The sequence below is a fragment of the Saccopteryx bilineata genome, chromosome 3 (assembly GCF_036850765.1).
Source record: "Saccopteryx bilineata isolate mSacBil1 chromosome 3, mSacBil1_pri_phased_curated, whole genome shotgun sequence".
In the NCBI taxonomy this organism is placed as follows: domain Eukaryota; kingdom Metazoa; phylum Chordata; class Mammalia; order Chiroptera; family Emballonuridae; genus Saccopteryx; species Saccopteryx bilineata.
This window is the reverse complement of record NC_089492.1, coordinates 52944434-53016522: the sequence shown is the minus strand read 5'-3', so window position 1 is coordinate 53016522 and position 72089 is coordinate 52944434. Positions and strand designations below refer to the sequence as shown.

Sequence of the window (72089 nt, the reverse complement as noted above, 5' to 3'; positions counted from 1 at the left end):
AGATAGTGACCCTGCTTAAGCTTTCAGGGAGGAGAAGGAAGGGAGTAAGATTTAAACTAAGATTGAGGATTTACAGTAAATTAACTTTTTACATTCCTTGTTTTCAAAAAAATTAAATGAGTTAGATTTTAACAGCTAAAGTACTTGTTCATTAAAGAACAAGACAGGAAAAAATTGAAAGCACAGTTAAAGCCTTATTCAGAGAGAAACACAAAACCATTTTGTGTTTAGGTCCCAGTGACTGGTCAGTAAAATGGTTACTGTACAGGCTCAGGCTGGACAGAAGCTCTCCCTGGGCACACAAACACACTCACTCATGGAAATACCAGGTTAGAGGAACACAGATTTCCCCTTAATACCACCACTCAGCTAGGCATTGTTCAATATTTCTAATCCTTGCAATGAGTCTGCAGGTAGTTATTATTACACGCATTGTATAGATAAGGAAACAGAAGTTCTGAGTGGTTGGGTGAGGGCCCAAGGTCTTAGAGTCAACCAGTGGTCTCTCTGGAATGCAAACCATGCCTTACCCCCTACAATATGCTGTTTTCATTAACTCTCCTCTGAGCATCTCAGAAACCCTCTCTGAAACCCTTCAGGCCAGTTTTTTCCACACAGGACCTGGAACATAGTGTCTCCTGTGGCTTTCCCTACTTTTGACAGCCACCTTTGCCCTGCTTCATAGATGTTTTCAAGTCCCTCCTCTCCAGTAATGTTTCTTCCCTTGGTTCACACGGAGCTTTCTACTTTCAAATCTGTAATAACCCGAGACCCTGAATTCAGTATGGTTGAAGTGATAATGAAGGGGAGCAGAGGAAACACTTCTCCAGAAACACCTGATGCTGAAAAACAGCCTGGAGCTCAGCTTGAGGGAGGAAGTGGGGTGGACCAACTAGAAAGGCTGTTGACCCCATGGGTCAGAGGAGAGGAGGAGCCCTCTGGTCAGAGGGAAGTGAAAACAGGCAGTGCCTGGAAGAGATTGTTCATGCTTTAAACCGGGGCCAAACTAAATGAGTAATGAGAGAGGGTGTGAGGGACCTCGCTATATATAGCTGCACCTAGAGACTCCCTCGAGGTAAAGAGTCCGTCTGCCCCAAATAGTCTTGGACCTTTTGGTCTGAAACCCACCCAATGCCCCAATGCTGCAGCCAGGGATGGGGTAGGGGTCGGGGGGTTGAGAACTCCACCTTCCCCTTTGGGACTCTCCTGAGTGATGTTAGTGGAACAGGATGTAGAGCCCACTTGGGAAGAGGAAGACCTCCCTTCCGTTGCAAGCATAGACATCTCAGCCATTGGTACTGAACTCCTAAAGGAGACTGACTCCTGCCTTCCCAAAAGATCCTGGTAGCAGATGGTGAGGGGATGCTCCCCCATCCATGGATTTGTGGAACAGGGCTTCTCTCTTTAGAGGTCTTTGAGCAGCTCTGTTTCTCTCCATAGGGGGGTGCACCTTGCAGGGTTTCTGTTGCTATATTTTTGGAGATCATATTTTCTGGAAAACAAAGATGTTAGAGGGACTCCAGCACCCACATTTCCATGTCCACGTGCAGCTCTCCCATCATGGGAAAGCCAGCCACCTTAATGGAACTCCAGTTATACTACTTTGATTCTAATCATGACGCTCTTGACACAGGGTATTGTCTTTCTACCTGTTGGAAAAGGAGCCTGATCATTATTGCTCAATATTAAGATGAAAGGAACTCTGTAGGATCTCAGGGTAGGAAGAGGAGGGTCAAGTATGAGAAGTCAGGCACCTTTCCAGGCTAAGCAGAACTCTTAACTCATGCCAGGTGAACAGGGCTTTACTTTAAGGTATCATATTGAGCTGATTGGTTAAAAAAAATTTTTTCTTAATAATAATGTTTAAAGTTTAGCTCCTAGCAACCAAAAACAATTAATTTAAACAGGAATGCCCTGAGACGCAGGGCATTGCTAATAACACATCTGTAAACCCTACCATTGATTACAAAATTGATAAGATATCTCTCTTCCTTGGCCTTGAGCTGCTGTACAAGCAACAAAATTTCCAAATTCTAGAGCTTTCACCTCTAAACTTAGAAAAAAAAAATCCATCTCCAAGTTTGCAGAAGGATGCTTAAAATTTTCTTTCTTCCCTAGGAATTCCTGCCACTTCCTCCTCAATAGTTCCCATCCCGAGTGAGATTTTTCTGTTTAACCCATGTTATATTGTGCAGCATGTCCTTTGCTCCTGTTCTAATTCTCCCTCCTTTATCTTATGGATGACCTGATTAAATCCACTCCATTAGTGGAGTGTCTCATAAAGTAAGTCCAGAGAGCACTGCAGTCTTCCTTCCCTCCTCTCCTCCCACTCTGGGGGTTTCAGTAGTCAGATGAGGAATCCATCCCATTTCTTCGGGCTGCTCAACTCTAGTGACCTTCACTTTGGCCCTTTGCAGGAGCCCCACCCTATCCACACCTTGTACATTACCATCACTCAGACTAACTTCATCTCTGAAATCCCCTCCGATGCATTCTTTTTTCATCCCAGTTCCTCCCTCCAGTTTTTTTTTTTTTTTCCAAGCTAAGAATTGTGCTTAAGAAGTCAGTGTGGGGCCTAGCTGGTTGGCTAAGTGGTAGAGTGTCCGCCCAGTTTGTGGATGTCCTAGGTTTGATTCCAGTCTGGATGCACATCTGGAGAAGCGATCATCTGCTTCTCCACCTCAACCCCTTCTCTTTCTTTCTCTTTCTCTCTCTTTCTCTCTCTCATTCCCTCTCCTGCCACCATGGCTCAAATGGTTTGAGTGAGTTGGCCCTGGCTACTGAGGAAGGCTCCATGGCCTCTGCCTCAGGCACTAAAAAAATGGCTCCTTTGCTGAGCAATGGAGCAGCTGCCCCAGATGGGCAGAACAGGCCCCCTAGTGGCCTGCTGGGTGGATCCTGGAGGGGCACATGCAGGAATCTGTCCCTCTGTCTCCCCTCCTTTCACACACACACAAAAAGTCAGTGGGGATAGGGATCTAGGATCTGACAAAGTGTCAGTCTCACCTGAGAATTTGCTAGAAATGCAGAATCTGTGTTATATTGAGTGGGACACTTGAATCCATGTTAACAAATTAAAATTAATAAAAATTTTTAAAAAAGGAAATGCAGAATCTTGGCCCTACTCAGAATTTACATTTTATCAAGATCCCCTCAGGTGACTTTTACACACATTCAAGTTTGAGAAATACTGTTCTGGACCAGAATCTGAGGCAGATGTGCAGAGGCGGCTGAGATTCAGCTCTTCTAACAGCCAATGCAAATGTCCTAGTCTCAGGACACCCCACATTTGGTATTTCTCTCTGACAACCAGAGAAATTAGCAATCACATCTACAACCTCCTCTATCCCTGGTTATGTTATGAATCCCTGTGGTTCAGTTTAAAAAAAAAAAATTCAAAGAGGTATAAACAGAAAATGACTTTCATTTGCTCATATAACTGACTTCAGAGGTATGGCTTACCTCTCAGGAGCCTTGACTCAGCTCAGATACCGTCACCTGGATTCAGGTTCTCTCACATCCCTCTGTACCTCCCAATAGGATGGCCTCACACCCATGCTCACCTGGTGGCCTCCAAGCTCTGCACCTCATGAGCAAAATTTCTGAGCGTGAGAAGAGCTACAGCTAAGATTTATGTTCACCATCTATTACCTGTCAGACACAGTATGGCAGCCAGCTTTATTCAATTAGGTCTGAAGTGCTATGCTGAACTTGCACCTAGCCAGCTGTTTATGGGAAAGCCTGAACTTCTTCTCCCCAGTACACTCACTCTCTACCCTCTTCCCTATAGCAGCAGGCTCCCTGTCCTCTGGTTCTCTGGTTAGGTTTGGCCAATGTCAAGCACTGTGGGAAAGTCAGGACAGCGACAGGATTTCTTTTCAGGACCTATCTTCTGACCCCACAGGGGTCACAGTTGGCAGCAGTTTCATTTCTCTTGTCAAGGCCATAGCCTTGAGCACCTAGGACCCCTAAAGCTACCATTACCCTGAAGTTCCAGTAATCGCCTCTCCTGATTCCCAGTCATGGTTGATGGATGATGCTCCTTGCTACTGCCTGATTTAGGATGCCTCCAGTCACACCCCAGATTCCCTCCTATAAAGATCTGTTTCTTCCTTGATCTTTCTTCCTTCTCCTATTTTACATATAGCATGTTTCCTGTGGGACACTGACACAGACACCCTTCATTTAATTTTACACAAGCCTTATTTTAAAGAAGCTTTATTTCCAAATTTAAAGATGTCAATAACCAAGAGCTTCAGAAACAGTGATATTAAATATAAAAGATAAACAAATGTTAGTTAAACCTTTAAAACTAGGTAGAATAAGATATTTTTTGAAGAAAAAAGTTTCTTCTACCACGGTTCATTCATTTTCTACTTTATAAAAACAATCATACTTCATTTTAAAAGTAGTGAGCATATATTTAAAAGTGAAAAAGAATGGACTTTAGATATATTTAAGCACAGCAAATTTTTGCACTGCCTTCTCTGAGATGTTGGCAATGTTAACAGTGGTTCTTACTAGAATGAATGTTCATGCTGAGAAAGACAGGACTGTTTCATCTGTTCTGACAGTTGTAGTAATACACGGTGAACTGGCTCTGGGACTCAGAGGACAGAGTCGAGGGGTTCAAGCCAGCCCCCGCAGCTGAACGGTCCGGAGAACACAGCTGGCTCGGGTCCGCGCCATCCCCGGAGAAGACAGTGCCTCTGAGGGGGCGACGGCTGCCCCCTGGACAGACAGGTGCCGCCCAGACCGCATCTGAAAGCCGTGCGGGTCGCCGGCAGCCCGCAAGCCCGTCGCGCCTCAGTGCAGGGCGCTGGGGGGCGCCAGAAGGCCCCGCACTCCCGAGGGCTGCGGGCTGGGCGCCGAGCCTGGGTGTCCCGGAGCGGCGGGCGGCTCCAGGGGCCCCGCGGAAGCAGAGAGGTGCGGTGCAGCCGCGGGCGCGGGGAAGCGCCCCAGCAACGGCGAGGCGGAGGCGGCGGGATCCGTCTCCACGCAGTCCCGGCAGGCGGACGCGTCAGGCGTGGGGGGCAGGGGGTGGTGGAGCAGGGGGCGCGCCCCCAGTCTGACAGTCACGAGAGCGGTCGCTCCTCTGCGGGGATCGCAGTGGCAGGCGCGGGAAAGTCCCAGTCCGAACAGTGTCAGGCCAGGCCATTCAGAGCCCCGCGGCCGCCTGTGGCTTGGGACAGGGGGGTGTGGGGAAGTGGGAGCGGTCCCGGTGGCTAGTCTGGTCCTCCAGGGTCCCAACGCCGCGCCACCTGCCCTCTGCCCTGCCTGCTTCGCCGAGGATCCAGTCGCTTTCCAACTCTCAGCTGGGACATCTCACAAACCGGCCGGAAGCCCTCAAAACGGCGCCCTATACACTTCAACGTCCAAACCAAGACGTCGTGATAGTGGAGTTTAATATTAAACATTATGCCGGGACAGAAACACCAGGGACTCCATCAACCAATGAATATTGGCAGATTTAACCACCTGGACCAAATCAGCTTCCGGTGATACGGGGTCCTAGAAGCTCCAAGGAGGCACCCTGGCAAGCCAGCACATGCCCCAGCAAGGTGGGCAACTAAGGGACAGTCTGCAGGACATACCTCCTGTGGAATTTCCCACCCACCGCTCAGCGGTAAGCGGCCCTGAGAGAGGATACAGAAAGAACTGGTGTTTGAAAGACTGCATAGTTTCTGCCCCTTTTCTTCTTCTAGGGTGAAGAAAAATGTGTTCTCCCACTGAGTCACCTACATCTTAAGTGTGGTACTCTCTGTTCTGTGCACTGACTCGGTTTTTGCATGAGTCTTAGAACTCTTAACTGTACCTGAAAGAATTAAGTCTAGAGAAAAAATAAACAACTTACACTGGACTGGAGATGAGACAAGTGGGGCTGATCCCACAGAAGAGTGGAGAAGGCTGCCAAGCAGTAACAGGAATACAAAAGTGCCAAACAGATACTGGGAACTGAAAAGGCCAGAATAGTAGGGGAAATGTGGTCCCACTGTTGGGGATGGGGAAGAGAGGAAATTCTACAAGTCTTTATAATTGGATGCAGAGAAAATGTGTGCAAGAGAAAACGGGATTTGTAAGCACTCACTAGCTCTGAAGTTCAAGACTGGGAGGGTGGATAACTTAGTTTTCTCTTAATGTGCTACTTAAATTTTTATTTAAAAAAAGGAAATTCAAAATTTTAATAAAGCTATCTACGAAGGCAAATGGTTTTATATTGGTAAGACGAAAATAAAGTCTGAGCATTTTATTCCTTCTTTAAAACAGACAAAAAGCCAACTCTCCTTCAGCTTTTAAAAGACTGAAAGAGTAAGGAGCTTGAACTCTTCATAACCAGAGCTCACCATTACCCGCTTTTCTAACAAACTTTAGCAAAAAAGAAAAGAAAAAGAAAGGAAGCTCAAGACTGCATTCTGTCTCCCTTGAAATTCTGAAACCTTGCATGTTTTTTCTGACCGGTGCTGTTGAGTGCATTTCCAGCTCCATTAATAACGAACAGTATTATCTGGAGTAAGTCACGTGGTTTCTTACCTGAGAAATGAAGGAGAAATCAACTCCTTTTTAAAACTTGGAATAATAATAACATTCCTGAGTTTTCTCTTTTAGAGAGGCTTGCCTGATTAGACAAAACCTTTAAAACCTTTCCAAGACTAATCTTTCTTGTTCTTTATCATTTACACCTGGAGATTGTTAACAACTGGTCTTGAAACATTTCACTGGTTTGAAACATTTTCATTTCCCGCCCCCAAAACGATTCTGCACCTGCCAGTGAATTGTTTCCCCAGAGATGAAACTTCCTATTAGCGAGTTCTCAGAGGTAGAGCACTACTAACCTGCCAACTCGGATTTGCCCCGAGTCGGGCGTCTCCCCTGCAGAAGCACCCTCCTCCCACATTCCCTTGGGTTTTCGGCGCCTCCGCCACCGGTGCCGAGTCTCTCCCGGCAACGCGCGCAGCTCCGCGTCCTGCAGGGCAGAGCCCCTACACCAGCCGCCAGCGTTCCACCTCAGTGACCCCATGAAGACTCCGAAAGCGAGGCCCTTGGCCCCGCCCGCAGCACCGGCCGGCGCCCCGCTACTCGCCGCCGCCTGGCCCTTCACCTTCACTTTCCCAAGGGGACTGAGCGACTCAGCCCAGGCGCGGGCTAGGGCCTGGCCCGGCCAACACCGCGGGCAGCGCGCTCAAGGTCTGGCTCCGATCGACCTGGCGTACCTCCCATCCGGAGCTCCAGCCCTGCCCCCGCGCCCCACAACCTTCAGCGGGACACGCCACCTCCCCTGACTCAGGGAGTGGGGGTGGGGAGCCAGGGAGGGAGACGCCACGCGGGCCCCTGAGTCTCTCCCGCCAGAACCCGCCACTGCCGTCTGGCCAGTCCCAGCCTACCGCGTAGACTACGTCCTCGCCGGCCCAATGGCACGGCAGGCGCCCCTGGGCCGCAGGGCCTGCCCAGCACCGACGCGGCGCACAGAGAACCGCTGCTCTGCCGCGCGGCTCCGCTTGCCCCGCGGAGAACTCAGGCGCCGAGCATCGCGACGCGCTGCCACTCGATCACTAACCCATGACCAGACCATAGTTACAAGATTTAATCCGCGCTGCCCCCAGCCCCCAGCAGAAAGTTCTCCAAAACCCAAGTCCCCTCCGTGTCACGGAAAGTCAGTTCTGGATGGCACATTTGGACTTCCGAAGTCTCTGAGCGGCAGGCAGGCTCCCGAACCAGTTCCAAAGGGAAGCCCTGCTCTGCACGATGTGGTTTCGTGCTGGTTACCTGGCGCATGGAATTTTTTTTTTTTTTTCCTTTTTAAGATCTTTCACCTTGTAAGTTCAAGTCATTGCAATGCATTTTTTTACTGTTCCTCTGAATTGATGGCAGCTGGAGTGCGACTTCCTGGCGAGGGGAACACAGCGCCCTCGGCTTTCAATGCTTCTTTGCTCAAAGATGCCCGTTAAGGAAGGCAAGCGCCCCAGACGGAGAGGTGGCGGTGAGTGGAAACCGACCGCTGACTTAGGCTTTGTCCGTCACATGATTTTATTTTTCTTTGTTTAAAGCTTTACGGATATTATTTCTTTTTTCCTAGTGGGTGTAAAAAGTGAGTGAATTGAAAATTCCAACCTCGGTAATAAGCAGTCCCAATTGTCTGGGATTGATTGAAATGCTGTGAAAAATATCTTTCCAGATAACGTGTGCATCAGTATTCTCTCTGCCAGAAAAAGAAAAATGTATCAAAAAATATCTACATTCGCACAAAAGAGGAGTGTTCCCTGTGAAGGATGGGAGCACCAATAGCCTCACCTTCTCCCAGGGGAGTAAAGACTTCCCGCATTTGCCATGAATAAAGAAAGGGTGTGTAACCAGAGTACTTTAAAAGGCAATGATGATCTATGGAAGAAATTGAAATAAGGATTTAACTGCGTTCAGTAGATAGTGAGCACAGGAAATGCTTAGTTACTATAGCAAGAAGTCAGTGTTGAAAACTGATAAACATAGAATTAGCTGCTCAGGCATATTAATTAACCAACAGAAGAAGAAAGTTGTTAACGTAAGTAACACCCAGCAGAACTTAAAAAAATAAAATACGAAAGGATTGACTGACACGGGGAACTGAGCTGAAAGGGATGAGGATTGAATCTTCTTACAACTCTTCATTTATATTAATAAAAGCCCATCGGTAATGTTGTTGTTTTCTTTGTAAGTATGTGCATCGTTAAAATTTTTAAACTATTTTAAATGAATAAATAAAAACTATACATTTTTTACTACCTACAATCTCTTTAGTGAAGCTACAAACTTGAATTTTTATTTTCTTATTTCTCTGGCAATCTCATTAAGCCCTTTTCAATTTAATATTCTTGGTACGTGTGTGTACACCTGCAATACCTACTATTGTTGTCAGATGTCCAAACAGGCTTATTAAAATAAGCATAACCCACAACATAGGGAACAACTATAAAATTATTCCTTCATTTCATAGTTGTCTTAGAATTTTTCTCTTCATCCCATCTACCATTGCCCTAGGGAATGACTTCTGAGGACTGAATGATTCACAACCTGCATATTGAGTGTCAAAGTTACTTGAAACTACTGGAAGCTAGAAATAATTTAAGTTGCTGTCCTCCCCCATTTCACTTTGCCTTTTCTCCTTCAAGAATTCCAACTCTGTTTACTACTTTTAAAACTAAATGACATAGAAATATGATTCAAGACTTGAGAAAGTATGATTGGGAATACAGTCTAAACTGAAAAGAGAATGTTAGCAGGCTTGAAAACTCAGTGTTTCCCAATTGACTGTCCTTGTATGAAGACCTTGAGATCCTCATATAAAAATATATTTCAGGTTTTCTTTTAAGATTTTATTTATTCATTTTTAGAAAAGGGAGAGAATGAGAGGGCAGGAGTGGCAGTTAACATCAACTCCTATATGTGGCTTGACCAGGCAACCCCAGGGCTTTGAACCAGTGACATCAGCTCTCTGGGTTGACACTTTATCCACTGAGCCACCACAGGTCAAGCAAAAGGTATTTCATATGAAATGGATTTTATATATAGTTCTTTAAGTTACAATTATTTGTCTCATTTTATAATGAAAGAGGCTGAGCTATCCCAAGCCCAGAGTAAAACAGATGATCTGTGATTCCTGCTAATATGGACAATCTTACAAGTCTATATCGATCCACTAATCAAAGAACAGGAGAAGCTGTCTTCTCTTTCCCAATGAAATAATAAAGTTAAACCCCGCAAGTTTGCTAGAATACACAAGATATGTAAAGAAGCTGAAAGAGAGGAGAGCGTTTTCTGTGGTAGTGGAGCAATCTCTTCATCACAGTCTCATTTAATCTCCAACCATTCAGAGAGTCAGGACTTTTATCACTATCACTACGCTTTACAGATGAATAGACTGTTTAGAAAAGATGAGTGATTTTTTTCCAAACTCACCAAGCTAAATTGCTGAGTCAGATGAACTTCTGACTCAAAATGCAGAGACTTTCCTTCTTTTGGAACAATACCACTATGACATTCTCTACTCTTTGCTCCAATTCTTTTGCTAAGTGTGATATGCTGACACATTCAAGAGACAGGAGAAATAGTGTTTGGAGTCTATGTCAAATAGAAATGAGGTAAAGCAGTAACTCCTGATTTCTTCAATTCCTTTAGGAACAGCTGATAAGAAACTGAGGTACCAACAACCAAGCAAGTTACTCAAGTCAATTTTCTGTGCACTTTTACCAGGTGCCCAGTCAGGCAACAAATAGTGAAAACGGATCCTCCTTGCACCAGTTTTCTCCCACCAGAGGAATCAGGCCAACCTGAAAACTGCTCACCCGATTGCAAGCTTGCCACAGTTCTTTTCCCTGCCTAGCAACAGATCAGTTATATGGGAGGGCACTGATTCCCAACAGAGTGGGTACTGGCCATGATTTTGGAATAAACTGGGTCAACAGCACATCTTCTGTCATTTATTTGTTTATCAAAATCACAGTGTGCCTTCACAAATCATCTTTCTGAGCAACAGCAGTATTGAGAATATTTCTTATGAACTGGACTTTGTTAAAGTGTTTAAGACTTTAGCTCAAGTGGAAACACCATCATCAAAGCTAAAATGTCTTGAGCAAGAATAAGATTAAAAGCTATTTTTTTCTTTTATCCAGCCAAATTGTCGTTTGGACCTGTGCTGCTGAGAAACTTAACATTCAAGAACATTATCAAAGCAACAACTTATTTAACACTTGCTGTATACTAGTGCTAAGACATTTTATATTACACTGAGAAATATTATTTTACCATTTAAATACTATTTTATACCATGCTAAGAATTTTTAATACGCCATATTTTGAATAAAGCTGGGAGAATTGCCAGTGGTAAGGGGTGTGTGTGTGTGTGTGTCCAAGGAGGATGGTGCGAATACAATCGTTGGTTCACATAAAGTTGCCTAATAATTCAGAAGAAAACACACAGCAACTTTCTCACTAGAATAAAGATAGGGATAGGAGCAGGTGCTTCTGAAGAAAGCTTGATCTGCCTCCAGGCTCATCATGTGGAGGAACAGGAGCTTAACTTTCTTTGTCCTATTCCAGAGGGAAATGAGTAGAAACATAAATATCACTTTTATTCAGGTGGGTATTCTGGACTCAGTAGAAAGTACCTAGTAAACTGGAAGAGTAAATTTATTCTGAAATAATGGGTGTAACGTCTCTCTCCCTGTACAGAATTTCAAAACAAATCAAAGAAGAAAGGGGGAAGAAAGGGAATACTGACCATCTATTATATGACAGGCATAGTTCTGAAAATTAAAAATGAAACAAAATGGGACATTTAAAAAACATTAGACAGAAATTACCTATTTTGGTTCATAGCACCCCATTTTATTTTCTCTGAATTCCCTTTGCTTGTATGTACTTTTCCTGATATCAGCACAAATTTAAATAGGAAGTTGATGTCTTTTGTAGTGTGATTCAAATTAAAAGTACAGTACTATTCGGAGATAAGAATAATAAATCAAAGATACAGTTTCATTGTGATATCCTCTCTTAGCAGCTTGTCTAAGTAACTTACAAGTTTATTTGTAATTTATCAGACCCACCAGAGTAGCTTTAACTGAGCTGTAGTCTGGTTTCTCAGTAGGAAGGAAAATTCCCTCTGACTTACAGTTCTGGGTCCCTCCAAGGTGTGCAGACTCTATGCTGGTATCTGAGTCAGGATATCTCTGCCTATGAAAGGGCTGGATTCTTCTCTCCTACCACACTACCAAAGCATATCTCAGAAGTAGAGATGGCGGGGGTGGGAAGCACTGTATCTTTTATGTATCTGTTTTTAAAGTAAAACCATTAAAATGAGATAAACTTAATACTTTAAAAAATCACTAGCTGGTTTCTGTGCTCACTTCCTCTGAGTCTGCTTGAGGAAAGAGGGGTCTATGAGTCCCAGTTTTACATAATGTCCTTCACTTTAAAACTACATTGGTGTCTCTGACAGGCCCCAAAGCCCCTTTCCATCAGTGCTCACAGTCTTATACTTAAAAATAAAAAAGGGTTATTTAAGAACAAGTATTTCAATGATCTGTTGCTATATAACAAAACAGCCCAAAATTCAAGTAGCTTACAACAACCATCTTTTTCCCCCCTTTAATTTCTCCCACCTGTGAATTGCTTGAGCTCATCTGGGCACTTATTCTCTTCTGGCCTCTCTTGAGTTCCAGCCAGATGGTGGCAGGTGGGCAGGGAACAGGTGGGAGTCAGCTGTCAGGAAAATTGAGCCCTCTTTCAAGGATTCACAGGGCCTTCCCTCTGGAGTGCTCTGTCCACAGTCTCCCCACGTTGATAAGTGGACCTTTTACATAATAGCTCAGGACTCCCAGTAGTGCAAGAAATGGAATCTGCTAAGCCTTCCTAAGGGGTGGGCCTGGCACAGCACCACTTCTACTGCATTCTATTGGGTTAGAGTAGCAAGTCCAACCCAGATTCACCGTGGGAGGAGTTTATACAAGGATGGAAATACCCAAGGTATGGTTCACAGCCGAACCTTGTAGACTAGCTACCACCACCACCACCACAACTGCACAAAGAAAAGACCATATATTCATGTTGGCAGGGCATCATGGGTTTCCTGAACACCTGGAGAGAGGGACATACTATTCCTCATGGTCCTTGATTCGATTCACATATCTCAAAAAGGGAGATATGGAAAACGTGAGTAAGTCCTTGAGCTATCCCTTTATGTGTCTAAATATAGGAAAACTGCCGTTTGGATACTTTGTAGCCATGCTTCCCAAAAAGCCTTCATCATTAGGGCTTCTAAATCTGAAAGCTTCAGATTCCCACAACCCTTAGGTGAGTTACACAGAGTCATGAATTACCTAAGTCATGAAATACTGTGTATGTTCATGTGTACATGCTCTCAAGGAGAAGATTCCTAGCTTCCATCACATAAGGTGAATTCAAATAAGCAGGATATCAAAGTGCTTAAAACCTGGCAAGAGCTGCCCTAGATGTTTACCACCTGACATTTTCTGAAGTATCTCAGAAACAAAGATGGCGACAAAAGCAGAGTAATTCTTCATTATATGTTTCCCAAGTAAAACAAAAGCAATCACATTAGCTGGTACCTGAGATCACTTCATCTGAGGCTGAAGAAAGAGAAGGAATGGAATGGATGTTTTTGTCCTCTCCCCACCCCCCCAAAAAATTGGGAAGACTAATTGCCCTCCGTTGGGGTGAAAACATTGGGGTGAAAATTTTTTGTCTATTTTCCCACCTGTACCTAGTAAGTACTTAAGAATATAACTTAGGACTTCTGATTCTTCCCCCTAAGCACTCTTTTCTCTTTTCCCTATTTCTTTTATTTAGAGGTTACAACAGAGTCTCCTTGGGCCAACCAACTATTCAATAAAATGCCCAGTATTTGAACTGGCTAGTCAGCCTTGAACCTGAGCAAGTGAAGCCTCTTGGGAAATCTTGGGGAAGGAACACAGGCGTAAGTAGAACCTGTCTGGAGTCAGAGAAAGAACTTGAAAAAAGGTAGAATCCTGGAGGGGGCAGGAATAGACTTACCTTTTCTCTCTGAAACTTTGTCCCCAAATTCACAGCATCCAGGAACCATTTTCTAAAAATGTACACCCTACCGTCTCTCAAGAGAATCAAGCCAACCATTCCAGCTTAGTATCTCTCTTTAACATTAATTATTTAAGCCATCCTCTTACTATTTCCTTTTATCTATAAAAATGTACCATTATGGAAAATTAGTTTCTCACCACCAGAATGCAAGTTTTCCCAGTGTCCATGAATACACTGTTGCACGAAGGAAAACAGTGAACTGTTAAGAAATCATAATGCTTATTTTCACTATATATCTGGCAGGTGAGGGCTCAGTGTCTCTTTTACTCACTTGTGAAATAGGATAATAGCATCTAAATGCACAGGATTGATCAGGCTCAAACTCAACACAAAATGACACACCTGGCACAGGAAATGCTCGTTACGAGTAATGTTTTTGCCTGACCAGCTGGTGGCACAGTGGATAGCGCATCAGATTGGGATGCAGAAGACACAGGTTCAAAACCTTGAGGTCGCTGGCTTGAGCATGGGCTCACCAGCTTGAGCACAAGGTAGCTGGCTTGAGTGTGGGATCATAGACATGACCCCATGGTCACTGGCTTGAGCCCAAAAGTCACTGCCTTGAAGCCCAAGGTTGCTGGCTTGAGCAAGGGGTCACTGGCTTTGCTGTAGCCCCCCACACTCCATTAAGGCATATATGAGAAAGCAATCAGTGAACAACTAAGGGGCTGCAATGAAGAATTGACGCTTCTCATCTCTCCCTTTCTATCTGTTTCTATCTGTCCCTCTGTCTCTGTCACAAAAATAAATAAATAATACAAGTAATCGGTTTCCATTTATGTCTCAACCTGCAAAATGTGATGGAAAGGGCACTCTAATTTGTGCTGCAGCACAAAACAGGTCTGACCCCCTACTTCACAACCCTGTGACTAATTTTCTCCCCTAGAATGGCAGGACAGTTATGCCCTAGGGCAGTAGCTTTACTTGGATTTGTAAAGCACACTACATACTAGTCATCCCTGAATCCCTCCAAAGTTTACTGCAGATGTCAAGAAATGCAATTAGCCACACTTGCAGTTAGCCTATAATACCAAAATATTCTAATAATATTATAGATGGTAAGATTCCTTGAAAGCTAAAGTTAAAATGCACATACTATTCCTGCGACTCCTTCAAATTATTTTCAACCCAGTAACTTCCCAAGGTGTAGACATATGAACATTCAAGGCAGGTTTCATTGTTAAGAGGGAATATATATACTATTGCTGAAATACAGGTGACAATAAAAAGAAAAATCAAAAGCCTCTTTAAGCAGGTCCCAGGATTCAACAACTAAAAAACCAATTTGCTTGACCTTTCCCTTCTAGTAAAACTGATATAATTAAAATTGAAAGTATTGAAAGTGTTAAAAGTAACCATTACTCTTTAGAGACTACAATCACTTATAAAAGGCTCATTTGGTGAAGGTTCTTTTCCTAGCAAAAACAATTACATCAGATTTGGATATTCTAATACTCATTTTTAGGACTTCTCTTTGAAGTCAATTAGATCTATCATGAGAGTAAGAAATTTACATTAACTATGTGTTAAACGTCACTATTAAAATATCTAATCCTACTGAAACATAACATTGGTCTCAAAAATGGCGTTTGTGACAGAGGCACTAGCAAAGTGAAAGAAGTGGAATTCCAGATTTTATTTTTTTAGATTTAAAAACCACACCCGAGACAAAAGTTCTTTGATCAATCAATTTTCAGGGAATGGAGCAAGTTATTCTGGGACATTCAAAACTGGTAAACTTGAACTTGGAAATGGGGTTTTGACAATAGCACTGAGGGCAAACAAGTATCTGAGCAAATCTTAAAACACAATCCCACACACCCCCTCCGCAACTGTTCAAGTGGCCGACAAAATAAATTACCATAAATTATAAGCCAAGGCAATTTAAAAACAAAACGAAACAATAGGAGGCTAAGGATTTCCTTAGCTCCTCAAGGAAGTGTATAACACTGTGCTTCTGGCCTGCAGGCTGGGCGGACTCGGAGACCCGTCAAACATCAGGATAGTTGCAGTAATATACCGCAGAGCTGGCGTCGGACACCACGGAAGAAATGGCCCCGTGGCTGTCAGGAAGATTCACACTCGAGTCGTGTCCCTGGTAAGGGAGACCCATCTCGGGCTTGCACACATAGTGCAGATACTGTTCGAATTCCGTGCGGTCCACCTCCCCGAGGAGCTCGGCGGGCTGGCTGGGGTCCGTGCCCTCCCGGCAGGACAGCGCCTCCGGCGGGGGTGACGGCTGCCCCGGGCCCTGCGGGTGCTGCTGCGGCTGCATCAGGAAGCCGCGCCCGCCCCCGGCCGCGGGCGAGCCCATCGCGCCGTAGTACATGTGCAGGGCGCTGGGGGGCGCCAGGAGGCCCGGCACGGAGGGGCCCGCGCTCTCCGGGCCCAGCCGGGAGTGCATGGGGCCCGCGGGCGGCTCCGGGGGCCCCGCGTAGTCCGAGGCCTGCGCGTAGCTGTAGGGGCCGCCCGCCGGGCAGTCCCCCGGCAGCGGCGCGGCGAAGAAGGCCGGATCCGGGTCCACGCCGTCCAGGGGCGACGTGTCGGGCGTGGGCAGCGGGTAGCCGTCGAGCGGGGGCGCGCCCAGACCCTGGCAGTCGCGGTAGTGGCCGCCCAGGTGCGGGGGCAGCAGCGGCGGGCCTGCGGGGAAGCCCTGGTCGGGGAAGGGCAGGCCCAGGCCGTCCACAGCCACGCGACCGCCCTCCGGGCCCAGCGCGGCCGCCGGCGGCTCGGCCAGGCCGTGCAGGAAGCCCCCCTCCACCCGCTTCAGCCTCTTCACCTGCTTTCGCCGCCGCGGCCGGTACTTGTAGTTGGGGTGGTCTTGCATGTGCTGGACGCGCAGCCGCTCGGCCTCCTCGACGAAGGGCCGCTTCTCCGCCAGCGTCAGCGCCTTCCACGACTTGCCTGCGGGGCCACGGGAAGGTGGAGAGGGGCGCGCGTCTTACCGGATGGACTCCCGCGCCCAGGGCCCACCTCTCCCCCCTTCGACCTTGACTTTTACCACTAGAGGACATAAGGGGTCAACTTAAAAAGTGAAAGTACGGAATTTCGGAGGCAGGGTGGAATCCGACCACTTGGATGAGACAAGATGTCTAGGGTCTTTTAAGGGCATCACGCCCAGCTTTAGCCTCCTAAAAGCAGCTTCTCTGCTCACCCACTCCCGGTCGTTCGAAGAACTGAAAAGGTGCCCGACCCAGGAGGAATGGGGAGCGAGCGCGACCCCCCCAGCTCGGCGCCCGGGTACCATCGCCACCTGCGAGATGCGGGGTAAGTCGCCTATCAGGGTCCTCACAGCCGCGCCCCCGGGTCACCCAAGTTAATTCGGACACCGATGAGCAAGGCTGAAAGTCTGTTTGGAGAGCCGGGAGAGCGGCGGGGGTACCGAGGAGGGCTCCAAGGAAGGACGTGGCGGCGGCACACCCCTGGCCTCGGGCGCAATACCCGCGCGCCCATCCATAGCGTCAGGCCAGCGTCTCCGCGATTAGCACTCCCCTGGGTCGCGAGCTCGGACTCACCCAGCATCTTGCTCAGCTCGGCGTTGTGCAGGTCAGGGTTCTGTTGCGCCAGGCGCTTGCGCTCGTCCTTAGCCCACACCATGAAGGCGTTCATCGGCCGCCGAATGCGAGACTCGCCCTTGCCCCGGCCCGCGGCCCCCGCCGGCGTCCCGCCGCTCGCCGCCGACTCGCCCTTCACCTTCACGTCCCCGATTGGACTCAGCGACTCCGCCCAAGGGCAGGGGCCCAGCCCGGCCATCACCGCGGGCAGCGCGATCTGGGTTTGACTCTGGTCGTCACTGGCGTACCCCGCATCCGGGCTGCTCATGGCGCTCCAGCCCTGCCCCGCGCCCCCCAACCCTCGGCCGGACACGCCGCCTCCCCCGACGGGGAGTGGGGGGTGATGAGCGAGGGCAGGAGATGCCAAGCAAGCGACTGAAGTATCTCCGGCCCGAATCCGCCACCGCGGTTCCCGATCAGTCCCAGCCCACTACGTAGCCAGCGCCCCCGCCGGCCCAATGACACTGCGGGCACCCCTGGACCGCGGGGCCTTTTCTGCACCGCTGTGGCCAATAGAGCTGAGGGGGCGGGCCGGGCCAGAGTCGTTAGGCCCACGCCCAGCCCGTCGTCCGAATCCCTAGTCTCGACTCACCCCACGCCCGCCCTTTCCCCTCCCTTGGCCCCGCACCCAAGGCTATACCTGCCCGCAGGAAAACTGGCTGGAGCCGGGCTCCGGAGCCCTGTCCTCTCGGACTCGGCAAGGGGTGGGGGTGGGGGGAGCTCTTGTAAAACCTTCTGGGGTGCTGGGTGGAAGTAATTGGGTGCAGTAGTTCGGTTCAATACAGAAAGCATCCACTCTTTATTACAGAAGCCAAAGGTGTTTCATTGGTGGGTGACCTGGCTTCTACCGTGGAACACCATGGATGTCTTCTTCAAAGGTGTTTTTATCGATTGCAATAGACACTTGTTAATAAAGAAATTATCTCCCCAAGGACTCTACCTGCTGGGGTATTATATTCAAAATGCTATGTTGTATTATATTCAAAATGCTATGTTGTATTATATTCAAAATGCTATGTCCGAGGAAAATTCTAAATCTAAAACAAGGTTAATACGGAATGATGTTCTATAGCCCCGTCATCCTGAAGAATTTCAAGTTTTTGTGCATTACAAGAACCAACCACTGAACATTTGTACATGAATATGTAGTAAACATACAGTTTCCTCATATGTGTTCAGTAAAATAATAAAGACTTAATTCTGCCTTCTAAAGTCTGATTAAAACAGCAGCAGTATTTATCTAATGCTCATTGATTAGAGGAAAGACAGTAATCCCTTAGAGCAGAAAAATAACTGTAGCTCTTCAGGGTAGTTTAAGGTGGTTATCTTGGCAGATATTAGGGATTCCCATATGCTTCTTCAGAATGAATTGAAAATTTGAATGACTATTAAACTTGTATTTAAATCTGAAAAAAATTTTGGTGGAATTTTTGAACAAGCCCATATATTGCAATCCTGTATGGCACAGCATGTCATGCACTGTTCTTAGAGCCGTCCGAAAAGCAAATTATCCTTATAATCCCAGGAAGTAGACATTTTATATCTCATAGGAGATGAAAGAGGCACAGAGAGGTTAAGGAACTTGCTTGAGATCACAGTATTAGGAAGTGGAGTTCGTCTCTGGCAGTATGCCTTCAGACTTGGAGTTCTTAACCATTAGATTGTGTTTGTATTTGTGTTGTTTTCTAAAACAATGAGGCAACCATTTTTTTGCATAAATAACGTTGCAAAGAAATCAATGCATCAACTCTCCAGAACAGTTTTCTTTGTTTACTGTGAAGGGGTGATGAAAAACTAGGACTTATATCCGGGATCTGGGAGGTAAATGCTGCTGCTCTTTGTGTTATATTACAATGACAAAGTAATTTGTCAAGCCTGCTTATTAGTGGCATCCATAATAATAAAGAAACAGAGCTTTAGAAACCGCTGACCTTCAGTTTTTCTGATATTGCTAGTTCTCCAAAGAATTTTTACACACTTGTTTAAAGCCAGCTTTAACAGTGAGGCTCTGAAGAGTGTTGTCTGCCCTCTTACCCCTACCTGTAGGAGCCAGTCTCCCCTCAGGGGACAAATTGAGAAAGTGGGTTTTAGTTCCTGGATCTCTCCTGTTCAGACAAGGGGGGTAAAAAAAAAACTTAAGGAAATCTTAGAGAGGTGATGGGTGGCTTTGGATCAGTTGATCTTAAACAAATTTTGATTATATACTTCTCTTTTAAAGTTTTATTTTCTATGGCGAAAAAAAAAAGCTTCAAAGTTCAGTATAATTGTATTGCAAATGGTTATATAATGAAGGAACCTACTGGAATAGAGAGAACAACTGAATCCCCTAGTGCCTTGCTCCTTGATGTTTTCATAGCGATCTTATAATTTTTCTGGAGAGTAATAAATGTCTTTTTAAAAACCTCAGTGTAGACTCTTTTTATATTAGCACAAAAGATTTTATGAACTAATACGTATTTTTCTTAGAATAAAGATTGAACACTAGCCCAAGCCTAACAGCGCCGTTGGTTAGAGCATCATCACAAAGCACAGAATTTGCCGGTTCCCATCCCCAGACAGGTCACATACAGGAACAGATCGATGTTCCTGTCTCTCTCTCTTTCTCGCTGTCTCCCTTCCTCTCTCTAAAATCAATAAAAAGTAAACTTTTTAAAAAAAGATTGAACACTAAACAATAAATGCCCATTCCAAAATTCATTTTATCTAACCTATTTGACTAATTCTGTAAAAAAAATAAAATTAAAACCACAATCCAGGTTTGGATCCAAAAATGTATATGCATGTATTTACCCTTGTATACTTTCTTTATCCTTGCGTTCTTTCTCCCCTACCCCATTTGCACAAAGTGCCAAGACATCTAGTTCATGAACTAATGGGAAAGAAAACCTGGGATTCCCCATTATTATCTGCACTTGTTTCTGAACACTCAATGTTGATTTTTGTTGAGTAAGATCACTGAGAAATCAGGTGAAAGCACTGCATCCCAGCAGTTGGAGCTTCAGATTTCAGCGCCCCTCCCCCTATCTCTTATAACACTTACCCAGAAAGTTACAAAGCAGCAATTAGTATACTTAACAGGAAGGAATTATAGTGCCTTTTCAAGGCTAGTCTATTTTACATATTGTTACTTAGATCTAATTTTTTTCTAATAATTATTTATTTGACACATCTTTATGGGAGAAGGGTGTTGGGAGCTGCAGCGCCTCAGACCATTCCCAGTGTGTGGACTCTTCTATTTCGGTCTCTTGACTACATGTAGTGTTGGAAGTGGAGCTCAGGACGTTATCGGAGCCAGCCACAAATGCCACATGAAAAGCAGCAAACATCCGGAGTGGCTTCCTGCAAGCCTTGCTTTTCTCAACACTAGAGATTTACTGGGAGTTGGGGGGGGGGGGGGGAGTGATACAAGAAACTTTCACGAGTAAGAGCCTTGTACACCCGCTTGCGTAGCTGCCGGGTGCATTCGCATTGCACAATCCAGGATCTCTGGGCTCTGGCTACTAATCGCACTCAAGATCTTCAGGCCAGACCCGAGGTTCAAAAGGCTGGGTGAGGAGTCGTCTAGTGCAGCAAGAAGCTGCGCGGGTTACCACTTGAGACCTTTGGCCAGCAAGCGCAGAAATTACCTGGGTAGGTGACGAGCTGTGGCTCAGACCCGGATTCAAAACCGCACTTTTCCCAGGCTCCTGACTTCAGGCAAAGGCTTGGGTGATTTCCTGCAGGCTTTTGTGTTTTCGAGGCTCAGGAAGCGGGAGCCAGACGAAGAACGCTCAAGTCCATAGGGAAGGCCGTGGGCACCCAGACTGATGCGAGTTGGCCCTGGACAGCAAGTCCGTGGGGGCGGGGAGTGCCGGGAGGGAAATGCGCGCTGCAACCCCCGGGGAAATACCGGGGCGGCCCGCTGATGAATAAACAATGGTGGCCTGGGGAGAAAGAACAACAATAAGGTCTTTGCACTTATAAATCGTGCACCCGCGGCGGCCTCCGGGAGCTGAGAGGGAGGCGGCGTGTAGCGGAGACCTGCGGGGGCTCTGCACCTCTCAGGTAGGGCCCGGCTGCTGGCCGCCGCCGACTTGCCCCGCGCGCCCGGGCGCCGACTGGGCGGCGGCGCTGCGCCTCTGGATACTTTTCGCGTCTCCTCCCTGTCCTAGTGCCAGTTCCCCCGTGGCTCGGGGATGCAAGGTTGAAGGTCGCGGGCGGAATGGGAGAGGTGGGGAGGAAGGAGTGGCCTAGTAGATAGCGACTACCCGCTACGCCGCAGGAGCTGGCGTCCCGCAGCACCCCCACCGCCGCCCGCAACGCGGGAAACCCCAGTACGGTCCGAGCCTCTTGTCCCTGTCGTCTTGCGCCTCGACGCTGCACCTCTGCTGCCGCGGCTTCGCCTACCGAGGCCGGACGCTTCTTCCAAAAGAGGGTGGGAGGCGTGCGTGCGGTTTTCACTCCCTGTCACACTCTCTCCGCCCGCATCCCTCCCCAGTCTACCGACCCCTTCGGGCCACCTCTGAACCCCGCCCTGGCAGCGGGTGATTCTACCACCGTAACCCTGTTCCCGCTTGGCCCCGCCTGGGGTTTGCACAGGCAAAGCAGGAAATGCGCTGTTCCCGGTCCACTTTCCTACTCAGAAACGTGTCCGCGGGGATGTTTCTTAGGTACTTGCCCCCACCTCCGACCCCACTGTGCTCCTGGCTTAACGTGCGGGCTCCTTCCTTTTATTTTATGGTTTAGGGAACCTAAGACTCCCCGGGCCTGGGCGGGGAGTAAGGGAGAGGTAGCCAGATTATTCCGAGACGAATTACACACACACTCCCTTCACATCTTCCTCGCCACTTTAAAGGGAATTTCAATAGTGCCGTGGCTTCCATGCACCCACTTCTGCTGACCTCCTACTCCCACCTTATTCACACACTAGGAGGAGGCCCAGGCTTTCCTCAACTGACCAGACAGCCTTATCAGCCGCATATCCACTCGCACTCCCACACCCAAAGGAGACCAGACACGGCCCCTGCCTCAGAGGAATGTGCAGTGCGATGCCATTAGTCTTCCTCCTTGATTTGTTCCTTTCCAGCTGCGTGTTCTGAGGGCCTATTCTACCGTAATTTTTTTTTTTCTGGCCTGTGAAGGTGATGCTGACATCAGTAAGCCAAGTGCTTTGAGATATATTTTCTAGTAGGGTAATAGGTTACCTTTCCACCCCCAAAACTCTGGCTTGCCAAGTTTCCCAAGTCAGCAGGGCTGGATTCTGGATTTGGGCAGGTGACTGATTAGGGCAGGTGACTGATTAGGGCAAGGTGTGCATTCTGTGATCATGGAAGTGATCAAAGTTAATACCTAGGACAGACCATTCCTGGCAGCTCTGTGCTGCTTTACCCAAAAGTATCAGATTTTGAAAATGTACCTGAGTTGGCTTCCAAATTTTCTGAACAGGAAGGAAAATCTTAGGAATCCTTGCTTAGTTCCCTTGCAGTCAGGCTTCGGTTGACCTTTGTCACCGTAATTTTCTTCTCTGACCATTTCTTAGGCCTTGCCAACAACTTTGTCAATACTCTTTAACAGCAATATAAGGACTTTGGTTCCTTTCATCTTTATATTCCTAAAGCAGTCCATTGGTATTTAATAAATACTTACGGATACTATAACAGTTGTCCTTTTTGATCGAGTCATAGTGTCATTTTCCTTCAATGCAAAGCACTATCTCTATATACCTCAGCAAAGACTCAGTTTTCATCTCAGACACATCTGTGCAGGCCTGTGGTCATCTGACTTCAGGCCTGCACTCCCTTTCACTCCCTCCTTCACCTGGAGCTCAGTGTCCAATCATTAAGCGCCTAAAATCCCACCTCTTCTGAGGATTAACTCAAGTCCTACTGCTCTTCTGAACTCATTTGACATGAAAGTCCAGTTCAAGAATCTACATGGGAAAAAATGTGTTTGAATATAATGGATAAACAAATTTCTATCTTTGGGGGATTTTTAAAAATCAGAACTTTTAGTATTAATTTTTTTCATAATCATAGAGTACAATTTACAGAGTAGTTTCATATACATTAACTGGTCACATTCTCTTGATATTCCTGGAGGTAGGCAGCCTTTATTATCTTTAATTTTCAGAAAAGGAGATTGAAACTGGAAAAGATTGGTGACTTGCCCAAGGTCACATGACATGAATGCTTGAACCACCTGTTTGCCCTTGCTGGTAACAGTGGTGGGTCTTGTTTTCACTTCCTTACATTGCATGTCTGTAGCTAAAGAAGGACCTGCTGAGATGTGTAGGGACTAAGGAAAGACAGTGATAGGTAAAGATGGATTAAGGACCCTTGGCACAGAAATTTCTAGTGTCATGATAATTTATTTTATATCAGTGGTGCATGTCTGTAACAAGAAAGCATTTTGATTTAGGAGATCTACAATTACGTATTTTTATTAGGTCACATAATCTAAGACCTAGATGACATCTCAGTTATTTTGAGTATTATTTCATACAAACATTAGAATTCAGCTTTAAATTATGAAAATAGTTCAAATAATGTATTCCATAAATTTGAACTTTATGGAAATAAAGTTCAAATAAATGAAAGTTGAGGTTTCCAGAGCCCTGCCCCTGTACTTCACACTCATTTAAACTAAAAAAAAAAAAAAAAAAAAAAAAGATTAATTATACTGAATTGTTGCGTTCTCCTCACATGCTTAAGGTCTATTGATGTTGATCTCCTCGAGACTTACTGCTGACCAAGTCTTTAAGACATAAAAACATAAATAGCAGCTAGGTAAAGTAAATTCTTTCCATTCTTACTGTGTGTGGAAGAAAAATGGGTGGCAAATATCAGTTCTTTTTTACAAAGTGAAAATTAAAGCACAGAGCACTTGGATAATTTGCTTAGAGAGCTTCCAAATCAGTCTTAGAATAATCTATTCATTTAATCAATAGATAATTCTCCAACATCTGTAAGTCAGAGACTCCGTGCAGCATGGTACATTATTTATGAGCACAAATTTGAGAATTGAACTGCTTGAGATTGAATCCTAGTTCTAGAGCTCACCAGTGCACATCTTTGAACATACGACTCAACTTCTCCATACCCTCCTCTGTAAAGTGGAGGATAACTACAATAGTGACCTAAAAGGGCTTTGTGAGAATAAAATTTAGTTAATAGTTCATGAACTGCTTAGAATGGGGCTGCCACATAGTAAGTGCTACATAGGTATTTAATAATAAAATAAAATTTAAATTAATGCATGTTAGCATCTGAAGATATGTTGTATGCATAAATAAGAAAAAGCTACCTTAGTATTAAAGGTAAATATATACATTATAACAATGAAATATATGTTCTCAAGAAAAAAAATATAATGAAATTTTATAATATGACAGCTATTATAACTAGTAATAACTTACATTGTCATGTTTTAATTAAATTGTTTATTGCATTGATAGTTTTGGAGAGTTATTGCATTTGAATGTGAATATTTTTATTTTGTTGGCAACAAAATTCTTTGTTTCATATATGTCAGCCTTCTAAAACTCTGTTAAGACTGGCAAGGAAAAAATATACAAAATTGTAAAACATTCAGTATTCCATTAGAAAAATCTTTGCAATGCAAAGAGACACCTTGCAATCAGCTCTTACCTGGGTAGGACTAAATTCTTTTCCTAAAGGCACAGAGACAAAATTTTACTTTTGATACTGTCTAGTACACATGTGTTTAAAGGAAGAATAACCTTAGATGTACAAATCTTGCCTAGAAGTTTCAGTGTAGTATAACGAAAAGATTCTAAATTCTAGTCTTGGTTGTTCAATAACTTGCTATCAGATAAACTGTAGTCACTTAACTTAAAAAAGGATTTTCTTTCAAAAGGAAGGAGAAAAGCCTGACCAGGGGGGTGACACAGTGGATACAGTGTCAACCTGGGACACTGAGATTCCAGGTTCGAAACCCCAAGGTTGCCAGCTTGAGCGTAAACTCACCAACTTGAGCTGGGTTGATACCGTGGTATCAATGATACCATGGTCACTGGCTGAAGCCCAGATGTCACGGGCTTGAGCCCAACGTCACTGGCTTGGGGCAGGGGTCATTGGCTTGGTTGTAGTCCACCCCCCAATGAACAACTAAAATGCGGCAACTACGAGTTGACTCTTCTCATCTCTCTCTCCTTTCCTGTCTTTGTGTGTGTCTCTCCTCTCTCAAAAAAAAAGTGAAATAAAATAAAATAAAATAAAATAAAATAAAATAAAAAAGGAAGGGGAAAAGACCTGATCTCTTCCTAACTTTTCCAGATAAAGAAGTGAACAAATAACCACAGACTTTTGCAATGCACAAATGAGAGTGTGCTAGTGTGTGTATGTGAGTGTGTCTGTGGATGTCTGAATATATATGCATTTGAAGAAGTCTCTGTATAGAAAAAAATTGCAAGTTTAGATAAAATGAAAGTAGGGATTGTAAAGAAGACTGTACTGCTTTGGGTTATAATGGAATGGTGCTCTTTGTGCAGCAAAGTTGTGTTTTTCCTTTAATTACTGCACAGAAAATTCCACCCTTGATCTAGGGCAAAGCAACTTCTATTTTTTATGAACTAAGACTATGAATTTACTGGATAGCCATTATTTTAGTAAAGCTAATAGATTATTTCAGTGGTCAATTTAAAACTGAAATATGAAGACAAATCAACAACTCTTCCTTTGAGATACTTTATTATTATGTAACATTTTCCTGACATTATGGAATTCTGAGGCTGAAAAGGCTGTATAATCCCTACTTTCCAAGTGCTATAAAATTATTCCAGTGGGAGTTTGGAAGCATGAAAATGTTTTACATAAGAAATAGCATGTATTAAACTAATTTATGAAAGCACTTGTTACTTATAAGGCTATATAAAGAAACGGGTATTCTTATTAATCTTTTATTTTGAAATAATTGCAAACTTAGAAGAAAGTTGCAAGAATAGTATAAAAAACTATCACCTTCACTGAGACTAAGTTGTTACCATTTGATCACTTTGGATTCATCTCTAAATAAACAAAAACATTTCTCCACATTTGCTCTGTCTCATTCTAACATGTAAATGTATAAAACAATATAAATAATATATAATATAAAATAATTATGTAATATATTAGCATATAACAATGCATTCTAGATGTAGATAATACATTAATATTCAATGGTATGTATTAAAACATATATACGTATGTATGTCATTAGCCTTTTTTTGAACCATTTGAGTGCAAGTTGTGACATGATGTTCCACTTATTCTAAATACTCCATAACACACTCTTCCATATAACCACCAAATAACCAAACAAATCAAGATATGTTGCCACACATCACTACCACTAAGCCATATGCCCAATTCAAAAACAAAGTTTCTTCTTTCTGGTCCAACACTGGATCCATGTTCATACATTGCATTTAGTTATCATGTCTCTTTAGACTTCCATCTGGAACAGTTCCTCATTCTTTCCCTGTTTCTTCTAACCTTTATTATTTTGAAGAGTGCGGGACTTTTATTCCAAAGGATGTCCCACAGCCAGGCTTCTCTAATATCAGGTTATGTATTCTTGGCAGGAAAATTACAGAAATGGTGAGGTGCTCTTTTTGGGGCATGGCAAAGGAGGCCAAATGTCAGCCTTTATCACTGGTAAATTAACCTTGATCACTTGATCAAGTTGGTATTTGCCCAGTTTCTTTACCTTTAAGTCACTATTTTTCCCTATGCAATTGATAAACACTTTTTGTAGAAAGAATTTTGCCAGTTTACCAATATACTAATATCCTATCCACTCTATACCAAACGTCCACTCATCTGCCTTAGAATCTGCTTAGATGGATGACAAATGATGGTTATCTATTCCCATCATCACTTCCATATTTATTTATTGCTTCCACCATAAGGAAGTTTTTCTGTCTTTCCAGAAAAAATTATTGATTGATTTTGGAGAGGAAGTGAGAGAGAAAGAAGGAGAAACATCAATCTGTTTCTGTGTGTGCCCTGACCAGGGATTGAACTGAGAACCTTTGTGTATCAGGATGATGATTTAACCAACCGAGCTATCTAGATAGGGCTTTCCTTCTTTTATTTATTCATTTATTTCTTTATATCAATATACAATAGACTCATGGATTTCTTTTTTATTCGATGGTTCATTATCCTTATTTGTTTGGGTGATCACATTCTCACAGATTTAGCCAGTGGCGCACCTTCTGAGCTGCTCCTGTATCCTTTTGGTTTGTCCTTATCAGTCTTTTGGGCACTCACAAGATATTCTAGGCCATTTTGTACTATTTGTGCCTCAACTCTGATTCATTCATTTCTCTAGGGAGTCAAGGGAATCTTTTAGTAAAGAATGACATTTAGAAACCAAGATATGGGTTCTTATTGATACTGGGGTATCATGACTTCTAAATACTCTTCACAGACAGAGCTAGGAAACATTGCATACATGTGTGCATGTCCATGTACACACATATATCTATAACTATTTCTATATTTACCTCTAAAAACTATTAAAATCATGAGTTAATTGATGATACCTCAATTCCAGCCCAATTATCTCAGACTCTTGTTAGCCTGCTACCTCTCTGTGTTAGTAAATCCCTTTTCTGACAGTAAGAAACCTGGCTCTCATTACTTTCCCTGTATCTGCATGTTTTCTCACTGTGATCAGTTTCCCAGCTACTCCACCTGCCTATTCTGGGCCCCCTTTTCTGGGCTTCCGGGCACACTACTGCTTCTGTGCAGATCTCCTCCAGCATTCCATGTTTTCCACATCTGGAAGCAAGGAAAGAGAATAATTACTTGTTTAAATTGATTTTTAAATTATTTTAAGTGTAAAATGTGACCATAACAATAATATCAAAGGTTTCTTCTGCACTATTTTACTTACTGCAGAAAAATCTTCAGGAATAAATTAAAAACAAAATCACAAGGTATTATTTTTTATTATTTTGTATGGGATCAGCTATACTTTTGAAACTATAAGATTGTACCTTTAAAACCAAAAACTGTTCCTTGGGTTTCAGTCATTGCTAGAGCAAAACCAAAGTTTGGCTTTACCTACTAGGATTTTTTTTTCTTTTTACTAAAAGTATAAGAAAGAAAGAGGAATAATATTTTCTAAAGTGTTCATAGAATTTGTGGCAACTTTAAGGAAATACTTCATAAACATATTGCCTCTCCTTCTGTCAGCTTCACATACACTCACATCACTCTCTATGATCTTAAACAACAAAATAATAATGCATAACAAGTCAGATTTCATGACTTGCCCAAAGTGCAGAGGCTGGCCAATCTAATTTACAATGTTTCTATGCATGATTAAATTCCCATGAGTTATTTCCATCTTCAGTGTAAGAGAAAAAAAAAAAGAAAGTTCAGTGGAACTATATCGAAATGAAGACCAAGCACTGAGCCTCCAAATCGGGCTCAGCTCCTCCCTGAACTGCATCTTCTACGACTGCTGTGTTTCAGCACAGTTCAGGAGATGCACTGCCAGCAGCCTTTACAACACTGACAGTGAGCAGCTGCAAGTTCAGGTGCAAGAGACAGCCTAGGGACACATCACAGCCTCTTCTATTCTTGGTAAATCTTTTCTCCTTTTCCAAAATTAAAGAAGGAAATCTCTGTGTTCTTTCTACAAATAAGGCGATGATAAAACATCTCAGGTCTAGGATAAGCAGTCCCTTAATAAACAAAGGCTATAAGCATTGTGATTTAACAAAGATTAATCATACATGTATGCATTAACTGGTTTGGTCATTGTATGTAATCAAATGTACAAAACAGATCTAATAGGTCAATTTGGTTTTAGGATAGTTGTTCAAATTGAAGCTTTAACTTTTGAGCAGATTAAGTTTTCAATAGTTGACAGGCCTATGCTGATTTGATTTTGCCAAATACTTATTCTATTTAACAAATGAATTATAACAGTTATCTATAAAGATAATTAATGTAAATACTTTTCAACACTTTCACCTAGCATTTGATTTGGGTATATTTTAATAGTGAATATTTCTGATGCACATGTATCACATATAATCACCAGTTCTAATTCAGTCGTATGCAAATATCCTATTATGGCCACCTGGGCAGTCCCATGTAAACTGGCTCTTTTCTGTCTTTCTACTCTAATCTCTCACTGTTTTCTGCCTCCATGGCTATATTCTAGCTAACTGGCCTCTGGATGTTTCTAAAACATGCCAAGCTCTTTCCCCGTCAAAACCTATGTTTTCTTTCTTCTACATGGAGCCAAGATCACCTAATATTTTTTTATGGCTAGCTCCCTCATTCAATGACAGTTACACTGAGAGACCATGCTAGCCATGTGTGCCATCTTCCACACAAATGTGTCACACTCTGGTCTCTCACCTGCTTTATAATTTCTTAAAGCACTCATTAGTAGTAGTCATCATTACTTTATATTTGTTTACTGTTTATCACTCTCCCCATTAAAATCCTAGCTTCCTGAGACATTTTTTTGTGATGTACATTACTGTGTCCCTGTGTCCAGAACAGTTAGTGATTGGGAGGTCATGGGAGCTCAACAAGATTGGTTGAATAAATGAAAGATCTCCTGAGATTGAGCTCATTAAAGGATTTCCCCTATGACCTCAATTGGACCAAAACTGGAGACACTTTTGACTGCTGGTCAGTTGTTTACTATGCATTTCCATGTCCTTTCTTTAAAACAAACAAAAAAAAAGGCTGCCCTTCCCCCCTAGAGCTTTTATTGCTTTTATTGAAGCTTCATTATGTCCCGTGAAGAGAAGGAATGTTCCCTATGGACATGTATTTCATTAACAGACTATTATCTCACAGAGGAACTAAGAACTTCCAGAAGAAGGGTGCTGGTTATAAGAGTCTCTAAATAATTTTGACTGATTAGGTATCTTAATCCAGTTGCCAGTTAATTGTGTTTGTTTGTGATTAAGAATATGATTTTCACCTACTCTCCCTCCACAATCTCCCTGTGCTTGGAGAGAGCCAATCTTCCTGCCCACTTCATATCTGCCGCCAGCTCTTTGAAGGTGTTTGCTGAGGGGATGAGACCACTGCTATCACCTGGAGCCAGGAGCTGGGAAGAAGGAATCTCTGTCAAGCCACCTGCAGGCTGACTAAGAAAGATCCCTACGCCCATAGCAAACACGGCGAGATCTGAGGACAGGTGCCCCTTCCCCTTCCCTACCCCCTCTCTCTATACCCACGTTACTATTTCTAGGGAGAAAATGACTCCTAAATGATAAGTTGAAATGCTGACAAAAATTAAATGTTTTTTAAAGCAGGGCTTCTCAAACTATCTGTGGAGAAAAATCAGATTTTTCCTTTATTTCCAATCTGTCACACATTGAAACTTTAAAATACACATACAAAAAAAGACCTAACTCACTAAAAAAATAACATTTTTTGTTTTGTATTTTGTGAAAAATCAAGCTTTCATCTTTTATGATAAGGTTCAGCAGATATCGAATTACTGTCAAATTGCTACCAAAGTTCCAACCTATTTACTTGCAGTTTCTCCCCCTTCCTCTGCAGCCCGGGCACAGAAAGGAGGCAGTCCCATCCCGCAGAGTACACACAACCTGGCAGAAAGATGGGTCCTAAAACATCAGCCCTTTTTTCATTTTGATATCTTAGGTTACTAGTCCTTATTGCATTTTATTTTCTGTAAAGGAGATATCAAATTGATTATAAATCATTAACAAGCACTCGGTCAACAAGAAGCCACTTATTGACAGTATTTACTATTGAACAACGAGGTTATTTGAGGGACAAGCAGACCCTGCCAGCCTCCCTGTAGAGAGTGGAGATGGGAAAGCATTCAGCTCCTCTGCTGGGATCTGATGTAGGTATAGAAGAAAGGATTGGAAAACCACCTTGGTGACAAAAAGGAAAGGGGGGATTGGTCTTTTTTAGATTGTTATTTTCCAATAATCTGCTTTTAAGTCATGGATTTGAATTCTTTCTTTTGCTATCAAAAATTTAAACCAATTTTATTAACCATAGCTACTCTTACACATTATAGATACACTGTTTTGCCAATGAAGAAGAAACAAATGAAGTTGCTAATAGTCATTTTGGGCACCCTGCTACCAGAAGCCAAAACTTAAAGGGTGTAGGTCCTTTACCTAAAAGCACTTAGAGCTATGACAACACCTACACTTCAGCGTGCTGCTTCTGTAGACAGTATAGGCTCACCCCAGGTGCCTTTTGTCTTCTAATGAGATCAGGCTTTGTGGCCAAACTCTTCACACCATTTCCCGACTCATTCTAATTTCTAATTTTGTACATAACTTGGAATTCTGACTTTAATTCCCATCTTCCTTTTGTTTTCATGATCATCAACAAAGTTATGGGTGCAAGTTTCTATATATGGGAAGTATTTCCATATAATAAAATATTGATTTTTTGGTATTATATACAGTATTATTACCATACTAAGGCCTTTCTTCAGACAGAAGTTTTTAAATTGTTAATTGATGAGAAATTGTATTTTTGAGGCATATATTTAAACTGTTTACCCACAGTTCCTTCCATTCTAAATCACAGCTCTATATATTCTCAAAGATGCTTAAATTGTCTAGTCATTACCTCAGTTTTAAATTTTTTGTAAATAGTTTTCTTGACTTTAAATCTTATTCAAATTATTCAAATGATCTTTAAGTGATCTTATTTTACTGTTTCACATATCTGTAGGTTTTCTCTAAATCGGGCAAAAGAAAATGTCTTTAAGCCTTTTAGAGCAAGAACTTTCTGTAAGGAGATCTAAAATTGTGACGCTGTCAAATGGCTACAACATGGAATAATATACAAAGGAGAAAAATTATTTCTTTTGTAGATTTATTTTCAGTACATATATGCACAATACATTTAAAGTGATATGTTCGTTTGTTTAAAAAACCTTGGCATCACTTTTTAAAGACATGAATTTGCAAAGTGGAAGTGATTTGTAGTTTTGCAAAATCTATAATTAATGTATATACAGTACTTTGCAAGTTATTTTTATGTAGATATTTCAATTTAATCTTCAAAGTAATCCTACTAGTTACATGTTACATGTTTTTACTGTTATTTTTTTTTCTTTTTTCCAGAAGAGGAAAATGAAACATGAAATGACTCACTGGAGTCACAAACCTAGGAATAATTGAATTCCTTGACTCCACAATTTATGCTTTTTGTACTATTCCACACTGTTAACATGGCTTCATACATGCAAAAAGTCTGATTCTACCATCATCCTATTAGCCACTGTATTATTACTTCAACGCTTGAGGACTCCAGTTTTCTTACATTACTATGACTATTCTAGCCTGGTTTGAACTTAGGACAATGTGCTTTTCATTCAATATTTTTGCAGTTATATTTTCTATGTTCACAGACTAAGCTTGTATAACAAATATGGTAACACAGTATCCTAAATTTAGCTTATTATCATAACCTCCTAGGAGAGCATGCTCCAATTTCCCAGACTCCTCCCAACAGAGATTCTACTCAGTCTAGAAAGGGCTTGGGAATTTGTGTTACAAGCACCTTAGTGGTCTTAGAAAACATTGCTTTAACATATTAAAAACACTAAATTCTTTTTTTTATATATAAATAAATTTTTATTTTAATAGGGTGACATCAATAAATCAGGGTACATACATTCAAAGAAAACATTTCCAGGTTATCTTGTCATTTAGTTCTGTTGCATACCCATCACCCAAAGAGAGATCGTCCTCTGCCACCCTCCATCCAGTTCTCTCTGTACCCCTCCCCCTCCCCTCCCCCTCTCCCTCCTTCCCTCCCCCCACCCCCCATAGCCACCACACTCCTGTTCATGCCTCTCAGTCTCGCTTTTATGTCCCACCAATGTATGGAATCCTGCAGTTCCTGTTTTTTTCTGATTCGCTTATTTCACCCCACACAATGCTACCAAGACTCCACCATTCCGCTATAAGTGATCCGATGTCACCATTTCTCCTAGCTGAATAATATACCATGGTGTATATGTGCCCCATCTTCTTCATCCAGTCCTCTATTTTTTTTTACAGTGATTAAAAGCCTTTAAGCAAACTCTTGGCCAATACAGCAAGAATCCCTAAATGAGTAGTGTCCTTAACATGTTCCCCAAGTCCAAGTTGGCCCCCTTACCATGCCAAATTTCTGAAAAATGCAACCCAACCACAGTTCAGTCTGTTAGGAGCTGTCACAGGGAGCAGGAGTCCAGGAAAGTTCCCCACAGGAAAAGTCCGTATGGCACTGGAATTGTTGTCACCATTCTATACTTTGCAGCTCATGTCCAAGTCCCAATGACCGCTGCTTCTAGCTGGTAATGATTCAGGTAGACTGGAAAAAGCCATTTGCAGCATGCATGGATATGGAGCTTCTGTTCTCCTCTGCCTGGAGAGTTGAGACCAGGTTGCTTTTCCCTGGAGCTCTGTGACTGTGGCCTGGTAAAGAGAACCTTGGGATACACTAAGCTTGGTGGCAAAGGTAAATTCATAATACAAGTTGGCAAAAGGAGGAAAGAGAGCTCTAAATTAAGAGTAGGTCCCAGCCTGAAATATGAGTGGGGCATTGAGGTAGGAGGAATAAAGGAAATACTATATATTAAGCAAAGCAGCAGAAAATAGGACTATCAACACCCACAACAGAGATCTTTGAGGGAAGAATAAAAAACCTGACTATTCAGGCAAAACATAGTTAAGTGGCCCTTGTGCGAATGAGATCAGTTTACCTGCTTCTTGGAAGAAATACCCTAGGCTCGTCCACAGTGTCGTAGATGGGGTCGACGGCCCTGGGCACCTTCAGCCTTCAGTGGCAAACCCCAGTTTTCTGGGCAAGGTTAGGTCATAGGTGGCTGGAGCAGGGCTGGAAGAGACTGAACCCTCCCTTAGAGGAGCGAGGGGGAAGCCCACCTTCCAGTGTCCCTGTTTCCTCACAGCAGAGGTGTGTAAGCCTGGCAGGCTTTAGCTCAATGACCTTCCTTTCCACTATTGAAGCAGGACCCAGATGGCATCCTATGAGACCCCTTTGGGGTGCTGGAGCCTTTAAGGGTGTATCCTAAAAGCTGGTAGTTCCCCCTGATCTCTATTGGGCTTTTTCTGCCTCTAGGTATCTTAAAAGCCATTCTCAGAAGATCTCACTGAGGGGTTTGAGGATCCCCATCCGCCTATATAAATCTTTTCCATATATCTGGAGTTATTTGGAAAAAAGACAGAACAGTGTTATTAGCTAGATCTAATAAAGAAGGTAGATTTGGTGTCTCCTGTTCATCAGCTTTCAAAAGAAATGTAAAATTTTTTTTTTTTTTAAGTAAAAAGCATGATATGGTAGACCCGTCGGAGTCATTGGCCTGGTGTGCAGGATTCCCGGGTTTGATTCCTGGCCAGAGCACACAGGAGAAGCACCCATCTACCTCTCCACCCCTCCCCCTCTCCCCCCTCTCGGTCCCTCTCCTCCCGCCCGCAGCCAAGGCTCCACCGGAGCAAATCCACCCTGGGCACTAAGGATGGCCCCATGGCCTCCGCCCCAGTCGCTAGAATGGCTCCGGTTGTAACAGAGCAACATCCCAGATGGGCAGAGCATTCCCCCCGGTAGGCATGCCAGGTGGATCCCAGTCAGGCGCATGCAGGAGTCTGTCTGCTTGCCTCCCCATCCCCATCCTCAGAAATATACAAAAAATAAATAAATAAAAGAAAAAATACAAAAAAAAAATACAAAAAAAATAAAAAAAAGGGGGGGGGCATTCCCTTGTGCTAAAGCTCCAGGAAGCATGGAGTGAGCTTGAGTATGTCCTATGAAACATGGAGCTCTATGTTTACATATAAGTCTTTGAAGAAGGAGGAACTGCTGAAATAGTTTGTCAGCATTTGTCCCTAAGACAGCAGTCTTTATAGTGGGAACACCATACGTAAATATTTGCTGTCTGTCTATAGATTAAGGGGGGAATATGGCCAATGCTGAAAAGCCATGATCTTTGAAAAACACTAAATTCTTAATGATATACAATAGAATTGTTGCCACATAGAGGAAAGCTGTAATGTATGCCAGTTTAAATTTAAGGTAACCCTAATGCTGTTATTCCTAAAAAGCAATCGACCCTGAGAAAAGAAACACATACCAAGAAGGGCTCCTCAGGGCTAACTGGGCTCCAATTAAAAGTAAAGCCTAGCTGCTGTTTCTCAACAGGGGCCTCTCAGGCAAACCACCCTTCAAGAGAAACATGCACTGAACTACCTGTCTGCTGTATGCTGCTGCTATCTGAGCCAGCCCTTATAAAGAAGTTCCTAGAACTGTATTTCAACCAGTTAAGACTGAAACTTTCCCCAGCCAATCAGAGCTGTGCAGCTATATCCACCACGCCCCCCCCCCCCCCCACTAGCATCTTCACTGGCCAATCAGAGCAACTCCATTCTGACTAATCAGGACAGTTCTTTTTGAGCCAATCAAACTATGAGGGTTTGGAGTCTTCATTTGCATAAGGATACATCAGTCAGGTACATGGGGTAACAACTTTTCTCTATATAAATCAGCTCCCCTCTGGCTGGGGTAGTACACTTTCCCTTATCACCTAAGTCTGAAGATTGCCTTTCTCCAGCTGAAGCTAAAAACATTGAAAACATCTCTTCAAAGAGAGTAGAGCAGCTCTGAGCAGACAGAGCTGAAAGGAGAAGAAAGAGTTGTCCATAAGGAGAGCCACCTCACCCAGGGCCACCTAACAGCCATGCTCTACCATAGCTATGCTGTATCATAATTCAACTGTATAACATTATAAAGCTCTTCACAGCTGTGCTGTTCTCATAACCATGCTGTATCACATATGAGAAGTTTTATACTGAATAAAGTTTCCTTCTTCACTGCTCCCCAAGTTGGGGATCCTATTGGCATTGAATCAGTGACTTAAGGGTTGACAAAACAAAAAACAAAAGTTCTTAGCCCTGATTATTTGTAGGAAAGATCTTAACATCATCTTACTACTTTTTTTTTCACAAAATAGACTTAGCCTGGGCTATCGTCAATGTCTTTTGCCAAATGCCAAAAATTATGACACAAAGATTTCTTGTGGTACACATCTCTTTCAGCCATTCCCAGAAAGAATTCCTCCCAGAAAGAATTATTTATGCATCTAATAGCTATTTTTCTTAATTTTGTTAACAGAGTTCAGGACACAGTATATTGCAATTGGTTATTTTTGTTACAATTGACCTTTCCTATTTGTCTTTATACCACTTTACACCACTTTATACCATTTTGGGACACAATGTAAAATGCTTAATAAGAATGGTGGAAAAGGACTGGATATCTTCTTAGCCTTTTTTATTATTATTATTATTTTATTATTTTTTATTTTTCTGAAGCTGGAAACGGGGAGGCAGTCAGACAGACTCCCGCATGCGCCCAACCGGGATCCACCCGCCTGCCCACCAGGGGGCGATGCTCTGCCCTTCATGGGTGTCGCTCTGTCGCAACCAGAGCCACTCTAGTGCCTGGGGCAGAGGCCAAGGAGCCATCCCCAGCGCCCGGGCCATCTTTTGCTCCAATGGAGCCTCGGCTGTGGGAGAGGAAGGAGAGGGGGAGAGGTGGAGAAGCAGATGGGCGCCTCTCCTGTGTGCCCTGGCCGGGAATCGAACCCGGGACTTCTGTACGCCAGGCTGACACTCTACCACTGAGCCAACCGGCCAGGGCTTAGCCTTCTTAAATACTGTTTTCTCTGTGTTTATTTTAGTTTATTTCAGTTGCTCTTAAGCATTCAGGCAATGCTGGGCACATATAAAAATCATCTGGCCTTTATTAAATACATACTACCACTGAATTAGCCCACAGGTTTCAAGTAATTTTAAGAAAATTCAAAAGGCAGTCCAAATTATTTATAAGCAAAGCATATCATTTATTACATAAATATAATTTTAAATGTTTTATTGCTGCAGTAGCAAAGACATTGAAAACATTTAGACATCTGATTAACAACAGATGAATTTGGATAAGGGATATGTAGATTTTTGTGCAATTTTTATTTTAGTAACTCTTTAATAAGTTTGAAATCATTTCCAAATAAAGGTTTTTTTAGTTAGACATTAAACATTGAAAATACATTATGCTAAGTGGAAATAAAAAGCCAATCACAAAGGACCACAAACTATATGATTTTGTTTATATCAAATGTTGAGAATAGGTAAGTAAACCTCTAGACAGAATAAAAATTACTGATTGCTTAGGGATGTGGGTGAGTATAGAGGCATAGGGGTGGAGTGATAGCTGAAAGGTATGGGGTTACTTTGGGGGTAATGAAGATGTTGGAAACTTGATTGTAGTGATGAATGCACAACTCTGAATTTACTAAAAACCACTTAATTGTACACTTACGTGGGTGAATTATTTCGTATGCAAATGAAATCTCAAGCTATTATTTAAAAAAATTAGAAATCAGAGACAATATAGAAAAGACACAGATATTAAAATTTATTTGAAATTGAAAACTAATCAGAAGATGCAGTCACTTCACATAACACCAATTAGGATATTATTCCTCTTCCTTCCCCTGCCCCACTCAGGCACACTTTCACATTAGCAGTAGATGGATTATCTTCTCTCCAGAGTAGTTAAGAAAAGAATGTCTTAACACATAAACTAATTGATTTATGATTAGTCATAGAATAATTTAAACACCTGCAAGTTTGACTTTAAATTTATCTACTATTTCATGTTTTACTTTCAACTTGAATTTTTGGATACTTTCGAAAGAACTTTTGTTTAAAGCATTCTGCAAAGTTACTTTAGAATTCTAAATGAGATAGTTCCTCTCTTCCCACCTTCCCGCCTGGGATGGATAAAATGAATTTTCACCCTCTCCCTCAGTCTTACTAAGATTAAATGGCAATTAAGATTTGTGGCAGGAATACTGATGAATTTTAAAATAAAGAAAGGTAAGTTTTTCTCAATCGAACTAAAAATTACATTTGGTAATTGTCAGAATGGGAAGAAAATTTTAACATACAATACAGTACTACTTTGTTTTTCTAATTGTTGGTTAGTGTGTTTTGGTCATTTATTCATTTTGGGATGAGATATTTCAGAAAATTTTTGCTTAATGTATAGTAATATAAGTAAGGTTGGGGCTTAAGTGAGCTTTTTTTTAAAAAAAAATTGTTATTCATTTTAAAGAGGCAGAGGGAGAGAGAGAGAGAAAGAAAGAAGGGGGTCGAAGCAGGAAGCGTCAACTCCCATATGTGCCTTGACCAGGCAAGCCCAGGGTTTTGAACCCACAAACTTAGTGTTCCAGGTCAATGCTTTATCTACTGCACCACCACAGGTTAGGTGGGGCTTAAGTGAGCTTTTAAAATAGTTGGGTAGGAGAAAATTATTATCAGTAATGAATATTTCATCTTTTTACATATGAAGAGAGATAATTTTACAGATAGTTTAAAAGGTATGTCGCCATGTTCTGTGTGAAACTGCTTTCCTTAGGTGTCTGAGGGCCCAAAATTACAAAGAGAATTGTTATTTCTCTACAAATTGAACTCTGTACTAACCAGAATGTTTTCAGACTTAAGCTTGAGAGACTGTGGCAACATGCCATTGCATGCAAATTTAAGGTGACCAATCATCCTCCTTTAGGAAGGACAGTCCTTCTTTTGTAAGTTCCATCCTCCCTGGAAAAGTGTCCTTCTTTTTGATATTGGACAACTAATCTGTAAATGTCCGTATTCAATCAATGCAGAGTCGGTCCATTGCGTGTGATGTGACATATTTGTATCTAAATGAGTACTTTTTTCTTACAATTATTATTAAAAATTAATAGGTATGTAAGCATCATTACAATATAAAATATTACAAATGTTTTTATTATGCATTTATATTATAGTGTATTGTTGCAGTGAATAAATTTTTTTTTTATTTACAATATTGTTTTCTTCAATTTATTTTTGTCCTCCTTTTCATTGTAAAAAAGCTGGTCACCTTAGCAAATTGCTAGAGAATTCTACCTGGGGGCAAGAACATTGTTGCTTCATTATAAAGCGAGGCATCTGGGGTGTCGATAATGTCAGCACCACTCCACCACTCCACGGGTTAGCAAATGATTTTATTAGCTGATGTTTAAACATCTTATTTGTTCTTCCTGCTTTAAAAAGAACTATTTTTCTTAAATTGATTGTGGCAAGTTTTCTGTTTGAAAACCTTTGTTGGAAGAGAAAATGAATTCTACTGGTAAGCAATAGACCCAGGGGCTTACTATTCAGTTTTGAATTCTGGGGCTTTTTCCTACCAAAACAAATAGTATATTGTAGTCAGGAAAAAAAATTTTTTTACTCATTTTTGATTCTTTTATTACCCCACACTTCAGAGATACTAGTCATTTTTTATTTTTGGTCAGGAAAAAAAGTGGTGAAGGGGGCTGCAAATTTATGAAGGAATTAGATTTCTGGAAAGCCAAATGGATTATTTACCTTTTAGTCACCTTAACCTACTTTTGATCTCATAAAAATGGAGTTCATTACTTCCATAGAACCAGATAATTCCTAATACAAACAGAAAACATTTTTAAGGTTCAAAGAAAGACACATTTATTTTACAGTTCCTAAATAAAACAAACCAACAACAAAAAAAATTGAGTTTATAATTGTGTTTCTACTATTCTAATTATTTATATGTGCTATATACAGTCCCTCAATTTCTAATTTCAGAAAGTTAATTGGTAAAAGAGGGTTTAATAATTATTGTTCTCTATACTGTTCTGATTATTCGTATTTTTAAAAAGCTCACACTTAACTTCTTTTTAAAATTTTTTATTGAATTTATTGGGGTGACACTGGTTAACATAATTATACAGGTTTCAGGTAACCAATTCTATAGTACGTCTTGTACACATGTACACCGTATTATGTGTTCACCTAACCCCCAACTCAAGTCTATCTCACACTTAATTTCAGAAGACATAGTCTCTTAATACTGTTAGATAACATATTTAACTTAAATGAAGTGAATATCAGTAGAATAGATATTATCTGTTTGATAATATCAACTATACCAAATAATTCTGTGGTCTACTTCATAATCCCAAGTAAAGTTTTGACACAACAGAAATTTTCTAGAAGAGCCAAGTTATTGAATTTTACTTGGAATCAGCTCTGAAATATGGACATATGTTTATCCCACAAATCTGTCAAGAAGTATTCATCAGTAGAAGGTACCTTCCCCAAATAGCTAACAAAATCATCTATTTGAAATAAATGCATTTCTTTTGGTTAAAAAAAACCTTTGAATTATAGAACATCATCATTTTGACCTACTTCTTACACTAGAAATACTTTATTAAGTTAGATCAAACACAGGCTCTTTGCCTCAACTAAATGGACATGCTAAACTGGCTCCAAAGTTGATTTGTGGAACTCATTATGGACTTCACAAAGTGTTCAAGGTTACTTTTCAATTTGTTTCAGCCAGAATCAATAAATCTCTCACCTGGTTTCTTTGCTGTACGTATTGTACTGGTTAATCATGTATACACATGGCATAGCACATTAGACTTGGAGAAAGAGTTTTCTGAAGGGAGCCAATTTTTAACTACTGTACTGTTGAAATTTGAAAACAAAAGGAAACTGCTCCTGTTTATTATTAAGGTGTGTTGTGAACCAAGAGCCATAAATAATCTGGCTGGCTAATTTCCAGAACCAGAAGAAGGAAGGGGGGTGCGGGAGAGAAAGAGAGAGAGAACTATCTTGTGAAATTGTTTTGTTTAAAAACTTAACATTTACTATAGAAAATTTTTAATAGGGAGCCGCAAGCATCCAACAAGTAAAGGGGATATAGTCAACTTGACAGATACAGAATTAAGTAAGCTTACTTATATACATGCATATTATTTTAAGAGAACATGAAATTTTCCTAGAGACTAAATATTGAACTTTAAATTTTCCTAGAGACTAAATATTGAACTTTAAATAGAAGAGCTGTAGCAAAGAAAATGTTTAAAAATTATCCCTGCAGTGACCCCTTTCTCATATATTGTTACACTTCTTTTTTTCTCTGGATCATTCTACTTATGTTTAGAATTAAGATTCAAGGTTCCACCTAATGGTGGATGGATGTAGCATGTATTTCAGTGGTGCCCATTCAACCCAATTCTGCCCCAATTGAGCTCCGAATTAGCTGTATGACTTTAGACTAATCATCTTGTTTCTTCTTCCATAAAATGTAAAAGTTGCATAAGATGATTTGGGGTGCCTCTCAGTTTTCACATTATGAGATTCTATAATTCTCCATATGGCAATGAGATTTCCAAACTCTTACCTCTTTGATGAAGTATGGAGGTGGAATATTTCTAACCCTCCATTTTCTATTATGCACAAAAATTCCCTGGGGCTGTGGTTAAAGTAACTTCCGTGAATAGCATTCTTATCGAGCAATGAGGAAATTCTCACCTGGTGGGTTCTTAAAACCTAGGCTTGGTGAAGCCTTCTTGCCTTAGGATTATTTTAAGCTTCTAATGCAGAAGAAGGCTGTGAAAACATCACTTTTAAAATAAATTTACCTAGGGGTATTTTTCACATTCTGAATGAAAATAACAGCTTGTGTATTTAGGAAATTAACATATATAAAAGACAATCCAAGGAAAAGGGACAGCAATTATAGCTGGGAGACAGGTTTAGATTTAAGACACTTGTTCACTCACATTCACTTGCTTATTGTAAAAAATGCATATGGGAGATAAAGAATTTTAAAAATAATGTCTATTTTTTATTTTAATGGAAATTATTTACTGAGATAAAATAAATGTTCAAACTATAAAACACTAGCAATCTCACATTCATTAAATCTGAACTCTAATCATTTTATATACTTTAATGCCATTTAGGGTATGCATGTCTCTTTCTAGTTTGACTCATCCTAAACCTTTATTTTAATCATTGTCACAAGTTAATAATGGTAAATCTAGTATTTATTCATCCACTCTTTTTTTTTTTACTAACATACCATACAATCACACTTTTCAAATGTAGAATTCAATGGCTTTTAGTACTATATTCACAGACATGTGCAACCATAACTGCAATCAATTTTAAAATGTTTTCATCACCCCCACCCCCATCTTTAGCAGTCACTCCTTAGACCTCCATGACCGTAAGAAATCACTAATCTACACTCTGCCTTTATAGTTTTGCAAATTTTGGATATTTCATATAAATAAGATCATATTCTATCTGGTCTTGTAAGATTGGCTTCTCTAGTAGCAAGATATTTTCAAGACTCATCCATGTTGTAGCAGGTATCAGTATTTTATTTCTTTCTCTGGCTGAATAATATTCCATTAGATGGTTATACCATGTTTTGTTTATCCACTCACCAGCCAATAGACATTTGGGTTGAATCTACTTGTTTAACTATTATAAATAATGCTGCTATGAATATTTGTATACACGTTTTTGTGCAGACTCATGGTTTCAATTTTATTGAGGTGAAATTGCTAGACTGTATGGTAATTTTATGTTTCACCATTTGAAGAACTGTCAGACTGTAGCTGCATTATGTTAAAAATCCTACCAGCATTATATGTGGGTTCCATTTCTTTGCATCATTACCAATACTTGTTATTACCAATCTTTTTTTTTTTTTTGTATTTTTCTGAAGTTGGAAACGAGGAGGCAGTCAGACAGACTCCCACATGTGCCCGACCGGGATCCACCCAGCATGCCCACCAGGTGGCAATGCTCTGCCCATCTGGGGCATTGCTCTGTTGCAACCAGAGCCATTCTAGCACCTGAGGCAGAGGCCACTGAGCCATCCTCAGCGCCTGGGCCAACTTTGCTCCAATGGAGCCTTGGCTGCGGGAAGGGAAGAGAAAGACAGAAAGGAAGGAGAGAGGGGGAGGGGTGGAGAAGCAGATGGGCGCTTCTCATGTGTGCCCTGGCTGGGAATCGAACCCAGGACTCCTGCACGCCAGGCCAACGCTCTACCACTGAGCTAACCGGCCAGGGCTTACCAACCTTTTTTTTTTTATCACAGCTATCCTAATGAGTATGAAGGATATCTCACTGTTGTTTTGATTTGCGTTTCCCTAATGGCATTTTTTTCAGGTGCTTATTGGTAATTTGTATATCTTTCTTGGAAAAATGTTTATTCAGACTCTTAAGCCCATTTTGAAATTAAATTCTCTTTTTTATTATTGAGCTGTAAGAATTTTTTTTTTTAATTCTAGTACAAGTGCCTTATCAGATCTATCATTTGCAAATGTTTTTTCCCTGGTTGTCTTTTTACTCTCTTAATGGAGTCCTTGGAAGCATAAAAGTTTTTAATTTTGAAGAAGTCCATTTTGTCTTGTTTTTTCATTGGTTACTTGTGCTTTTGATGTCATATCTAAGAAAAAATTGCCCAATTCAAGATTACGAAGATTTACATGTTTTCTTTTATGAATTTTATAATTCTGGCTTTTATATTTGTTTGATCCACTTCTTTGAATTTTATTTATATTTTTAAAAATAAAATGCACATAACATAAAACTTACCATTTTACCGATGTTTAAGTGTTCACTAGTATTAAATAGTTCAGGAGGGTTAAGTATATTGACATTGTCATGCAACTAATATCTAGCACTTTTCATCTTGCAAAACTGAAATGCTAAAGCAGGGGTCCCCAAACTTTTTACACAGGGGCCAGTTCACTGTCCCTCAGACCATTGGAGGGCCGGACTATAAAAAAAACTATGAACAAATCCCTATGCACAGTGCACATATCTTATTTTAAAGTAAAAAAACAAAACAGGAACAAATACAATATTTAAAATAAAGAACAAGTAAATTTAAATCAACAAACTGACCAGTATTTCAATAGGAACTATGCTCCTGTCACTGACCACCAATGAAAGAAGTGCCCCTACCGGAAGTGCGGCGGGGGCCAGATAAGTGGCCTCAGGGGACCACATGCGGCTGGGCCGCAGTTTGGGGGCCCTTGTGCTAAAGTAATTAAACAACACCCCAATTCTCCCTTCCCCAGCCTCTGGCAACTATCATTCTAATTTCAGTCCATGAATTTGGCTGCCTTCTAAAAGCAGAATATTTGTCTTTTTGCAGTTGCCTTATTTCACTTACCATAATGCTCTCAGGTTTATCCATGCTGTAGCATGTGTCAGAATTTCCTTATAAGGGATGAATATTCTCCTATTGTATGTACATACCACATTTTGCTTACGTGTTCAATCCATTTTGAGTTAATTATTGTTGTTACAGTGTTAAGCGGAGTTCATCTTTATTTTTCTGCACGTGAAAATCCAGTTATTTCACCAGAGTGGCCATCTATTCTCAACAGATAAGGAATTGATTTATGTAACTATTATTTCAAACTCTTAAAAGTCAGGGAAAATTCAAAGGCTGTTTCAAAACACAGTGAGTACATAATCAGGGTACTTTGTGTTGTGAGTGACCATATGTATTTCAAGACACTTAAACCGAAACAAAATGTGAAAATGTCATGTTGTTGTTTCTTCCTTGTACTGTAGAATCTTTCTCCCTTTTTTGTTTTACTTTTGAAAATTAGTCTGTCACTACATGTGTTGCTTTAAAGGAATTGTGAACTGAATAATATAAAATGTAATTTAGAAATATTCAGTAATTATGATTGTTATCATCATATTTAAATATAGTCATTATAAAGCATGCATATGTACATATGAATAGAAAAAAAAGAATTATCAAAATCACTGCTACTTCTTTAATGGATATATCAGTAACCAAGAATCAATGTACACTTGACTACCAATAGATGGCACTAGACATTTAGTCAGGATTTCATTCATTTTTATTTTTCCCATAATATACATAACTATTACGTCTCCCACTGAAAAGAGAAACAATCTCTAGAGAGAATTTAAAATCACTGAAAGAAAATGGGCTCTCTTCATCATAGTCATATTCAAATTGACAATAAGTGAAGGCAGCTTTCAGTTAATCCTGTACCAGTGGGACGTGTTCACAGATTTTAGTTGCCCCACATTCAAAAAGAAAAGGCTTTAGTATTAGTATTCAGATGCCCCTTGAGTCAAGAATACAGTCAGATCTTCTGGAATCTACCGAGAATTAGCCAGGTAAACTTTAGAAGTGGTTTTCTTTATTCCTTTAAGTCTTGGGGGGAAATGCAATTATAGGTAGATAGTTATAGAACCAAACAAACAAATAATTGAGAACAGGACAGAATTCAACAACTTGTATGTTTTTTCTATATTGTTACAACAATTGTCAATATGATCACTGGTCAATTAAATATTATATGCATTTATATCTATTTCTACATATATGTAATCACACATATCCAATCGATTGTTGTTACATTGGAAATTAGAAAGTAGAAATAATTTACAAACTGACTTTTACATTAAAAGCCCACATATTACAGCAATATTATATATTAAATGTAGTGTTTCAGATCAACTTTATTTTTATTTGCAAATCTTCTACGATTGAGGAATTGTATTTTTTAAAAACAAGTAAACTTCGTGCTATTATTTAATGTACCCTAAGATTCAGAAGTCTAATATAATGGAAGATAAAGCCACAAAACAAAAACCCTGTACTCTCCAACCCATCCCTAGAATATGTCCAACTCTTTTTACAGCTTTTTGGCTGGATAACCATGGGAAATATGGGAATTGTGCCAGAGTCCTGAACCAAATGCTGAACCTAAGGATGTTTGGTCCTAGAATCTTACTTTCGTCCTAGTCAGTCCAGCTTTGCAGATGACCTAGGACAAAGTTAAACTTTTCCAGGCTTCTCTATAACAGAGCAAACTTTTTTTCAAAGATTTTATTTATTGATTTTTAGAGATAAGAGAGAGAGAGAGAAAGAGGTAGGGGAGAAGCTGGAAGCATCAATGCATAGGAGTTGCTTCCTATATGTTGCTTGACCAGGCAAGCCCAGGGTTTTGAGCCAGGAACCTCAGTGTTCCAGGTCAATGCTTTATCCACTGTGTCACCACAGATGAGTCCAGAGCAAACTTTCTTCATCTATTTTTTCATCGTACTTATTGAGGGTAAAAACACCTACAATGTTTATTTTGTCTTTGAAGTGCAACTTACTACCAAGCTAGATATCCTTTCCCCATCCCTGAACATGCACATACACACCATTTGGCATAATATTGGGCATAACATTCTACAGTAGAAAGTATCCATTATGATACTGGCTGGCTATCTCAGTGGATAGAGCATCAGCCTGGTGTACAGATATCCCAGTTTCAATCCCTGGTCAGGCACACATGAGAAGCAGCCATTTGCTTCTCTTCCTCCCTGCCCCCCTCCTTCTCTCTCTCTCTCTCCCCTTCTCCAGCCAGTGACTCGACTAGTTTGAGCATTGGCTCCAGGTACTGAGGATAGCTTGGCTGATTCACGAATCAGCCCCAGACAGGGGGTTGCCTGGTGGATCCCAGTCAGGGCTCATGTGGGAGTCTGTCTTTCTACCACCTCTCCTCTCACTTAAAAAAGTTATTTTCATTTTTTATTTTAGTTCTCATCTTAAGAAATTTAAATTTGGTAATTTATTTTGCTGTCAGAAGAAACTATTGCCCTTTATGACAAGACTCCATCAGATGCCAAGGATATTTACATTTCATATCATAGTACAAAGAACAACTTGAAGGCAGGAAAGCTTTTGGTAGACTGAATAAGTTTATATGCTTGTCTCCTGTTTTTTGTTTGTTTTAGGGAGAGAGACAGACAGACCGACAGACAGGAAGGGAGAGAGATGAGAAACATCAAATCATAGTTGTGGCACCTTAGTTGTTCATTGATTGCTTTCTCATGCGTGCCTTGACCAGGTGTTCCGCCAAGCCAGCAACCTTGGGCTCAAGCCAGCAACCATGAGGTCATGTCTATGATCCCACACTCAAGCCAGTGACCCCATGGTCAAGCTGGTGAGCCTGCTTTCAAGCCGACAACCTCGAGGTTTGAAACCTGAGTCCTCAGCATCCCAGGCCGACACTCGATCAACTGTACCACTGCCTGGTCAGGTACTTGTCTTGTTTTTCTGTTTTTGTTTTGTTTTGTTTTTTAACTTGAGAGGAGGGGAGATAGTGAGGCAGACTTCTGTGTATGCCGTGACTGGAATCCACCCAGCAACCCCATCTGGAGCCAGTGCTAAAATGCTGAGATATTCTTAGCACCTGAGGCCAATGTTTAGGCCAACCGAGCACTATCAGGGCTGATGCTCAAACCAATCAAGCCATTGGCTGCAGGAGAGATGGGAGAGAGAAGCAGATGGTTGCTTTTCTTGTGTGCCCTGACAGGGAATCAAACCCAGAAGGTCCATATGCCGGACCGATGCTCTATCCACTGAGCCACTGGCCAAGGCCTTATCTTATATTTTTTAAAGTAGGATTCATAGGCCTTAAAACCCCAGACATTCTTGGGGATCTATGGATTCTATGCAATTTAATAAATTTTGTTTTATGATTGGTTTTGTTTCGATAATATATATATATATCATATGCACACACATATGTATATATTTATATATATGATGGGCATATATTTTTCCAGGTCATGAGGATAACCACCTCATAACCAATGACTGACACTCAGGCTTGGATTTGTGTTTATGTATAATGGCACTAAGCGATACCACTGATCATTAGGACAAAAAAGGGGGGGGGGGCTTCTTTGTAAGGTCTTTTTGATTGTTGAAATCACACTCCTGTAGGTTTTCAACTAAAATTTAAATGATGTTTAGTATTTTCAAAACATCATTTAAACGTTTCCATTAAAAAATATGAGCCGGTTTAATCGATGTTAAAATAATTTCATATCAGATAGTTGACATTTCTTAACACTTCAGGGTTTACATTGTTATTGTGTTTTTATAATGATCATTTCTATGCAAATTATGTTTCATATACATAGCAGGTGTGGTTAGGTAGTATTTCTAGTACATGAACAGAAAATTCACCGTAGAAAGGCTAGCAGTTAGTATATTACTAATACTCTAAGGGTTAGGTAGGCCTTTTGCTCTTATGTGAACAAATTATAGGATCTTAATCCATTCTTCTAAATTGGAGGGCAAGTAGAAAGAGAACATAATGCATATTCCACATATTAATTAATAATCCAGAGGTTTCCTACAGCACCCTATAAACTAACATTAAAAACCTGGCATAAAACATATGAGTATTCACACTTAGTGGATAAATGAAATTGAAGAACCCTCAACAGCAGATTTTTTTCTGCCAAAGAAGTTGTAAAAATAATTTTAATTTTCAGTGATTTTTTTTTTTTACTTTAGAATTTTAGATGAGACTGTGGACCAATAATAGGATTCATCTAGCCCAGGTGGTCTTCACATCTGAATTCAGAATTCATTTGTATCCAGTGCAGAGGCAACTGTCATGTCAGTGCTCTTTGGAGCGACCAAGGACAAATAGGGAGAGTTTCTCTAGGAAAAAAAGAGCAGAAAGTATAATTTTTAAAATTTAGCTAAGCATCAACCTGAAATGCTGAGGTTGCTGGTTTGAAACCCTGAGCTTGCTCAGTCAAGACAGATACGAGAAGCAACAGCTATGAATTGATGCTTTCTGCTCTACCCACTGTCTTTCTCTCTCGCTATCTACCATTTCTCTAAAATCAATAAATAAAATCTAAAAATATCTATATACCTTTGGCCCTGGCAGGTTGGCTTAGTGGGTAGAATATTGGCTTGGTGTATGAACATCCCGGGTTTGATTCTCAGTCAGTGCACACAAGAGAAATGTCTATCTGCTTCACTCCCCCTCATGTATCCCCTTTTATCCCTCTTCCCTTCCTGCAGTCAGTGGCTCAGTTGGTTTGAGCGTAGGCCTTGGGTGCTGAGGATGGTTCCGTTGGTCTGAGCACATCAGCGTCAGGTGCTAAAAATAGCTTGGTCAGTTCAGGGATTGCAGCCTGGTTCCCGGTCAGGGAACTTGCAGGAGTCTATCTCTCTATCTTCCCTCCTCTCACTTAAAAAAATAAATTATGAAATGTTTATACATTTGCCATGATTTGACTCAAGATTTGCAAGTTTGTATGAGAGAGATTGTCCCCAACTACCTCCAAACATAGGAAGCTACTAATACTCATTAAAAGGAGCCATCAAAAGGTGATAATCATATGGATCAATAGACATCACTAAGAGGTGAAGCCTTCAAGCCCTTTAAAGTGAGGAAGAGCATAGAATTTTTTTTTCAGATCAACTTGAATTTTAGAGCAACTAATATAAAGACTGTAAGTAACCACATTAATTCAGTTTTTGTTAGAAGTTTGTAGAGCTGTGTGCATTTCAGAATTGTGGATTAAGAATGATGGTCTTGTACCTGACCAGCCAGTGGTACAGTCAGTAAAGCGTCGGCCTGAGATGCTAAAGACCCAGGTTCTAAACCCCAAAGTCACTGGCTTGAATGTGGGATCACTAGCTTGAGTGCGGGATCACCAGTTTGAGCACAAGGTCGCTGGCTTGAGTGTGGGATCATAGATATGACCCCATGGGCACTAGCTTGAGCCCAAGATCACTGGCTTGAGCAAGGGGTCACTCAGTCTGCTGTAGCCCCCCCAGTCAAGGCACATATGAGAAAGCAATCAATGAACAACTAAGGTGCTGCAAAGAATTGATGCTTCTCATCTCTCTCCCTTCTTGCCTGTCTGTCCCTGTCTGTTTCTCTGTCTCTCTCTGTCTCTCATCTCTCATTAAAAAGAAAAAGAATGATGGGCTTGTACAGGTTTAACCACTTGTTAGTTACATGATTTTGAGAGAGTTACATCTGGTGCCTCAAGATAATTATGAATTGAGGGATGATTTATTATGAGGATTAAATGAGCCAACATCATGCACAGTGCCATGAATTTTATAAGAATTCCAAAGATGTGAGTTCTGTGAGTGCTAGCTAAAGCAATCAAATCTGGCTAATTTATGCAGAAACAGTGAACTGGAGAAATACAGGTGACTGAAAACATCTGAAAAATGAGGTAAAACATCAGGAAAGATTATAACTAGAGGAGTAAAGGAAGCAGGCTTAAAGTGGGAGAATTGGCTTCTATCATTCCCTTTGTGTGTTATTTCAGTCAAGATGGAGCATCTGGGAGGAGCAAAGCTTTCAGTCACCCACCCCAAGTGGAATGCCAGCACCTTGACTGTAGGTGGAGATGGGGTATGGAGGGTTTCCAACTCTCTACCCATAATTTCTGTACCAAGATAATGTCCTGTAAAAAACAACTCAGTTCCTCTGCTTTTTAGTTGCCTTTAATAATGCATTATAAACAGGGAAAGGAGCCAGTGAGAGAGGAATAGTGTTATTTATGTAACATAATGTTTAAAAGTCAAATCTCAAATTTTGGCCCTGTTGTTGATGTGTGTGACATTTGGGAAAATACTCTCACCTTTACAACAGGTAATAATGATTCTTGCTTCCTGTGGTTGCAGTGAGATTCAGTGCAATGGTGGATGCAAAGCTCTGGAAACAAAGCATAGTCCCTGTGAAACTCACCAGGATTGGTACTGTCTATGCACTTACACTCATCCTTGTGTTAACTTTGGCAGATTTCAAACCAAACATCTAACTAAACAAGGTAAATCGTCAAGTCATTCTGCTGTATCCTTAGCTACCCTTTGGAGGGAGCACAGTTCACAAAAGTAAATACAGCAACTACGAGAATGAATAACTCCACATCAAAGGCGTTCTCAGGGAGGTGTTCTGTAACAGAGGCTGGTTAAAATGTCACTAAGAGGTTTCCTGAGGGCAGTTTGGTTTTATTCCTCCATTCTTTCTTTTTTTGTTTCTTTCCTATTTTCTTTTTTTCCTTCCTCCCTCCCTCCCTCCCTCCCTCCCTCCCTTTCTTCTTTCCTTCCTTCCTTCCTTCCTTCCTTCCTTCCTTCCTTCCTTCCTTCCTTCCTTCCTTCCTTCCTTCTTTCCTTTCCTCCCTTTTTTCCTTCCTTCCTACCTTCCTTCTTTCTTTCCTTCCACTGTACTTCTCAGGGCTCACCAATACTAGGAACACTTAGGGCACAGAAATATATTATAGGTATATTTTAAAATAATACTAATCGATTTCCTCCCTTTGAATATTATTTAGTTATTTCACTAAAATAAAATCACCTGGAAAATACATATATTTAAATACTTGCTCTATATATTTATAAAAAACAAACTACATCACAAGACAAAAAAGAAAAGGCATGTCCTGAAAACATGCAGGTATGTCAGGGGAGCAGTAGCATATCTGAGCTGATAAGAATTATTGATAAGGAAATTCAATCCTGCAGTTTCTCAGTAGACTCTCCACCATCTTTACTTATTTCTCAAAAGTCAATACAAGTCCAGAGTTTTAAACTCACTCTCAAATTTGATAAGTTTGGTGGATAAAGGATTTTGAAAAAAGAAATGAAGAAAATGTGATCACAAAATGCTGAATTCTCTAAGAACAGCAATTTCTTCTGCTTTCAAGTGACCCCATGGCCCATAGGCATTACAGGACAGCCAGACAATTGGACTGTTTTTCCTTTTTGCCTGACTGTCTAAACTTGTGGAGGTTAGAGGGTCTCTGTTCTTAGTGCACAAGGTTAAAGTAGGACAGGGAGTAAGGTGTCCTATGCCTGGAAGGGGCAGAAGAGAAGTGACAATGTAGAATATACCTGCTGTGATTTTAATTCATGTCTGTGAATTAAAATGTGAATGGCGATGTGAAGTGTAGGTGTGCTTGAAAACTATCCCTGGCAACTGCACTGTGGCATTTATTATTTTCAATGGTAAAGGCTTTGGTTTTCATCCAAGAAGCCCTTAACTAGAATTAGCTGTGGAATCTGAAGATCTCAGTTCCCACCCCCAAAGGATGGATTTCTCTACTACTGTGTGATCTACTTTCTCCAAACTAAACAATCGGAGATAATTCCCAACCCAAGCCAGTCAGATTGCACTATTCATCTGGATCATAAGAGATGGGCTAAAACAGACCTTTTCTGAACAATAAAAGCAATTGTGAAGAATGTTTAAAGTTCCAAAAAGTATAAACTGCCAGACTGTGCCATGAGTGGTAACAAGGCAAGTCATTTGAAAGACTGAGGGAAGTCACTAAGACTGGGTTCAGGATTGCATTTAAAGTCATGGGAGTGTGATAGGACCACAAGCAAGAGAGAATGGAAGAAAGGACAGTGGATGGAGGCCGTAGTCCTGATGAACCTTGGGGAAAAGATCCCCATCAGAGGGGCTGGCCTACCCCACTGTAGAGAGATGATAAGGCTGGGAGTGGGTGAGAGCAGCTGAGCTGGGTGGGAAATTTGCAGAACTGTGGCTGGACTACTATGGCTGAGGAAGGGTCGGCCATCACAAGAAGGAAGTCCGTGGCCAACAGCAGCAGTGAGCACAGGGGCCTGTTTTCTCTCTGTGATTTTGTTGTAAAGGCAGCCCACATAGGTATAGTCCTGATCACAGCCAAAAATAAATAGGAAATCTGAACTATGGCCTGCCTCTTGCTGAAATCATATCCTAAACTGCTAGCAATCTCCCGTAAAGTGTAATCTAAAAATCTCAAGAACATTGTCCTCTCTTCATATTATTTTGTAGATTATGTCACCTCTTATCTCTGATAAATTGATCTGTGCATACCATAAGTGTGTTAGTGTCCTGACCTGTCCACTTTCGTTCTTAATTCTTGTGTGTGTGAAGACTGGCCTCAGTTTGACTCAAATATTCAGAAGTTCTCTTAGATTTCACAGTACAAATCTTAGCCAGAGCCTGTGAAATTAGGCTTTTAAACATATTCTAATTCTAATATTTATAAGAAAAGTCATAAGACTTTGATTATACTTTGATTATATTTGTGGAAGAAAAACCAATTTTCAATGAGCAATTCAGTAAAGTAATTCGTGATGTGAAAAGGGAGAGTGTAGGGTTCTGTGGGGTTTGGCCCCTTAGAGAATGAGAAAAATGCTTAAGTTTCCCAAGTCATTTTTTCAGATAGACCATAATTTACTTTTAATGATATACCAAAAATCTTTTCCTGTTTTGGAAATAACTTCTTTAATTAATTTGAGAATAGTAATAATATCATCTACAACATAAATTAAGGCTTTAGAGCAATTAAGTTTTGAGTAGTAAAAAATTTAAAAATTAAATAGGTAATTAAGCACAAGAAATTGTTTCAGTGAACATGCAGGTTTCAATATAGTTAAATATTTTAACTATTTGTCTGGTAGAGCTAGGATTTTTGCTCTCAATATGACTGACTCATGGTAGAAATAAATAATTGGTGGATCTCCAAGATGAACCTTTCTAAAATAAACAATCTGAATATCATATATTGTACTTATACTTAAACATAGCAACTTTTTTCAAACTACAAAGTTAGGGTTAAGATTAGGTATAAAGTTAGGATTAGAATTTAGGGCTAATATTAGATGTAGTTTTAGGGTTAGGGTGAATGTTTAGAATTAAAGTTAAAGTTAAGGTTAGGGTTAAAGTTAAGGTTCAGTAGTTTAGGGTGAGAATTAAATTTAGGTTTAGTACTAACATTAGTATTAGGGTTACAGTTGAATTTAAGGTTTTTAAGCGCAATTGCAGTTTAAGGCTAGGTTTTGGTTGAGAGTTAGAGTTAGTGTTGGATTAAGTTTATTATTGAGGTCACAGGTTTAGAATTGAGGTTAGGTAAACTGTTATGATTAGGGTTATTGTTAGAGGTTATATTAGGGTTTGAGTTAGGGTCAGGGTTAGATACAAAGTTAGGTTTAGGTATATGGTTAGAGTTATAGTTAGAAGTTAGGTTAGGATTAGGGTTATGGTTAGTGTTTAAATTACTTTTCAGATTATGCAAGTGTTTAAATTAGTTTTCAGGTTAGGGTTATAGTTTGGGTTAATTTAATTTTATTTTTTATTTTTCTTTTGATTTAAAATAGAGAGAGAGGAAGGGGAAGGAAAAGGAGAGGCGGTGGAGAAAGAGAAAGAAGCATCTGCTTATTGTTCCACTTAGTTGCTCCATTTAGTTGTGCACTCATTGACTGCTTCTCATATTTGCCCTGATTGGGAACTGAACCTGAGACCTCAGTACGCCACAACAGCGCTTTATCAACTGAGCCAATTATGGCCTAGGCTTAATTTTAAAATTAGGGTTAGGAGTATAGGTAGGTTTATGGTTAGAATTTGTGTTAAAGTTAAGAATAAATATCATGTAAGGTTAGTGTTATGGTTAGGGTTAAAATGTTAAAATTAGTGTTAGATTTAAGGTTAAGGTTGATTTAAATGTAGGGTTGAGACAGAGTTACAAAGTTAAGGTTATTTAGGATTAGGATTAAAAGTTAAGGTCAGCATTAGGTGTAGTATTAGGGTTAGGGTGAATATTTAGAATTAGTGTTAGAGGTAGAATCAAGGTTAGGTTTAAGGTTAGGGTTAAGTTTTAGAATTAGTGTTAGAGTTAAGGTTGAAGTTAACATTAGATTTGGATTAACAGTTATATTTAGGGTAGGTGCAGGGTTAAATTTAGGAATAGGGTAAAAGTTAGAATTATGGTTGTGGTTAGAAAGTTAGATTTAGGATTATGGCTGAGGTTAGGTCCAAAATTAGGGTTAGAGTTGGTATTATTGGTTAGATTATAGTTTTAATTAGGGTTAGAATCACGGTTAGGTTTAGGATTAAAGTTAGGGTTATGGTTAGGTTTAAAGTTACATTTGTAGGTTGGATTAGGATAAAAATTAGGGTTAGAGTTAGTGTAGGAGGAGTATTAAGGTTAGGATTAGGTTTAAGTATAAGGTTAGGCTTAGAATTTAAAGAAAAGTAATTTCAGTGAACATGCAAGTCTTAATATAGTTAATTATTTTGATTATTTTCTGATGGACCTAGGCTTTGTTTTTTCAATATGACTAACTCTTGGTAGAAATAAATTGGCTGCATTTAAAGATAGATCTTTCTAATGTGAATAATCTAAAAATTGTTCTTTGTATTATGTGCTTTATCATAACAATCTGTACTGAAACTTCAAATTCTCAGTGGATTTCTTGACCAAAAATTCAGAAAGAAATCAAGGAAAAAGGGCTATCATATGCTGTATTTATTTATTTTGAAAATAATTTATAAAAATGACTAGAGATTAAAGTTTTGAATGAAATAGTTTAGTCAGTTTTTATGTTGACACTGCCACAGGGTACATCATACAACACACACTACCTGGAGCACAAATATGTAAGTTTGATGATGTGTATAAACAAACCATGATAGAAAATTCCTTAGTAACAGGGCCTCAGACATCCTCTAGCCATTGGTCCTATGAAAGAGATAAGCCAGATCATCCAAACATGTCTTTATCCAGCATTGGAATGCATCCAAAAGAAAGACAAAAGGCTCTGACATCAGAAAATACCTGCTGACTTTGGAGCGTTCATATCAATAACAGCAAAACACAGCAAAACAAAGTGAGTCTGCTCTGTCAGAGTAAAAGAGCATCAAGTATTAAAAAAAATCAAGAAGAAATGAAGATAGAAACTTTAAAATTCTTTTAACTTCGCAAACATGACATTAATTGGGTTAATTTTTTTTTTATTTGGCCTCAAAAACAATTCTAGTATAGTATTTTCAGTATCGTAAACAAAAATCTGGTTATAGACATTTTAAAAGATTAATAGTTACATGACCTCAATACTCAACTTTAGCCTAAAACATTCACAGTAACCACCAATAATGAATGACACTATGAAGAAGTTAGTTTTCAAAACTTTTAGCAATATTTATCTAAATATTTTTATATATTATTTGAAAAAGGAAGTATTAAAATGGAAGTTCTTATAAAGGCTTTTCATCTCAGTTTACTAGAATCAGGAGAAATATGATACAAGAAGAATTCTGGGGAAAATCCCTTAAATTTCCAACCTTAATTGTTAGATGAAAATAAAATTAATGAATTGTTTTTCAGAGTCCTTTTCCTCTGCTTCTTGGTGTCTGTCTGGCACAAGCTTCTTCTCTTCTCACTGTACACAACCCTCCTGTTCTGTTTATCAACTCTAATGAATTACTCTCAAGAGTGATGAGAACTCCCAAACCCATCTCAGACTATTCTGAGCCTTGGACCTTTGTTTGCAACAGCATGCCAGACACCTGCAATTTAATATTTCAAAAACAGAACTAATGCACACAAAAAGTATAAGAGTTAATAAATGACTTTTGCAAGATTATAGGACACAAGGTCAATTTTTTTAAAACTCAATTTTATTTCTATATAAGAGTAATGAATAATTCTGAAGGGAAATTAAAAATCTATTTTATTTACAATATCATCAATAATGATAAGATACTTAGGAATGAGTTAAACAAAAGAAATGCAAGTACACACTGAAAACTATAAAACATTATTGTAAAAAAATCAAATAAGTGAGAAAATATTTATTAAGATGGAAAAGCTCTTAATTGATCTTCACATTCAACACAATCCCTCTCAAAATCGAACTGATTAGCACAAGTTTACAAGCTGATCCTAAAATTCATATGGAAATTTAAAGGATTCATATAGCCGAAGCAGTCTCAGAAATGATGAACAAATTTGGAAGACTCAACACCTCCAAATTTCAAAACTTTTTAAAAAGCTATAATAAATAAGACTGTGAGGTATGGTCATAAGGTTAGTCATATAAATAATGGAATAAACCTAAGAATCTAGAAATAAACCTATATATTTATAATTAGTTGATTTTGTACAAAGATATCAAGACAATGGATAAAAGAACAGTTTTTTTTTTTAAAAAAATGCTGGTGAATATCCACCTCCCAAAGAATGAAGCTAAACACCTTCTTCCTACCATAAAAAAAAAATTAAAATGGGTCAAAAACCTAAATGTAAGAGCAAAAATCTATAAAACACTTGGACAGAACAGGTTTAAATCTTCTTGATCTTGGATTAGGGAGTAGTTCCTTAGATGTGGTATCAAAAGCATAAGCAATAAAGGAAAAATAGATAAACTGTACTTCATTAAAATTAAAAACTTTTGTGCTTGAAATTACACTACAAAGAAAGTAAAAAGGCAACCTATAGAATGGGACAAAATTTTGCAAATCATGTATCTGATAATGGTTTATATGCAGAATATCTTACTATTCCATTACAAAAAGACAACCCCATTTAAAATAGACATATAAAGATTTAAATTTATTTGTAATGTACTTTAAGTAAAAATAATAAATATTAAACAAAAGCTAGCCTGATTTTGAAATTACTTGGATAATTCATTAAGTAATTCAAATATTAACAAAGGAGAGGTGGCAATATATTGCAGTGACAATTTTGTTTGTTTTAGAAAAAAATTTAAGCAAATTTTTGTACTGTTTTTCATTTTATCAAAATTACCAGCTCAGTATTTTGTTGTTACTGAAATCAATTTTTAGAATAAAATGTTGTTTACTGTAAAAAAAAATAAAATAAAATGGACATATAACCTAAATAGACATTTCTCCAAAGAAGATATACAAATAGTCAAAAAATTAAAAACAATCCCATATGAAAATGTACCCAATATCAGTCATTAAAAAAATGCAAATCAAAACAATGAAATACCAGTTCATAACTACTAGAATGACAGCAGACAATAGCCCTGGCTGGTTGGCTCAGCGGTAGAGCGTCGGCCTGTCGTGCGGGGGACCTGGGTTCGATTCCTGGCCAGGGCACATAGGAGAAGCACCCATTTGCTTCTCCACCCCCCCTCCCTCCTTCCTCTCTGTCTCTCTCTTCCCCTCCCGCAGCCAAGGCTCCATTGGAGCAAAGATGGCCCCGGGCGCTGGGGATGGCTCCTTGGCCTCTGCCCCAGGCGCTAGAGTGGCTCTGGTCTCGGCAGAGCGACCCCCTGGAGGGGCACAGCATCGCCCCCTGGTGGGCAGAGCATCGCCCCTGGTGGGCGTGCCGGGTGGATCCTGGTCAGGCGCGTGCAGGAGTCTGTCTGACTGTCTCTCCCCGTTTCCAGCTTCGGAAAAATACAAAAACAAAACAAAACAAAAAAAACCCAGCAGACAATAGCAAGTGTTGATGAGGATGTGGAGAAATTGGAAACTTCATGCATTAATGGTTATGATGTAAAATGATGCAGCCACTGTGGGAAACAGTCCAGAAGTTTCTCAAAAAAGTTAAACATAAAGTTACCATATAACACTGCACTTCCACTCTTAGATCTATACCCAAGAAAATTGAAAGTATATGTCTACATAAAAACTTATATACCAGTGTTCATAGAAGCATTATTCACAATAGCAAAAAGTGTGAAACAACTCAATGTCCATCAACTAAAGAATTGTTAAATAAATTGTGATATATCTGTACAGTGGAATAATATCAAGCTACAAAAGTATGAAGTACTAATAGATGCCACAACATGGATGAACCCTGATAATATACTTAGTGAAGGCAGTCAGACACTGCCATATATTATATAAATCTATTTATATGAAATGTCCAGAGTGGAGACAGAAAGTAAATTAGTAAATTGCCAGAGGCCTGTAGGGATGGGACAATGCAGAGTACTAATGGGATTGGGTATTTTTATTTTTAATTTATTTTTTTGGGGAAAAATGATAAAATGTTCTGGAATTAGATAATGGTGATGGTTGGAAAACCTTATGGATATACTAAATGCCACTGAATTGTATATTTTAAAAGAATAAATATTACAGTAGATGAATTATATCTCAAATTTTAGAAATTAAAAAAACAACAACATAAAACTATCTTCCCTGACTCCTAAACTCTTTCTCCTTGTGTGTTTTTCTGTCTCAAGAAATCTTGAGTTATCTGTACTTCTTTCCTCTCATTATCCCATTCCCTGAATTTTGGGCCTTTAAATATTTTGAATATCTTTAACCTATCACTTCTTTTCATTCCACTCACACTATAATGACTTTTAATGCCATCATTTTATGCTTAATGTCTACAGCTGGCTTTCATGCTTCCAATATTGCCCTTACCTGGTTCATTTTCTATGATTTAGTCAAAAAGAATGAACTTTCTAAATATATGATCACATTTAAATGAATCCAAGATAATTTCTCACTTATTTCCTTTTCAGACTTTAATTTTAGTTTTATATATGTGATCTGGAGATACAATAATAAAAAAGAAATTATTCCAAGTTTAAAAGCTTGTAGTTCAGAGGGCATCCCCCAAAAGTATACAGGCAATCGGATGTAATATGGTAATTGCTGTGAGAGTTTCATGGTCAGGGAGCTTGGAGAGTCAGGAGAGGCCTTTCAGGAGTGATTAAGTCTTAGCTAATTTTGGCGAAATGAATGAGAATTACACAAACAAAGAAGAAGAAAGGAGGCCCTTGTGGTTGGCTCAGTGGTAGAGCCTCAGCCTGGTGTGTGGATGTCCCAGTTAGATTCCCAGTCAGGGCACACAGGAGAAGCGACCATCTGCTCCTTCACCCTTCCTCCTGTCCTTTCTCTCTCTCTATCTCTCTTTTCCCCTCCTGCAGCCATGGCTCAGTTGGAGAAAGTTGGCCCTGGGTGCTGAGAATGGTTCCATGGCCATGCCAGAGATGCTAAAATATCTGGGTTGCCAAGCAATGGAGCAACACCCCAAATGGGAAGAGCATTGCCTGGTAGTGAGCTTGCCAGGTGGATCCTGGTCTGGGTGCACGCGGGAGTCTGTCTCTCTGCATCCACACTTCTCACTTAAGGGGGGAAAAAAAGAAGAAATTAAATCCCAGAAAAGGAGGTACCTTGTGCAAAAGTCTGGAAGTAAGAGAAAGCATGGTCCATATGGAGTCTTCAAAATACAGGGAGAAGTCTATCACCAAAGATCTTTATGGTGCCTCATGGTAGTCAACTCTCTTTTGTTAAAAAAAAAAAATCTATATATATCTATATTATCTATATCTATATATATATATATATATATATATATATATATATGTATAGTCTTGTGTAACTAAAATAACTGGAGATAAAGGGGTTCAGGCAAGCCTGAATCTAAGTGCTCCAATGTATTAGAGATCTGTGTGTCAATGTGCTCTAGTGGCCCATCTCTGCTGGCAGGTCTAAAGTCCATGTCCAGATGCCACCAGATCCAGGCTCAGATTTCAGAATGCAAATCCAACAAAATGCTCTCTTTCTGACCAACACGTCCAAAGTTTGATTTTTTTTTACTGGGCTAATGGAGACAAATGGCCAAACCTGGATTAAAATCATTGTGCCAGAGGAATCCTGTTCTCTTGTCTCTCAGCCCTGGAGCTGGCGTAACAGAAAGAGATAGAGAGGAATGGCCAGAAATCAAAGCAAAGGGAGGGAGGCAGGAGGGGAGGTTGCCCAAGGAAAGTCAGGCACTGTGACCAGAGGTAGGAGGAATGGATGATGGACAGGGTGAAAGAGCAGTGACCGATGAAATCATACTTAGGCTGCTAGGCTTCTTCCAACAGGCAGTGACACAACCAAACTACGTGCATGAGAGGATTCCTCATAGAGACAGTGATGGAAGGCAACAACATTACGGACCAGGACACTGGAAGGAGTTGTATTAATTCAGGTAACATATTATTATTGCTGAAATTAAGATAATGTCACTACAAATAAAGATTGCTTGATAAATTTGAACCATAAGAAGATAGCAGGACCTAGGTAACTGGATAGAGGGAGAAGCTTTGTGGGTGGGGGGTTTTAGTGAGAGGAGTAGGAAAGTTGAGTGTGACTCCCAGGTTTAATGCTGGAGCAACGAAGTGAACTGTGGCCATTGACTAGGGCCCCAGGAGCAGAAGCAGCTCTAGGGGAAGGCAGGGTGAGCTCGGTGATTTTAATGTACCTATGTGCTATCTGAGTGCAGAAGGTTAGTAGGTCCTGTATGTTGTTCCCCCCACCCACCCTCTTGCTTAAAAAAAAGTAAACCCTGCTTTCTCATTTCAGATGTTCTCATAAAGAATAGGGACAAGACATCGCTAGACCCTGGTTGTCAGTAGAGAAGAGAAGCCCAGTCTATGACAGGCCTCTGCAAGAACTCCATTGGGAGGAATGTCTTGGGAGGGTGTTACAGAGTTGAAGCATGCTGAGCACTTGGTTTGACCCCAGAGCTCCATAGAATCATTCTTCTTCATCTCCAAAGGAAAAAAAAAACAACAACAGCTTTTACTTCAGGACTGAAGACTGTCTGGAAAACTTGAGAAGTCCTGAATGTCACTGTGAGGAAACACAAAACAGGAGGCAACATGTTTGTGCTGGGCAGATGGGAAATGGCTTCTGTATTTCCATAGGTGGTTATAACATCATTAAGGAAATGTGAGAAAGCAATTAGCATTACATGAATGCCTGTTAATCCATCTGTTTTTGTGTCGTTCAAGTGGATTAAATCATCACTGCATGTATAATTTTTCAAAGTATACATAAATATTTTACTTTTGCTAATTCACTATTAAATAAGTGATTACTCTTAAATATTCCATTTATAAATTACCTCTAAAATTAACACTAAAATAACAAATACTTCTAATGCTGACATTTCAGGAAAGAGCTCCATCATTGCCAATATTGTAATTCTACAATTCTAATCCTTGTAATAATCAGTATGGTTTGTCAATATTTATTAGATTAGTCAACTGTATGGAGGATGTGTACGGACTTGTAAGCCTAAGATGCTATAAATATAAGGAAGCACAGCACTTCCTTTCTTTGGCAGATCTGTGTAACTGCTATCTGTGGGGAACTCTGGCTGCTAAGCAAATCACTCTGTTCTATGTATAGCTTTGTTGATTTACGTGGTTTTCCAAGAGGCACACACCCAGGGTTTTGTTTCACATGAAAAATGTTAACAGACAAACTGTCTAATAAACCTGAAATGTTCTCATAGAGGATGGAGAAGAAGGGGAGATCTTTGGGTGATTTAAATAGTTTTTCCTCTTGAGCTACTTGAGGTCCTTCTGTCTCAAACTGATTTGAAGATGGAAACTCCTTCTCAGTTTCAACTAACAAATGTGCGGAGTACTGATTGGAGTGAAGTAACTCCTACATCTGGCTTTTTAGTGAACAGTGGTGTCTTACCCTTGAGAGACTGAGTCTGTCGGTTAGGTTTTAATTTGCATTTCTCTGATGATTAGTGATGTTGACCATCTTTTCATATGTCTATTGGCCATCTGTATGTCCTCACTGGAGAAATGTCTATTTGGTCCTTTGCCCTTTTTAAAATTGGATTGCTTGTATTTTGGGAGTTGAGTTTCATATATGCTTTATAAATTTTAGATATTAACCCCTTATAAGATTATAAATGCAACTTTTAAGCAGCATGTGAGTGACCCAGCTGAGATTTTAAGTGTGAGCAGCTTAGCAAAACCCCACTGGGGAAGAAGTGCAGAAAAAACCACATGCCTTTGCAGATGAATGACTTTAGATGTCACATTCAAGTGCCATCAAATTTTTCTGGGCTCCCCTAAATAAAAAGGAATTTCTAGCACTGTTTGCAACAGCTAACACATGTACTGCTGACTGTGGGCTATGCCTAGTGGTAAGTTCTCTAGCTCACTTAATCATCATACAAACTCTATGACAGAGGTCAGAGAGACCCAGCAATTGGCCTCAGATTATACGGAAGTTAGGGTATGGCCAGCTGGAGGAAAAGCCCAAGTAATATGAGGCCAGGCTTTGCCCTTAACCGCTAAGCTAAACTGCTTCTGTGTTGTGCTATCCTACTCCATGTCCATCTGCCTTCCTCCCTCACTCTCATCATTTGTACATATATATAAAAGGTTGCTGAATAGCCTGTTCTAACATGGAGAGTCAACCACATCTTCTTACACTAGATTGGCTCATAGTTCTGAAGATACGTTCTCAATTTTGATACAATCTTTCTAGTGGGCAGAGAAGCAGGTGATGTGACATGATGTGTTATGATATGTGTTGTGATGTAATGTTACGTGATGTGACATGACATGATGTGACAGAGAGTATGCTTAAGTTGGGAAACTTAAATTCCAATCCTGGCTCTTCTCCAGACCAGCTGGGTGACTGGGCAGGTCGCTGCCCCTCTCTGGCCTTAAGTTTTTGATGCAGCAAAGAAAGGGCTGGCCCCAAAGATACTTCCTTTCTCTCAGGCTCAGACACTATAATTCCTTCGTACAAGAACTGAGAGATCTGACATAGTATTAAAGAAAGCAGGTGGCAGTTAAGGAAGAAGGTTAACCTAGACACTAAATTTGAACCAAGTGTTATGCTTCTGTCTCCAGTACCTGCCAATAAGTTCATTGCCCCTCTGATGGACAATCATTGAGCAGAACTGATGAAATATTTGAATGACAGAATTTGTGAGCTACCGTATCTCCCCATGTATAAGACGCACCTCAATTTTGGGGCCCAAAATTTGAACATAAAATTATTGAACTCAAGTTTTATTCATCATAAAATTCATACAACTCCTCATCACTGTCAAAACTCCCACCCATTAGCTTGTCTTCATCTGTGTCTGATAACAAATCACTGTCTTTATATACTGTCTTATCCTCAGTTCCATCTATGGCATTTGAAATGCCACAACCACTGTATAAGATGCACCCAGTTTTCAAACCCCAAGTTTTTCGAAAAAAGTGCATCTTATACATGGGGAAATACGGTACTTGTTTCTAGATGCTTAATTAATAGTTTGGTGTTTGAAGAGACTAAAAAGAAAAATGGGGACTAATAGTTCTGATCTGAAGTTATATGCAGAGAGTTCTCTATAGCCGAAGAGTACTTTAAAATGAAGGTTCTTATATAATGTTTTTGAAAAAATATTTAGTTTCTTAATATAAATTTGCTAAAATTATTAAAAAATAATTGGAGGTGGTATTGTCTTTCAAAATTAGATAAGTCTCACTAGTGGGTTCAACAAGAAAACATTTTACTTTCAAAATACTATCACATAACACTTTTCTTTTAAATTTAGTATCTATGTAACTTATTACTAAACAAAGAAAAAGTCCCAATTATGGAGAAAACCTTTATTTTAAAAAACAATAGATTTGTAAACTCAGCCCTTATGTTCTGCATAATTAAATGTTTTTTGAACAACAGTTATTTCTATTTTTTGACATAAAAATATTAAAATATAGCATAACATCTTATTAAGATTTGGCATATCATTTTTCTTATTTAAATGGTACATATATTGAAAAAAGACAGTTCCTATTCTAATGTGGGGACTCTGGCCTTTTTACTCAAAAGTGCCTTTCAGAGAAAACCTACATGGATCTGAGAGTCAGGGTGGATAAATACTTTAGAGACAACATTAAGAAGTCGGTGTGAGCTCGAGGTCTGAAAAGAATTGTGAAGCTGCATCCTGCCAGAGTTTCCTCTCATTCCTGCATTTCTTGTTCCCTGTAGCTCCTTATTGGCAGCAAATGGACTATTCTTTGATACAGTTTCTGTACATTCTTTCTCACAATGCTTTTTTTTTAAATCTCCCTCATCCCTTCTTTAGTACATTTTTTCCCCCAAGTAACTCACCTGGTTTTCTCCCCCCCCCGATGTCTTCTTTCATCTCAACACCCTTTCTTTTCTGTGAATCCTCTACCTGCTAGTTTATGAAAGGAAGCAAACAACAAACTTATGGAAACAATCATTGATTCCTCAGTGAGAGGAAAACATCATCATCACCAAATTTATTTATTTTTGCCTATTTTCTCCATGATGAAGGAGTACAAAATTTACAACTTGATTTAACTATGATGAGAAATCAATTTCTCTGTTGTTGATTCATGATAATGATGTCACAGGCTGAAGAGTGGTCAGATATGGCCCTAGACGATTGCTCAGTGGGAAGAGCAATGGTCTGGTGTATGGATTTTCCAGGTTTGATTCCAGTCAAGGCACACAGGAAAAGCGACCATCTGCTTTTCTTTCTCCCTCTCTCTCTCTTCTCTCCCTTCTCTCCCTCTTTCTTTTCTGCAGCCAGTGGCTCAGTTGGTTCAAGCTTGGCCCAGGCACTAGGATGCTCTGTTGGTCCAAGTGGGTCAGCATCAGGCACTAAAAATAGCTTGGTACTCAAACATTGGCCTTAGACAAGGATGCTGGGTGGATCTGGTCAAGATGCATGTGGGAGTCTGCCTCACTATGTCCACTCCTGTCACCTAAACAAAAAAGAGAGAGAGAGAGAGTGGTCAAGTAAGATAAAGAATAAGAGACAAAGGAGCACTGTTTTGCTGTCACCCATTAAATTAATTCAGTTGCACATCTATTAGTGAGCTTGGACAGTTACTAGGTGCAGAAGAAGCACAGCCCCACATTCAGTCTAGTGGGAAATAGAGATTTAAACAAATATCTATAATGCAGTGCTAAGTGATAAGGGCTGATTCAAATAAAATTTTGAGTTTGCAAATAAAAAAGTAAGCACAGACACCTTGGGCTGAGAGAGAGGTAACGTCTTGAGAGAGAGGAGAACCTTTTAGAAGAGACCTGGAAAAGAACACAACAGAAAAGAAGAGGTCCACAGAGTGAGTTTTGCTAACAGAGAGGATATGGACACTCCGGACAGCGAGCACTACCTGAGCAAAGGCACTATTACACACAAAGCATGGCTAAGAAATAAATTATAAATTGGGGGTGGCAGGAGACACATGTAGAAAGTTCAGTAGGACAACAATGTTAGAGATTTAAGGGTTACCAAATAAAAAAAGGAATGAAAGTTGAATTGGATTTTTAAATTCAGAATCTAGGCCCTGGCTGGGCTGCTCAGTGGATAGAGAGCCATCTGGTACGCTAAGGTTGTGCTTTCAATCCCTGGTCAAGGCACATAGGATAAGCAACCAATGAGTGAACAACTAAATGGAAAAACAAGGTGATGTTTCTCTCTCTCTCTCCCTTATCCCACCCTTCTCTCCCCCTTCCTCTCTCTTTCTCAAATCAATGGAAAAATGGAAAGGAAGGAAGGGAGGGAAGGATGAAGGGAGAGAGAGAGAGAAAGAGAGAGAAGGAAAGGAGAGAGGGAGGAAGGGAGGGAAGAAGGAAGGAAGGAAGGAAGGAAGGAAGGAAGGAAGGAAGGAAGGAAGGAAGGAAGGAAGGAGAAAGAGGGAGGGAAGGAGGGAGGGAAGAAGGAAGGAAGGAAGGAAGGAAGGAAGGAAGGAAGGAAAGGAAGGAAGGAAGGAAGGAAGGAAAGAAAGCAAATAAAGACAATAGAAAGAAAGAAAGAAAGAAAGAAATAAATAAAGAAAGAAAGAAAGAAAGAAAGAAAGAAAGAAGAAAGAAAGAAAAAGAAAGAAAGAAAGAAAGAAAGGTAATCTTACCATAAAGAGCTTCAGAAAAGTAGAAGAAGAAAGCAATATCATCAGAAGGCTGAGAAATATGTGGGACTTGAGGAAATCAAGATACAGTCATCCCGTAGTTTCACTTTCCATGGTTTGTTACCTGTAGTCAGCCTTGGTCTGAAAATATTCAAAAGAGAATTCTAAAAAAAAAAAAAAAAAAATTTAGGTTTTAAATTGTGTGCTGTTCTGAGTAGCTTGATGAAAGATCACACTGTCTTGCCCCATCTGCCCTGGACATGATTCATGCCTTTGTCCAGCATCCCCATGCTGTGTATGTTCCCCACGCATTAGTCACTTAATAGCTGTCTTGATTATCAGGTCAAATATCTTAATATTGCAGTTCTTGTGTTTGAGTAATCCTTATTTTATTTAGCAATGGCTCCAAAGTGGCTGCATCAACCAGCATTCCCACCAACAGTGCAGGAGGGTTCCTTCTTCTCCACATCCTCTCAACACTTGTTGTTTGTAAATTTATTGACGATAGCTATTCTGTCAGATGTGAGGTGATATCTCATGTGGTTAATTTGCATTTATTGATGATTAGTGAGACTGAGTATTTTTTTGTATTTCTATTGGCCATCTGTGTGTTGTCTTTAGAAAAGTGTCTATTCAGCTCCTTTGCCCATTTTTTGTGTGTGTGTGACAGAGAGAAACAGAGAGAGGGACAGATAGGAACAGACAGACAGAAAGGGAGAGAGATGAGAAGCATCAGCTCTTTGTAGTGGATACTTAGTTGTTTATTTATTGCACTCATATGTGTGCCTTGAACAGGGGGGATCCAGCAGAGCAAGTGACCCCTTGCTCAAGCCAGTGACCTTGAGCTCAAGCCAGTGACCTTGATCTTAAGCCAGTGACCTTATGCTTCAAGCCAGCAACCTTTACGCTCAAGCCAGAAACCATAGGGTCATCATGCCTATGAGCCCACACTCAAGCCAGCAACCTTCGGATTTCAAACCAGAGTCCTCTGCGTCCCAGTCTGATGCTCTATCCACTGTGCCACTGCTTGGTCAGGCTGCCCATTTCTTAATTGAATTGTTTTGAGGCTTTTTTGGTGTTGTTTTATAAGTTCCATATTGGATATTAACCCCTTATCTGATATACAGTGAATATGTAGTCCCATTCAATGGGTTGTCTTTTTATTTTTTTTGGTGGTTTCTTTTCTGTGCAAAATCTTTTTAGTTTGATGTAATACCATTTGTTTATTTTTTCTTTTGTTTCCACTACCCAAGGTCATATATCAGAAAAAAATATTGCTACAAGAAGTGTTTGAGATTGTGCTGCCTATGTTTTCTTTTAGGGTTTGGTTTTGAGTCCAAAACTTGAGTTTTTAATTCATTTTGAGTTTGTTCTTGTTATGTTGTAAGAAGATGCTTGGTTTTATTTTTTTGCACATATCTATCTAAATTTTTCAACACCATTTATTGAATAGACTGTCTTTACCCCATTGCATGTTTTTGCCTCTTTTGTCAAATTTTTTTTTTTTTCTGAAGCTGGAAATGGGGATAGACAGACAGACTCCCGCATGCGCCCGACCGGGATCCACCCGGCACGCCCACCATGGGGCGACGCTCTGCCCACCAGGGGGCGATGCTCTGCCCCTCCGGGGCGTCGCTCTGGTCGCGACCAGAGCCACTCCAGCGCCTGGGGCAGAGGCCAAGGAGCCATCCCCAGCGCCGGGGCCATCTTTGCTCCAATGGAGCCTCGCTGCGGGAGGGGAAGGGAGAGACAGAGAGGAAAGAGAGGAAGAGGGGTGGAGAAGCAGATGGGCGCTTCTCCTGTGTGCCCTGGCCGGGAATCGAACCCAGGACTTCTGCATGCCAGGCCGACGCTCTACCACTGAGCCAACCGGCCAGGGCCTCTTTTGTCAAATATTAATTGACCATAAAGGCATGGGGTTTTTTCTGAGCTTCTGTTCTGTTGATATGTCTGTTCATATGTCTGTTTTTATGCGAGTACCATGCTTTTTTGATTACTATAGTTTTATAGCATAATTTGGTATCAGATAGTGTGATTCTTCCAACTTTGTCCTTCTTTCTCAAGATTGCTGTGGTTATTCAGCACACACCGCACATTTGTGGATCCATATAAATTTTTGAAATATTTGTTCTAGTTCTGTGACATATGCATTTGATATCTTCATAACAATTGCATTGAATTTATGGGTTACTTTAGGTATTATAGACATTATAATGGTGTTAGTTTTTCCATTCTGTGAACATGCTATGTGCCTTCATTTATTTGTATCTTCTTTATTTACTTTCTTCAGTGTCTTATAATTTTTCAAGCTTAAGTTTACATCCTTGGTAAAATTTATTCCTAGGTATTTTCTTTTTCTTTTTTGTTTGGAATCAATTGTGAATGAGATTGTTTTCTTAATTTCCCTTTCTGATAGTTCATTATTGGTGTATAAAAATGCAACTGAGCCTGACCAGGTAGTGGCGCAGTGGATAGAGCATTAGCCTAGGATGCTAAGGACCCAGGTTCAAAGCCTCAAGATTGCCAGCTTGAGCATGGGCTCATCGGCTTGATCATGGGCTCACTAGCTTGAGTGCCAGGCCACCAGCTTGAGCGTGAGATCATAGACATGACCCTTGGCCACTGACTTGATCCCAAAGGTCACTGGCTTGAAGACTAATGTTGCTGACTTGAGTCCAAGGTCACTGGCTTGAGCAAAGGGTCACTTGCTCTGCTGGAGCCCCCTGGTCAAGGCACATATGAGAAAGCAATCAAAGAACAACTAAGACACCGCAATGAAGAATTGATGCTTCTCATCTCTCTCCCTTCCTGTCTGTCTGTCCCTCTCTCTCTTCTTCTCTCTCACTTTAAAGAAAAATGCATCTCATTTCTGGATATTTATTTTGTATCCTGCTGCTTTACTAAATTTATCAGTTCTAGTAGTTTTTAGTGATATTTCTAAGGTTCTTTATATACAGTATCATGTCATCTTTCTTTTCAGTTTGAATGCCTTTTATTTCTTCTTTTTGTCTGATTGCTGTGGCTAGAATTTCCAATACTGTGTTGAATAAAAGTGGCTATAACAGACATTCTTCTCTTATTTCTGACCTTAAGGGAAATGCTTTCAGTTTTTGTCCATTGAATATGATGCTGGTGCCCTGGCTGGTTAGTTCAGTCGGTTAAGAGCATCATCCCAAGCAACAAGGATGTGGATTTGATCACCGGTCTGGGCACACATGGAAAGCAACCAATGAATGCACAACTGAGTGAAACAACAAATGAGTGCTTCCCTTCCCCCTCCCCCCTCTCTCTCTTTCTCTCTCTGTCTCATAAAAGTAAATCAATACATAAAACCCCAGCCAGATAGTTCAGTTGGTTCGATTGTCGTCCCAGTGCTGAGGTTGCTGGTTTGATTCCCCAGTCAGAGTACATACAGGAGCAGCTTGATTTTCCTGTCTCTCTCTCCCTCCATCTCTCAAAAAGAAAGAAGAAAAATAATATGATGCTTGTTGTGCATTTGTCACATATGGGTTTTTTTATGTTAAGATATGTTCCTTCCAATCCCACTTTGCAGAGACTTTTCATTATAAATGGATGCTGGATGTCATCAAATGCTTTCCTACATCTGTTGATACAATCATGTGAATTTTTCCCTCCATTTTGCTTATGTAGTATATCACATTTATTAATTTGCAGATATTGTATCAACCTTGCATCCCTAGAATAAATCTCACTTGTTCCTGGTGTGTGATCTTTTTAATGTATTGCTGGATCCAGTTTGCTAATCTTTTGTTGAAGATTTTAGCATCTATTTTTATCAGAGACAATGGCCTATAATTGTAAATCGACTTGATCTAGTGTGTCATTTAAGGCCACTGTTCTCTTGTTGATTGTCTGTCTGGAAGATGTACTCATTGATGTCAATGAGGTATTAAAAATCCTGACCAGGCGGTGGCGCAGTGAATAGAGCATCTGATTGAAATGAGGAGGACCCACTTCAAGACCCCGAGGTCACCAGCTTGAGCGCGGGCTCATCTGGTTTGAGCAAAAGCTCACCAGCTTGGACCGAAGGTCGCTGGCTCGAGCAAGGGGTTACTCGGTCTGCTGTAGCCCCACATTCAAGGCACATATGAGAAAACAATCAAAGAACAACTAAGGTGTCTCAACGAAAAACTGAAAGATGCTTCTCATCTCTCTCCCTTCCTGTCTGTCTATTCTTATCTATCCTTCTCTCTGACTCTCTCTCTCTGTCTCTGTAAAAAAATAAATAAAAAAGGCCCTGGCCGGTTGGCTCAGCGGTAGAGCGTCGGCCTAGCGTGCGGAGGACCCGGGTTCGATTCCCGGCCAGGGCACACAGGAGAAGCGCCCATTTGCTTCTCCACCCCTCCGCCGCGCTTTCCTCTCTGTCTCTCTCTTCCCCTCCCGCAGTCAAGGCTCCATTGGAGCGAAGATGGCCCGGGCGCTGGGGATGGCTCTGTGGCCTCTGCCCCAGGCGCTAGAGTGGCTCTGGTCGCAACATGGCGACGCCCAGGATGGGCAGATTATCGCCCCCTGGTGGGCAGAGCGTCGCCCCTGGTGGGCGTGCCGGGTGGATCCCGGTCGGGCGCATGCAGGAGTCTGTCTGACTGTCTCTCCCCATTTCCAGCTTCAGAAAAAATGAAAAATAAATAAATAAATAAATATAAATAAAAACCCGTACTATGACTGTATTAATGTCGATCTTTCCCTTTATGTCCATCAAGATTTGCTCCTATGTTGAGTGCATAAAGGTTTACCAGGGTTATATCCTCTTGTTGGTCTGTTCCCCTTATCATTATGTAGTATCTTTCTTTGTCTCTTACCATAGCCTTTCCTTTAAAGTCTGTTTTGTCAGCCTGACCAGTGGTGGTGCAGTGGATAAAACATTGACACAGAATGCTTGGATCACTGGTTCAAAGCCCCAGGGTCACTGGGCCTGAGAGCAGGCTATCATTAGTGCAGGGTCACTGCTTTGAGCAGGAAAATTGTCCACATGATCCCAAAGCTCACCATATTGAGACCATAGGTCACTGGCATGAAAAGCTCAAGGTCGCTGGCCTGAATAAGGGGACACTGGATATGTGCTGTCTGAGGCTATCCACTGGATGCTAGCCTGGGTGGGTCCTCAAGGAATGCATGGGTAGGGTGAATGGTGTTAACAGGGTTAATGGAAAGTGTCAGAAACGGCATCTGCTTTTGTCAGACCAGCTAGGATTTTGATAGGAGAAAAAATGTCTCCACCAGCACCGCTGACTCAGGAGAATGTTCCAACAGATTCCTGTCCCTCCAACACACACTATAAATTATTCAATGTACCACATTCACATATGAACTTGGTGCTTTTCAAATAACTACATCTGTGCGGGAATCAGAAAAGTGCAACCTAGGATTCCTATAGCACTCAGGCTCTTCTAGATGTGAGCCCCACAGTTTTCAAAGCCAGATGTTATGGGGCTCCTCTTCACGGTTCAGATCCTCCAGGCTAAGATTGGATGCCTCACTCTCTGGAGATGACCTCCACAGTTTTGATATACCTCCCACTTGCGAGTCACCACATGGAGAGTGGGGAGTAGTGTCTGTCCTGTCTAGACTTAATCTCTACCCCTATCCATTTCAATGTGGCTTTTTCTTTACATCCATAGTTGTAGAAAGTCTGTTCTTTTGGTCTTCAGGTTGTTCTCAGAGATAGCTGTGCTATTAATGTAGCTTTAGTTTTGGTGTCAAGCCAGTTTAGCTTGTCTATGAAATGTCAATCTTCGTGGTTAGTGCATTGCACTCACAACAA

The 72089-nt window shown here is 40.6% G+C and overlaps 1 protein-coding gene, 1 long non-coding RNA gene and 1 other non-coding gene across 3 annotated transcripts; 2 read left to right on the top strand and 1 right to left on the bottom strand.

The window, feature by feature from the left end:
* Window positions 1–15229: 15229 nt before the first annotated feature.
* On the bottom strand, window positions 15230–17608 carry SOX17 (SRY-box transcription factor 17). Its single transcript, XM_066264659.1, has 2 exons — window positions 17121–17608; window positions 15230–16509 (listed from the first exon to the last, which is right to left on the bottom strand). The coding sequence occupies exons 1-2, from the start codon at window positions 17425–17427 to the stop codon at window positions 15596–15598; spliced, it is 1221 nt and encodes a 406-aa protein (XP_066120756.1). The 5' UTR covers window positions 17428–17608; the 3' UTR covers window positions 15230–15595.
* Window positions 17609–21144: 3536 nt separating this feature from the next.
* On the top strand, window positions 21145–61536 carry LOC136328518 (uncharacterized). The gene is made up of 5 exons (XR_010730063.1): window positions 21145–21203; window positions 44357–44512; window positions 46935–47126; window positions 60494–60600; window positions 60975–61536. It is a non-coding gene; the product is annotated as an uncharacterized lncRNA (long non-coding RNA).
* On the top strand, window positions 57680–57755 carry TRNAD-GUC (transfer RNA aspartic acid (anticodon GUC)). The gene has a single exon. It is a non-coding gene; the product is annotated as a tRNA-Asp (tRNA).
* Window positions 61537–72089: the final 10553 nt, after the last annotated feature.

Excerpts from the sequence above, each read along its gene's own strand:
- SOX17 (XM_066264659.1), bottom strand. The coding sequence starts at position 17,427 with ATGAGCAGCCCGGATGCGGGGTACGCCAGTGACGACCAGAGTCAAACC. Across the intron at positions 16,510-17,120 it reads CGAGCTGAGCAAGATGCTGG|GCAAGTCGTGGAAGGCGCTG; the intron begins GTGAGTCCGAGC and ends GTGGCCCCGCAG.